This window comes from Momordica charantia, assembly GCF_013281855.1.
Source record: "Momordica charantia cultivar OHB3-1 chromosome 2 unlocalized genomic scaffold, Mcharantia_2.0 BLBB01000002.1, whole genome shotgun sequence".
Taxonomy (NCBI): domain Eukaryota; kingdom Viridiplantae; phylum Streptophyta; class Magnoliopsida; order Cucurbitales; family Cucurbitaceae; genus Momordica; species Momordica charantia.
The window spans coordinates 9,524,826-9,596,820 of record NW_028275160.1 but is presented as its reverse complement, the minus strand read 5'-3'; the positions used below and the strand labels follow the sequence as shown (position 1 = coordinate 9,596,820).

At 30.9% G+C, this 71,995-nt stretch overlaps 5 protein-coding genes across 6 annotated transcripts; 3 read left to right on the top strand and 2 right to left on the bottom strand.

Annotated features, from left to right (window-relative positions):
- The first annotated feature begins 7,415 nt into the window (after nucleotides 1–7,415).
- On the top strand, nucleotides 7,416–14,814 carry ABA1 (zeaxanthin epoxidase (ZEP) (ABA1)). Of its 2 annotated transcripts, none has more exons than XM_088120883.1 (16): nucleotides 7,416–8,187; nucleotides 9,214–9,376; nucleotides 9,522–9,596; nucleotides 9,696–9,796; nucleotides 9,961–10,076; nucleotides 10,923–11,134; nucleotides 11,359–11,450; nucleotides 12,089–12,203; nucleotides 12,303–12,406; nucleotides 13,418–13,463; nucleotides 13,578–13,642; nucleotides 13,729–13,815; nucleotides 13,905–13,959; nucleotides 14,063–14,151; nucleotides 14,245–14,365; nucleotides 14,490–14,814. In XM_088120883.1, the coding sequence occupies exons 1-15, from the start codon at nucleotides 7,679–7,681 to the stop codon at nucleotides 14,345–14,347; spliced, it is 1,932 nt and encodes a 643-aa protein (XP_087977009.1). In that variant the 5' UTR covers nucleotides 7,416–7,678; the 3' UTR covers nucleotides 14,348–14,365; nucleotides 14,490–14,814. The 2 variants fall into 2 exon arrangements, with proteins under 2 accessions (XP_087977009.1, XP_022149509.1); XM_022293817.2 differs by having other exon boundaries at nucleotides 7,417–8,187; nucleotides 14,245–14,332.
- A 10,207-nt stretch (nucleotides 14,815–25,021) lies between these two features.
- Nucleotides 25,022–26,522, bottom strand: LOC148212777 (uncharacterized). Its single transcript, XM_088121021.1, has one exon. It carries the CDS (start codon nucleotides 26,419–26,421, stop codon nucleotides 25,240–25,242), a length of 1,182 nt encoding a protein of 393 aa, XP_087977147.1. The 5' UTR covers nucleotides 26,422–26,522; the 3' UTR covers nucleotides 25,022–25,239.
- Nucleotides 26,523–47,248: 20,726 nt separating this feature from the next.
- LOC111017913 (CLK4-associating serine/arginine-rich protein) lies at nucleotides 47,249–54,288 on the bottom strand. The gene is made up of 13 exons (XM_022293803.2): nucleotides 53,937–54,288; nucleotides 53,368–53,406; nucleotides 53,121–53,263; nucleotides 52,871–52,946; nucleotides 49,487–49,790; nucleotides 49,280–49,389; nucleotides 49,106–49,153; nucleotides 48,790–48,987; nucleotides 48,407–48,514; nucleotides 48,110–48,237; nucleotides 47,786–47,924; nucleotides 47,522–47,692; nucleotides 47,249–47,442 (listed from the first exon to the last, which is right to left on the bottom strand). Exons 1-13 carry the CDS (start codon nucleotides 54,131–54,133, stop codon nucleotides 47,418–47,420), a joined length of 1,686 nt encoding a protein of 561 aa, XP_022149495.1. The 5' UTR covers nucleotides 54,134–54,288; the 3' UTR covers nucleotides 47,249–47,417.
- A 6,644-nt stretch (nucleotides 54,289–60,932) lies between these two features.
- Nucleotides 60,933–63,881, top strand: LOC111017926 (glucan endo-1,3-beta-glucosidase 8). Its single transcript, XM_022293822.2, has 3 exons — nucleotides 60,933–61,403; nucleotides 61,927–62,589; nucleotides 63,103–63,881. The coding sequence occupies exons 1-3, from the start codon at nucleotides 61,060–61,062 to the stop codon at nucleotides 63,542–63,544; spliced, it is 1,449 nt and encodes a 482-aa protein (XP_022149514.1). The 5' UTR covers nucleotides 60,933–61,059; the 3' UTR covers nucleotides 63,545–63,881.
- Nucleotides 63,882–69,500: 5,619 nt separating this feature from the next.
- LOC148212776 (uncharacterized) lies at nucleotides 69,501–71,503 on the top strand. The gene is made up of 2 exons (XM_088121287.1): nucleotides 69,501–69,990; nucleotides 70,913–71,503. Exons 1-2 carry the CDS (start codon nucleotides 69,606–69,608, stop codon nucleotides 70,993–70,995), a joined length of 468 nt encoding a protein of 155 aa, XP_087977413.1. The 5' UTR covers nucleotides 69,501–69,605; the 3' UTR covers nucleotides 70,996–71,503.
- The last annotated feature ends 492 nt before the right edge of the window (nucleotides 71,504–71,995 follow it).

Sequence of the window (71,995 nt, the reverse complement as noted above, 5' to 3'; positions counted from 1 at the left end):
TCAAACTTCAAGAAGTGAAAGTATGTGTTTTGAAACTTCTTGGACAAAATGGATACCTACTCCAAACTTGAAGAACAAAGAAACGTACATTTTGAAATTTCAAGGACCAAATATACACCCATACTTTAAATCTCAGGAACAAAAAATGTATTTTTCCTTATAATATAACATATAAAGGTTAAACAAAATTTTTGTAGCTATTCTTTGGCCTTTTTGTAAATTTATTGATACTACAAGATGAAGCGTTATATACATTATTTGCTAGTCATATTTGTGATTCAATTATAAACTTCTACTTTTTTTCAAGTACAAGTGAGGATAAATATTTGAACTCACGACATTTTAATTAGAAATAGATGTCTGAATCAGTTGTGTTGTGCTAAGTTGACAATTATAAATTCTACTAATATTTAAAGATAACTTTAGTTCATATAACTCAAGATGAAAAATCGAGACAATGTTTGATACATAAATATAAGGTAAATATTATTTGGGTCATTATATTTTTTAGTTTTATTTATTTAGGCCTTCAAAACATTCATTTTGATTCCTATACTTTTAAAATATCGGTTAGGGTTCCTATACTTTTTAAAAGGGCTAATTTGATCATTTTTTTCAAAATTTTAATACTAATTGTATACCCAATAAATCTTTTTCATATAAATTTATAACTATATTTAAAGAAATTTAATGAATATTATAATTATGGTAAAAATAAATGAGCTAAAAATAAAAATAACAATATATTCAAATTTACTTTGAAAATACTTTTGATTTTATGTTAATGTTGACGTCAGCAGTTTGCCCAAATTCCCGTCTTCGAGACGGCGCCGTCCCATTGCTTTTTAAATTTGTCGAAAGGGAATAATAATATTAGGCTAATTTGCCGCGCCTTGTCTGCACTTCTTGAAATCGTGTTTTTGAGGAAACTAACATCAAAATAAAATATTTAAGGAAAAAAAAAACAGAATAAAATAAGCAATCAAAATATAGTTGAATAAATTAAGGTATGTATTTTTGACTAAAAAGTCATGAGTTTGAATCATTATTTTTATATAGTGTACTAAAACAACCAGCATAAAATATCGCTTTCGAATGTGGTAGGAGAATTATAAATAATAGAGATAATTTGAATAAATACTGAGAAATAAACACATAAGTTGAGGAGCGAGTATCTCCCTCATTTTTAGGGGATTCAAATCATGTGTATTTCTTTACCAACCACCGGTGCAGTAGGTATGATCCAAAGAAGGTTTTTCTGTACATTCATCACAAAATATTTATAGATCCCAATATACACAATGCCAAATAGCTACTAAGTGTAGGGAAAATAAAATACATAACTTAAAAGACCATAGGTCTATTTTCCATGTTGATTCAAGAGAGTTAAACAAAAATGAGCGGAAGCGTACTTGAATCCATGGTGAAAGCAAATTTATGGGATTTGATCTTCCAAGTTAAAGATAACCCACAATTTAACTTATTATGTTCTCAAATCTCTTCTCTATTAAATAGAAGAAGTAGAGAGTCGTTTCTCTCTTAAGGGATAGAGAGAATATTGTGAAACGTTATCTAACTTGGGGACCATAACCTCTATGTAACTGATCAAAATGAAAACACGGATCGGTTACATGGTTTTTATATTTCCAATTTGGCCCTTCATCAAATTGGAAATTATTTTATGGTATCTATACAATTTTCCCATAGTCATTTTATAATTACTCCATAAAACAAACTTACACAAGATCGCTTCTCTTTGTCTAAATAAATAGCAAAAGAACACATCAAACGTTTACCTGTGTGGCCCCATATCATTAGAAATTCTAACAATCTCCCACTGGGCCAGATATGTAACCTAACAAATGTGTTTGACCTTATGAGCTCCCAAAATTGCTATTAAACAAAAAAGGAGTAAACTTAATCAATCTGGTCCATTAGTTACATCAATAAGGATCAAAGAGGTTTTCACTACAATTAAACGCAACTAAACCCATTAGTGGTCACAAATACTAATATAACTAAATGACATAGATCAAACCATTGATGCACGTATGTAAATTACATGAAATGTGATCTGTACATGTCTATTTCCAACTGGTCATTCCTTACTTTAGCGAGATCAAAATCTTTAACCTAATGAGGCAAAGTAGATAAAATAAACTTAGTTTTCATATTTCTAATCAGAATAATTATCCAAAATACATAATATATATGTGTCCAAATAAAACATAGAGCAAATGTAAACTCCCACTAAAACATAATATCCTCGTGCAAAATAACATCCATATGAGTAGTATGCTCATGAAAGACTTTGGTGGTAATCCCTTTGTAAGCGAATCTGCTATCATGGAGTTTGTTCCAATGTGCTCTATGAATATATGTCCTCTCTGCACTATTTACTTCACAACTAGAAATTTAATGTCTATATGTTTAGACTTAGATGAACTTCTATTGTTATTGGAATAACGAACAGCTGACTTATTGTCACAATAAATTTTGAGTGGTCTTTCAACACCTTTTAAAAATTTGCAATCCGGTGACAAAATTTTGTAGCCATATTTGATGATTGGATGCCTCATAACATGCTACAAATTCTGTTGCCATTGTGGAAGAAGTTATGAGCGTTAGTTTGGCACTCCTCCAAGATATAGCTCCACCAGCCAATAGATAAATATAGCCTGAAGTGGATCTCCTACTGTCTTGGCATCCAGCATAATCAAAGTCGGAATACCCAATGATCTCTAACTGATCCGATCTCTTATATATGAGCATGTAATCTTTTGTCTTTTGCAAATACCTCATAACCCATTTTGCTACTTTCCAATGATCCATACCCCGGTTACTCAAGTATCTGCTTAACATCCCAACAGTATACGCAATATCCAGACGCGTACATACTTGAGCATACATTAGACTCCCTACTGCAGATGAATCCTGTCACCCCAAACGATTCACATGGAGATTAAATTCAACGGAAAGCCTCCAAAAATCAGAATTAAACAAGTAAAAGTTTCCACTTTTTCGCAATTTTTTTACTAGAATTAGGCGCGGAAGATAACGATCTTGGTTTGACATCAGAATCTAAAGTCGATCGATGGTCCATCTCAAATTGTATTGGCTTCATTTGTCTCTGTCCATCGTCATAGCTACCAGTTTTCCTTCTTCTAATCTCCTCCTCTCACCCTTTCTCAATAAAATTGTTCTAGAATTTAGAATGAAGTAGAGAAATTTTAATGAGGAGAAAAGAGAAGCATAACTTTGTTTTTAAAATATCTAATTTTAGGTTTTCTGCTGAAGTGAGAACATAGAGAGGATGAAGACTTTGCAGAGCGAAGCATGAGAAATTAAGACTTAATTTAGGATTTTTTTTATTCCTTAAAATATATTATTATTATTAATGGTGTATTATGTGGGCTTGGAGATGAGCCCAATATTATTGGTCAAAATTGAAATAGAAAAGTTTCCAACTTAGCTTTCTTTTTGAGTTAATGGACGGTTTTAAAAACTAAACCTTATTTTCTCAAATGTTTAAATTTTTTCAATTTTATACTTTTAAATTTCTGAACGTAGGATTTTTTTATAATATTGATTTACTCTTATTTATTGTATTTATATTTATTTTTATTAATTTTTTTTAAATCTAAAAGATTTAAATCCCTAAATTATAGTCACGATTTACCAGCGATTTAATGATATTATGAAGTATAACATCAAAAGTTTTCAGCAGCAACATAAAGCAATAGAATTGGATTGTATCTTGCAATTTGGTATTTAATAATAGATATAAAATATATCCAGATATAATCTTTAATTATTGAAGTCTCAATCTCATATAAACTTATACAGTGTAGATATATATTATATCCGCATATAACATTAACCTATTCTATTTAGACACCCTAGCACATGCGTCATTGGAGATTTGGGTAGCATTTTGGGGATTTGGTAATTTTTATTTTTGTAAAATCTAATTAGGCATAAAATAAGGGATTTAAAATGTAACATTCCAAATAACCATTTTGAATTTCAAAAAATAATTAATATTTAGGTGTAAAAACGTAAAAGGATATAATGATAAATTGATAATGGATACTATCTTAAATGGAGTTATTTCATATAACAAAAGTTTATAGTCTTTCAATAACCTACCTTTTTTCTTCCACTCACTTTCTTCAACATTTATAGTCAATTTAGTTTTTTTTAATTGTTTTTTTCTAATAAATTAAATAAATATAAAATTTTTAAATGATTAAAATATGGTGTGTAAGTATAAATTCACTTACTTTTTCAATATCATTTTTGAAGATTATTTATTTTATAACTTTAACAATGGTTGAGTGACAGGTGAACATAATAGTGATACGTATCTTACCATTATCGTTTTTAAAGATTATAAAATAGTTTTTAAATAAATATATTTACATAAATATTGGGCTTACAATTATTCTTACTTAGATAAGAACAAAAAGGGGCTAAACACGCTATTGGACTTGGCTTTCAAAAAAAATCTAGAAAAGTATTTATAAAAAGTAATATATATTATTGTATATAAAAATAAAATTACTAAAATATTAAACAGGGTGGGGAGACCTCCCTATCCACGGTCCATCTCCACTGTAGACCCGATTAAGATCTCCGGTTTAATCCTGTCCCTGATCAAACTGGATATCCCCAACCTGACTAGGTTGGATACCCATGAGCATCAAGTCTCACAGGTTGTTTTGTCATCCCTAATTATGATGTTTATCTAAGTTTAAAGTTATGAATTAAATTTATTAAAACAAATATGGTCCACGATATAAACTTAATTAAACATATTTTATAAAAAGAATTAATTAAATTAAAAGTTAAAATGATTTATTATAAATTAAAAAACATATATATTTTTCTAAAAACATTATTCTATGTTTGATTCTTCAAAAAATGATTGTATTTTAGGAATATATAAGCTTTCTGCTTGTATTTTAGCCCTTAGACCTATATTCCTTCCTCTTTTGTGATTTTCGTGTAGCCAATGTCATACCAATTTTGGTATGTGATTTTAGCAAGAAATGCATTAGTTCTGCACACTCTCTTGTCAATTTTGTTGTAATTTTGAGTGAGAACTCTTTAACCACGTCGGATCGAGGTGATCATACCAGACTGATTCGCCCTGACCCTGTCAAAACAATAGAGCCAAACTAACTTGTAGCGTCTTACTTTATAAATATAGGAGGAGATATCTCATATGCAAGAGACATTTTACATAATCCTACTCTTTGCTACTCTCAACTGAATCCTGAATTAAATATTAGAGTGTATTAGGTTTAGCACCACACTGGTGTACAAATTTCTCATTTGTGTAAGTGTTCGTGGAAGCTTTTGACGTTATATCACTAATCCAAATCCTATATCAAACATTTTTGTAAAAAACCTTTCACCCTAAATTATTCATTTTCTCACTAAGAATGGGATCTGTTCATTTTACACCAACTAGGTATAATGTTGTCAAGAGTGGAGCAAAAGATTAAAGGAGAATTTAGGTCACTTCATAGAATAAAAAATGAAATTTTTTTGTTAACTTATAAAAAATTTGGACGAATATCTAGAAACTTTTCTTTTCTAGCTAACCTAATTCCTTTTCAATATCTTTTTCTCAATTCGGTATACACATCATTTCAAGTAAGCTATCATTATCCAATTTAATATTTACCAAACGGTGAAAATATAACGGAAAAGTGTTGCAAACCAGAGCATAGTTTAACATGTTAAGGCACTTATATCTACCTAAAAGGTCGTGAGTTCGAATCTCCACTCCTACATGTTGTACTAACAAAAGTTGAAAGAAATTAATACACACGAGACTAAATTGAAAAACACTCCAAATCTTGTTAATAGAGACTGATCATGAATTTCAATTTTACACTAAACAACTCAAAATAAAGTAGAAAAATATCACGACAAATTGCAAATTGAATTTATCAATACATTTAAATCAGAATCCTTACAAATTTATGTTTAAATGGATAAATATCATATTTAAATGACAAAGATTTATCAAATAATAATAATAATAATAATAATAATAATAAGTTTAAGAAAATCTCGGTTTAAAAAAAAGATTCCAACTAGTATATTAGCAATTTCAGGTAATATATTGGCAGGAAATTATTTGTCGGATTTAAAAAGGCATTCCTTAAATAACGACCGGAATTGTTTTGTTTTTTGAAATCCCTTAAAAATGACAATTTCCCTTGTAAAAAAACTCTATCTAAATGAGGTAAATTATAGAGACTTAGAACCAACTACACTAATAAATATAGAAAAGGCATGGACCACACCATTTGCATTTCTATTTACATGAGATTTTCAAAGAAAACAAAAGTACACAATCTAGGTCGAGATTTTATATCTACGATAATGAAACCGACTTATGTTAAACATTAGCATCTTTCCTTAAAGGAATCCTTTACCATAGACTTAACCCTTTCACTAAGGTCTTACGTTTATGCTTTATCGAGTATTGAGTCATAAATGAAGTAAAATCACTTTCAAAATAATCAAAATTGATTGACAGCCGAAAAATTTAGATATAGGGATTAGTGTAAAGTAATTCGCCGGAAATCACTATATGGTAGTCTATCCTTTGTAGATAGTGAGCTAGTGATTAGAATCACTTTTTAGGAAAATGTTAACCAAACATGCAAGTATGTTACAAAATATTTTTATAAAAAGTGTTTAGAAAATATATTTGTTTAAAAAGGTGATTAAATTAGAAGGATGCTAAACTCACTCTTAAAACGATTATGATTTTTTTTATTTGTTTCAAACTTTTACCGTTTAAAAATATAATACTTTTGGACCTCCAAAATTACTTAGAAAGTTAATTCAAAGACACTATTTATATTTATGTTTGGTAATAAATTATAAACGGAAACAAGAAACCAGACTAATTTTGATTGTTTTTGTTTATTCAAAGATACTATTTATATTCATGTTTGGTAACAAATTATAAATGAAAACAAGAAATCAACTTATTTGGACTGTTTTTAAAGTTAAAAGTTTAGAAACAATCAAAATAAGTCTAGTTTCTTGTTTCCTTTTATTGGGAATGTTTCCAAATAAATGAGAAAAAGAAGCATGATTAGTTGTAAAATACAAAATTAGAAATAAAAAAGAGAAACGGAAACATTATCAATTTCAGTTAAAATGGCTTATGAATTAACAAATTAGTTTTAGATTAAAAAATTTTAAAATATTTGGGATGAGATTGAAACTGATTATTAAGCAGGCAAACTGTTTGGACACTTACAGTTATTATTTGAATTTTCTTTAAAAAAAAACTATGTTTATTTTCATGTATTTCAGTGGAAGTGGACGGTAGTGTGGGCTGTGGACAGCTACAACTTTCGGTGAGCACACAAAGAAAAATTATAGATAATAATGGTGTACTAAAATGCGAACCACTAACAAAGATTTTTGCTTCCACCGGTGGACAAAACTCCCAAAATTCGGTGAAATTTGTCCAGGAATTGCCACATGGCTGTCCATTCTCCACCACTCCCGAAGAATGTCGTCGCCACAAGCCTAAAAAACCCACCCAAATTCTCCATTTCTTCCTAATTCCTTCCTACTTCGGTTTTCTCTGCAAATTTTCATCGGAAACATAGCGAGGAGTGGCTTCAGTCACTGACCCACCATGGCTTTGACTACCATTTACAACCCCTTTAATCTTTCCTCTTCTGGCTTGTCAAGAACCTGCTTCCCCGTTCCGGCTTTTCGTGAGTACCTTGTTGAGATTTCGCCTTGTCAGCGCGGTACCTGTAAAGCGGCGTGTGGGTGGCGGAGGAAGAGAGTGACCCAGGTGAGAGCCGCCGTGGCGGAGGCGCCACCGGAGGAAGGGGCGGCCGGAGAGATCGGCCGGAGCGTTCCCACTAGGAATGTTCGGATACTGGTGGCCGGAGGAGGGATTGGGGGTCTGGTTTTTGCTCTGGCGGCGAAGAGGAAAGGGTTTGAAGTGGTGGTTTTCGAGAGGGATATAAGTGCGATCAGAGGGGAGGGGCAGTACAGGGGTCCGATTCAGATACAGAGCAATGCGTTGGCGGCTTTGGAAGCCATTGATTTGGATGTTGCAGAGGAAGTCATGAGAGTTGGCTGTATCACTGGTGATAGGATTAACGGGCTCGTTGATGGGGTTTCTGGAAATTGGTATGTTGCTAAGAATTTTACTCGTGGTTTCTTGTGATGAGGTCTCCTCATCTTCGTTGGATCTTTCTGGAAATGATTATAGCGTTTGAGTTTGTATATCTTTTGACTAAGAAACTTCATGGATTTAGATTCGAAGTTGACCCACTTTCATTTCATCCAAAACAGAAGAAGGAAAAATGGTTGACCCACTTTCCAAATCTGGGATTTAGCTAAGAATATCATGTCGACAGCTGAGAGATGGGACTGAAAAAGACATGTTGAGCTAACTGAATGAATGAATGATATGTTGCACTGTCTAAGAATTGTTGTGTGCTTGAAGTTGTTGGTTAATTAATCTTTAGACTTCAGAGCATGTGGTAATAGTGTACATTTCTTTCTTTGATTCTTTCTGAATCATACCGTTTTCTTGATAGACCTTAACCGGAAGGCATTTTTGCAATCCATGTTTATTGCAGCGGTTTTCACTGTCCGGGTCTCTGGGATTTTCTTTTCGTTGAATCACCAATCAACCCACAAGATCAAGCTAATAGGTTAGGGTAAATTTAATCATTTTAGAGAAATCTTAACACTCTCCCTCACTTGTGGACTTAGAAATTTGCAAAAAATCACCGATCAATCCATTAGCTTAGGTTAAATATCTATGAAAGATTAAATTTACCCAACTCATTAGTTTAAGCTTTTGGGTTCATTGGTGATTTCACGGTTTGTTAAACTTTTGTTAGGCTGTGTCAATTTGGAATATGAACCAACAAACAAAAAGGAATGTATAGGACCAGCTTCCAAAACATGAAATTTAAGAGAAGTGATTGGAGGGCTACTCTTCATTAGTTTTTTTCTGGGGGACCTCTCATCTCCATGCAGGTTGTTCTCCTTTTGTTCATTTATACAAATATTGTTTCTCATAAAAAAGAGAGAGAGAGAAAGGATTTACCTTTCAAATTGACTCTGCTGGGCTTATAGCTATGTATTATCTAAGATGTCAATTATCCGAATTGTGTCACATGAAGGATATGTAACTCGTATCAGGTACATCAAGTTTGACACATTCACTCCTGCAGCGGAACGAGGACTTCCTGTCACAAGGGTTATCAGCCGGATGGCATTACAACAAATTCTTGCTCGTGCCGTGGGTGATGATGTGATTATAAATGATAGTAATGTTGTTGACTTTGAGGATAATGGAGATAAGGTAATATCCTGTCATGGTTTCTCTTTCTTTTTCTTGCAAAATATCCAGCTTATAGCTTCATGAAAAAGGCTATGGTTACCTGACACATCCGTTTCTTTGTCATTGACATGATGTCATCTTGTCTTTCTTCGTAATCTGCCTTTAGGTTAGTGTGGTTCTTGAAAATGGGCAGCGTCACGAGGGTGATCTCTTGGTCGGAGCAGATGGTATTCGGTCAAAGGTACTATCATATATTACTACATTTTTTGGTTGGATTTAAGTTGTTCCCATTGAGCTGTTTTATTAATGAATATTGATGTTATAGGGTTTATGATGTCAGGTCAGACAGAACTTGTTTGGACACTCGGAAGCTGTATATTCAGACTACACCTGCTATACTGGTATCGCAGACTTCATACCAGCTGACATTGAAACTGTTGGGTAATACATGTGGATATTTAAAAATATTATTAGGATATTAAGGGCGTATTAGTAGTTAGCTTAGTGGAAAATATTATTTTGGATTCTATCGCAGTTATCTCACTTGGACAACTTTCCGGTATTCTTTTTTTAAGACCTGGTTTCTTTTTATTTATATTCTGAAGGTACCGAGTGTTTTTGGGGCACAAACAATACTTCGTTTCCTCAGATGTCGGTGCGGGAAAGATGCAGTGGTATGCCTTTCATAAGGAACCTCCTGGTGGCACTGATGCCCCTCGTGGTATGTTTAACCCTTCTATTATTAGTAATGCCTCTTCTAGGAGAGAGAAGCAAATAAAACAAAATCAAAAGAGAGAGTTTTCTTCTTAAATTATTACTTGAAATTATATGTATGAAAATATCTACATCCTAAAATTTCTAAAATATTCTTAATTAAGTATCTAGATGGACGAATGTTCTCTTCCAATTGTTTAATGTGTTCAGTTAAAGGAGTATGATTCTGGTTGTAGCTCTGTTATGTCAATCTTTTTAAAGGATAAATTATGGTATGTTGTTCTGTTGTAGAACAACCAGAACATTTCACCAGAGAACCAACGAACCTAACAAACCTATACAAACGAATGGATTAAGATCATTAATCGAGGAGCGAAGAAGAACAATAAAGAGGAAGAGTAAACACAAAATTATAGCAGTTCGATAAAAATAGTCTACATCTACTCAGGCCCTCCACTGGTGACAATCAGCAAGCTAGAATCCTGAGAATTCTCTCTCCATCAGAATGCTTAACTCTCAAACTAAGCCTTTTCGTCTCCTAAATATAAAGCATTCCTGCCCATTATAGCTGACGGACGCTCAATGCATGATCCCTGGCTCACACCATTTACATGAGTCCTTACCGCTCTGTAACTAACTAATGATGGCAGCAATACAAGATGAAAAAAAGAAAGAGAGAACATATTCCCATAATATGTTCTTTCCACTACATTTTAAAAGCATTTGATAACTTATGCAACAGCATAACTGTTAGAAGGAATGGGTCGATCCTAATTGCGTCGACTTGAGAGAACTATCCCGAGTTTCTTTTGCTGCAGGCTTTCTCGAATAACATTTGATTGGCTTCCTGCAGGCAGAAAGGAAAGACTACTCAAAATTTTTGAAGGTTGGTGTGACAATGTGATAGATCTGATACATGCCACTGATGAAGATGCCGTTCTTCGACGTGACATATATGATCGCACACCTATTTTCACATGGGGAAAGGGCCGTGTAACTTTGCTTGGGGATTCTGTACATGCTATGCAGCCAAATATGGGTCAAGGGGGATGCATGGCTATTGAGGTATTCATTTTTTGACTCGATTTCTTTATATCCTTTGATCCACATTAAGGTTGTTACTGAAAAGTTCTAGTTACCGTAAATGATTGGTTACCAACCTCTATTTCTTGGACACTGCTCATTGAAGTTTCTTGCTCGGTCACTCTTCTGCTGTAGTAGGAACTTCAAATGCAATAAAACTGGGTTAACGTGTGGTTTTCCTTCCAATTTTTCCCCGATTATTGCAGGATGGTTATCAACTTGCACTTGAGCTGGATAAAGCATGGAACGAAAGCGTGGCCTCAGGATCTCCAGTTGACATTGTTTCTTCATTAAAGAGGTAATTAATTCTATTTCCATGTGGTATGTAATAATAGAATGTTGAAGATTTAAATCTTATTTTGCTCATTTAACTTTCATTTTGGTTCCCAAGTTTTTAAATGTTTTATTTTAGCCCTTGAACTTTGCTTATAAGAAACTATTTTAGTCGTTTTCATTATTTTATTTTATTTTTTTTTATAAATTATTTAACATTAAGGCTAATATGATTTATTTACTTAGCAACATGCGCATAACTTAACTGATTCAGACATTACGTTTTTTGGGAAATCCAAAAAACAATATGTTTCAATTACTTGAAAAATGTCCGTATGAACAAGTATTTAAAGGTAACAACATAGGTTAGGTATTAGGGGTTTCAAATCTAACTTAGATTCAGATTAAATAATTAATAAAGGTAAGGGCTAAAATAATCTAAAACAGTTGTGGGACTAAAACAGAACAGATAAAAGTTCAGGGGTTAGATAGTTACATTCAAGGATTTTGTTTACCCAGTTTTCCAAATAAGTAACATTGTAAGACTAACAAATCTGCTGCTGGCTTACAGTTTGAACCGTAGAAATATATGTCAATATCTTTTCTCACCCTTTTTTTAATTTAATTAATTTAATTGTCTTTTTTTTTTTTAAATGATCCTAGTTATGAGAGTTCTAGAAGAATACGGGTTGCTGTTATCCATGGAATGGCAAGAATGGCTGCATTAATGGCTTCCACTTATAAAGCTTATTTGGGAGTAGGACTCGGCCCGCTTTCGGTAAGAAACTGATGTATGTACTAACATTCAACAGTAGACGAATCTTTGTATGAGGCAAGGCTGTACAGTATGTCTGATGAAATTCGATCGATGTTCTAGTTTTTGACACAGTTTAGAATACCGCATCCAGGACGAGTTGGTGGAAGGTTTTTTATTGACCTTGCAATGCCCTTGATGCTTAATTGGGTCTTAGGGGGTAATAGGTAAATTCCTTAAATTCTATCTCTTTATTTCTAATCTTTTTTAAAAGGAAAAATTTTATTGAAAAGTTACCTAGTGAAAAACTCTGTTCTTTTTCTTTTTTTTTTTTGAGTTCAACAGTATGTGAGATTGGTGATTTGAACCTCCCACCTTTGGGCTACGTTGAGGTTGACATAAATTCAAAGATACCCGAAAAAGCTAAAAACAACCCTTTCTTGGGACCTCTAGAAATGTACTTGCCTCACAAAACTTCTCAGGAAACCTCCTAGAGATCCATTTCAAAAGTTTATGGTAACTTTGGGCGCTCCATGTTGAAGCACCAAGTGCTGCCTCTCAAAGCACTTATTCTGTTTGTTGAGTGTTTTATCAGCACTTCTTCAGACATTTCCAATTTTAGCAAGCTTTGGATTATGACAAAAAGCTCCCTAAGAAAACCGTCCCCCACGCAGAAAAGCGCCTCAACTGTCTCTTCCAAACCCCCAATTTTGGCTGCTCATACCTCTTTTTTCTTCTTTTTTTTTTTTACTTTTCTTTTCTTTTCTTTCTAGAATAGGACTAAGAAAACACCCAACTCTTATAAATACTCAAAGCACTCCACCCTAAATAGAATCTTTTATGGATTCACTAATTCTTTCACCAATAGGCTTGAAACTGGAGAAGGGCTGCCGCCATTAACAGCATAATCTTAACTACCTTTTTGTTAACCAGACCAGTAGGCATTAAATAATCACCCTTTTCCTTTAAAAACCTGAACCACCTTCCTGAAGTAGTCATTTTGGATCCCCTTCAGACCCACCCTCTGTTCCAATATACTAAAAGAACTCTATTTTGATCAATTTCAAGCTCCCCGATCAAGGCTAGAAGTATCTGAGGATTCCGAGCATTTGGAAATTTCGAAGACTGATTATTCCTCTGGTTTCCATCTTCTTTGCTGTCAATTTCTTCTTCAATTTTGTCTCTTCCATCCTTCTCTTTTAATGAAAACTGAGGGGTTTTTCATTTTTCTTCTGCAGTTCAAAATTAGAAGGGAGGCCACCATCTTGCAGACTCTCAGACAAAGTATGTAATCTACAATTAATTTTGTGTTCAGTCTGTTTATAGCAAAGAGTGAATCTTATTACATTCTCCATTTTGGCCATTGAAATTTATTTTCTTGAAATAATGTTCGTGAAGGCAAACGATAAATTGCGTATATGGTTTGAAGATGACGATGCCCTGGAGCGTGCTATTAACGGAGAGTAAGCTCACAATCCGGATTGCCCGTTTAATGTTAGCAATGGATGCTCTGATCTTCTCATTAGAGCCAAACCGGTTTGTTTTTCAGGTGGTTTCTATTGCCACAGGGAGACGAAGCTGGTGTTTCTCAGCCCATTCCTTTAAGCAGAGACGAGAATGGGGCCTGTGTGATTGGGTATGCTTATGTTCTCTTTTCTTTCGGGTAGCCTAACGAAATTGGTATGTTCATGAAGGGAATTCTTTTTTTAATACATGTTATTGCAGAAGTACGGAGCTGACGGTATATTCAGGGACGTCGTTTGCTATACCGTTGCCTCAGGTGGAACAATTACACTTTATACACTTGAAAAGAACTCCCTGTCTTACTGCTGATGGTCGAAAATCGAAACAATCTAAACTAGTTTGTTTTTCGTTAATTGCAGGTTTCAAAAAAGCACGCTCAGATTCATTACAAAGACGGGGCCTTCTTCGTGACTGATCTGAGGAGTGAACATGGTACCTGGCTCACTGAGTAAGTATATATTATGAGGCAGTTCTTTTTACTTGGCGGGGCGGGGGAAGGGTATATAGAGCTCAAGATATATTCTTGCAAATATGATTGCAGTAACGAAGGAAGGCGGTATTGCATACCTCCCAATTTTCCAGCTCGTTTCCATCAATCGGACATTATTGAGTTTGGTTCAGATAGGAAGGTAAGTGATGACTGAAAACTTTGGAATTTTCGGGTTAGTCCTCAACCAATATGATGAATATAGAAAGTTCTAATGGATCTGAGTTAACGACGTTGAGAATGTCGATCAATTCATCTCTCAATCTTGTCATAATTTTTTTTTTAATGTTTGTATGCAGGCAGCATTTCGTGTGAAGGTGATAAGATCTTCAGTTGAAAAAAATAGAGAAGAAGTAGAGAGCAAGTCATGAAATAATGTGGAAAATCTTCATCTTTAATTCTTCTCAATTTTAATAGATATTATGTACAGAAATTATTGGAAGGCAGTGGAGCACTGCAGATTTTACATGCAATGATTTCTAAAGGTCATATAAGTATACATCAGAATGTTGAGGTTAATGTATTCGGACTCTCCTAACATTTGCAACGGTTTAGTCTTTATATTTAAATGTATATATATACATATATATATAATGGTCAAGTCCTCGAGTTAAATTTTGGTCCTATCGATCATTACATTTTTTTTCCCGAAGTTTAGGAATTAAGATTCAATCGTTACATTTTTAAAGTATAAAAATTAAATCGTCCATTGCGTACTAATCCTCTCCCATCTGTTCGCGGGTTTGTTGGTGCTACAACTAGAGCTTACAGAATCGAGCTAAAAGCTTGAGTTAACTCAGTACGTTCGACCTAGAAGATGATCGTGTTATAAGTTTGAGTTAATTCAGTATGCTTAACCTATAAGATGATCTTGTTATAGTATTATGTTGTAAAATTTTAAATGTCGATGTTGATTGAATGTTGAGACTTCAATTTAATGAAAATATCGTTAAAATGTTGATGTCAGAGGGATCCTTGGAAAAGGTTATAAACATAAAATAAAAATCATAAAAAATATTTATATTAACATGTCATCATTTCAATATTTTTAAATAATTTTAATTAAGTTAAAAATGATTAATATTCATATTATTTTTTATATTTTATCGATTTCTTTACCATACTATGAAATACCCATTTATTTTTCATGTTAGGTCGAACCTACCACCTAAAGATATTAATGTGGTCGGTCACTAAGGCCTCTTTAGGAGCTGTCACTTCAATTCTCTCTTTTTACAGTTGTAATGTAATATTTAGGCATGAGGTAAAATGGTTGAAGATAACCGATTTAATTTTATGTTAAAATTTACTAATGGTAAATTTACTCAAAATCAAAGTCACTAAAAGTCTGTAGAATTTTGGACTTTTCCTTGATTCCTCATCTAAAGTTTTTGACCATTTATATAAATCAAAAGCTATATCTAGACTTTAAAAAATAAAGGAGAATTTTAATTTTTACCACTCAACTTATATCAATTTTCACCTTAAACTTTCAATTTCATCAAGTTGCACCTCATATTTAGATTAGTGTTGAAATTTTTACCTTAAACTTGAATAATTGTTGTAAGTTTATCTTCTACATATGTTTGTCTGAAAAATCGTTTAAAAGAGTTAATCCGAATTTAATGAATTATGAAATACATGTTTGATACAAAATCGACTGAATGAACGAGAAAACTTTTTTTTCCGAAATTTGCGTGTTTTGTGAGAGTTATTCAACGATGGATCTTGTACATGAATCCAATTTAATTTTATATAATTTCTCATTAGAATTAGTGAGTTGCGGAACATTTTACCTTTCTTTTTGCTAAATCTTAGTCGCAAGTATAATGTTAAATTGGATGAAATTGAGAATTTTTGGTAAAATGAAAGGAAACATAGATGATGATGGTGATGGTTTAAAACTAGTTATTGTATTTTGAACTTTTGGTTCATTTTTGTCGTTGTACTCTCGACTTTAGTTTTTGGTTACCGTATTTTCAACTTTTGTTTATCTTAGTTTTTATACCTTAAAAAACGTACACTTTGATTCCTCTACTTCAAAAAAGTGACAATTTTAATAACTTTCATTTTTATTTTTATCCCTTTTCTATGATAATTTTAATATGACACTTTTCACTCACTAAATTTCTTGAAAAATATAATTATAAAGTTGTATAAAATGATTTCTATTTTGTATAAAATTTGTTTTAAAATTTTGCAAACAAGGACCAAATTGGTCACTTATTAAAGTAAATAGATAAGTTAGTGTGAACAGAATTTAAAAATCTAAACCAACCAAAATAGTATTTAAACAAAAAAAAATTGTCAATTGAGCTGTCTGAAGTCGAGGGTGCATCCGGTAAGCTCTTTCGGAATCCAAACACCTATTTTCCATTTAAATGGTAACTCACCTCCAATATTAAAAAAAAAAAAAAGAAAGAGAATAATCCTTGGAAGGAATCGGCACCGTTGAAAGGTCTTGAAAGAGTCAACGGTCGTTAACACCGGGCGGCGCCGGCGGGGCACCGCCTCTTCTAGATCTCAAACTCTTCTCCGACGAGTCTTTGCGGTGGCACGTGATTCCACCATCAGCGGCACCGCCAGGAATGTCCTGCACGTGATGCCCCCAATATATATTATTTCTCTATTTATTATTACTTGAAATAATTCTTCCAAAGAAGAAAAAAAAAGGTTAGAAATACCGTTGGGAATGGGAAATAACTGAATTGGAGAATGGCCAAATTCGAATAATGGACCGAATTTTTGTTTGTCCTTTCAAGAAAATTAAAAAAAAATAAAAGAAAAAAAATTGAGTAAATGAGATGTCGGTTCCATTATTACACATATGGTAGCCAAAATTCAAAAAAAAAAAAAAAAAGAAAAAGAATATTTAAGTTCATATTTTAAAGATTTAGTAAAAAAGAAAGACAAGAGCTGCTTATTGCAAATTTAGAAAATAATATTTGTAGTTATAGTAAAACTTGAAATGGATTAATCTGACTCGTTCGGAAAAAAAAAGGTATTGTGATGAAAATACCCTTTAGCCAATCCTTAATTACATTAATAACTTATTATCTAAAATCTAATTCTTTTTTGAATATTACATCACAATATATATATGTATATTCTTAATCATTAAGTTATATTCATGTTTAAATCTTCCGTTACTTTAAAGAACATATTTAATTTGATGATTGATCAAATTAATTTGGTACTTAAGTCTAAACATCTATAAAAATAACCTGAACTTTAGAGTTTCTTTTTATATATATTTGATTTTGTGGCTATTTTTATAGGTGTGGGTATTTCTATAGCTTGATTTTGAGTGGATTGTTGATCGAATTTCATGTGATTCAATGCCAATAATTTTGACTTCCAATGTTAAGTATATTGGCCCATCTGAATATAGCTCAATTGGTTAAAATACCTATCTCCGATCAAAAGGTCATGAGTTCAAATTCCCACCCCACAGGTTGTATTAAAAGAAATACTATTTTATTTTTGCTAAAATCTTTGAAAGAAAAATATTGACCCGTAGGTTTGACCTAAACATGGCTCGAGTAGCAAGACATTTGTTCCTCTCCATCAGAGATGGTAGGTTCGATCTTGGTCATTTTATCTGTGATGTAATATTAAATAAAAAAGAGAGAAAAAAATTGGGAGAAGATGGGCCCACCGGTGATTTAATAAAGCATGGGCTGAGTTTGAGGAGGTGGGTTTTGTCGGAAGCTCTGAAACTGCAGGTATCCGAAGGAGCCAACTTCATCCATTGGGCCTCACTTATGGGCCCACTTAACTCTATCTCAATTCCATTCTTCCAAAGTCAATTTTGTGCATCATGTGGGTGTGAATATATATAATATAATATAATATAATATAATATAATAAATCGACAATCAAGTATTCTTCCGATATCGGAATAGGGATTCGAACATTTTTTTACTCTGAAAAAAGTATTGTGTTGCCAACACGAGCATAGTTCAACAGTAATTAACATCTACTACTCTCTTTGAAGTCAGAGATTCCAACTTCCACACTTTCGAGAATTGGTATAAAGTCATTGGCAGATGTGGAAGCTAAGTAAACAAAATAATATAGGGTATGAACAAGATGAGAGGATGGGTATTGTTGTCTTGTCTGTGTTTGAGAGGAAAATGGTGTAGAAAAAAAAGTAAGAGAATTTGGTTTAGATTCAAAGTTGGAGAAGAAAAAAGAAAAGAAAAAGAGAGTTGACAAAGGGGAACATATAATTGTATGAAATTTGTTAGGTTTTTATTCATTATTGTCATGTGCAAATTCAGTTTTTGGTCTATCACCTCTCATGCAAACTAAATCAAACAAGTGGCCCCATTTATTTTCATTTTGGATGCTCTTGAGATATGTATAATTTTTATCATGTGATTTCGTAGGACGAATAAATTGCATTATTATTAATGGCTAAGTTTCGCTCGCGATCTTAAAGAAAAAAATAGACATGTGTGAATCGCGTCTTCGATCTTGCATAAATATATATGGATTTGGTGGAAATAAATTTAATATTAGTCGATGGTAATTTTTTTCTTTTCTTTTTAACTTTTTTTTTTTTTTTTTGGAATTTTGATCTATGTTATAAAGAATTAATTACCTAGTTTCTTGACAAAACTTTAGTGACAATTTTAGTTTTGGTTTTCTATTTACTAAAAATTAAGCTTTGTAATATTTATTTACCTAAGTTAGGTTAGTTTTTCAATTTTTTTAATAGCACTTTTGAAATCTAATAAATTCCAAATTAAACTTTTTTAGGTGAGGTTTAAAAATAGAATAAGGGTAAAGATGTAAAATCATCACTGTTTGAATTTTCTTAAAATTTTGATTGACTTTTTTTGTACAAATTGTGATAATATTGATCTTGTGTTAAAAAAGGTTCCAAATTTAGCCATATCACATGAGCCTTTTGCATTTTATTTTTTGCAAACTAAATTTGTTTTCTATTTAAAAATTATTTTGAAAATCTTAGGAACTTAAATAATCATTCTATCTTTTTTTGTTTTAATAAGTTTTATTTTTGTTTCACAATCAACTTTTCTAAAAAAATTTTAGAAATCCCCACCAAAATTTTAAAAACTAATTTGAAAAAATAGTATCTAAATATATATATTTTTAATTTTTAATTTTTAATTTTCTTTTAATTTTCAAGAGTTGAAAGCAAAATAAAGACGGAACAATTAGAATTTTTCTACTTTGGCCCTCTCCTTATATATTCAATCAGTTCACTGACATTGCTATGTGAAACTTTTAGTTTTATTTTATTATATTAAAAGAATGAATAAATTTAGGTTAAAAAACACTTTTGTCGTGTAATTTCGTTAAAGTAACAATTTGGTCCCTAAACTTTAGTTCTTAACGATTTAGTCATTGTACTTTCAAATTAATAACAATTTAGTCCTTGAACTTTAATATGTAACAATTTAATTAGTCATTGTAATTTAAAGTTGGTAACGATTTAGTCCCTATCGTGATTTTTTTGTTATTGTTAAGTTTCTTATATATATATATATATTGATAAACTAAGGAGGAACCAAATATGTTTAAAATTAGAAAGATTAAATTGTTATATGATAAAATTTGATGTTTAATAATTTTAATAAAATTTCTTATGATAGGGACTAAAATGTTACAAATTTTAAACTACATGTACTAAATCATAAGGATAAATTGCTACTTTAGTGGAAGTATAGGGACTAAATCGTTACAAAACTAAAGTTTAGGGACTAAATTTTTACTTTAGTGAAAGTATAGGGACCAAGTGTGTTTTTTAACTATAAATTTACTTAAATGTTTGATAACCACTTTGATTTTGAGTGTCCTATTTCTAAAAATTATGCTTGTTTGATCACAATTTCTTTATTATATTTTCATATTTCTTAAAAACATATTTAAACTCTTAACCAATTTTTTTTAAAAAATAAGTTTTTGAAAACTATATATATATATATATAAATTTTTTTTTAGTTTTCAATATTTGGCTTAAATTTTTTTTATATCGGTGGGAGAAGTATATGCAAAATAAAGAAATACATGGGTGAAAGTAGTGTTTACAAGTTTTATTTTCAAAAATAGAAAACAAAAAACAAAATGATTATCGAACAAGCTACATGAAACATGTTTTCGAAAGTCCACGAAAAAATTATTGCTAATTGCCTGAAATGAGAAGCAAAAATATTACGATAAAGATGTTGTTTATTAATATCATCATGACTTTTGAAGTTATGAGCGGTAGCAATATCAAACCAAATAAGACGAGTAGTTACGTCGTGAACAAAGCCGAACTAAACTTTGGAAATCTTAGTGTCATAATGCCTTTCAAATCCTCCTCGGCCTACTTGCTTAATTTTTATATTATTTTTGAAGTGCTTAACAAATACCTAAGGATCATCATTGAAAATAATATTACAAACTTTGTCCCTAAATATTTAATATCATATCTATTTAATCTCCAAGGGGTCATTTGGTTGTGAAGGTTTAAAAAAAGTAGTCTGAAAATGAGATGTTCAGATTACATAGTTGAGGAAGACCACCAAAATACTTCTTGGCATAATCGTTTTAAATAATTCTAATCTTCTCATGCATTTTGGTTTTCTAATTCCGTACTTAAATCGTTGATGATCTTGATTGTTATTGAATTGTATGATCTTTATTATATAATAATCATAAATTAGGCTTTCTCTATTTTTGAGGGAGTATATTATGAAAAATGCAGAAATGGGAACCAATATTTTGAAGGAGAGAGAGGATTAATCCAGAGAGCTGCTACTCATAGTTGTGTCTCTAAAAAGATGAACAGAGGCCAAGGTCATTTATGTGTCAGTTTCTTTTTTTCTTCTCCTTTTTTCCTCAAAATAAACCAAATCTTTCCCAGATTCCAAATTTTTTGAAAAATCCAAAGAACAAAAAAGAAAAAAGAAATATGGTAGAAAGAAACAGTCACTCTACTTCCCTATTGTCCCTATTGGATATATGCCTATAATATCTCTCTGTCTCATATGGGTTTCTCAAAAGAATACATCCATTTTTCTCTTTCGTGTAGGGTTTTTTACTTTTCTTTTCTACACTCTTTTCGTACCTTCCCATGTACAAAATTTAAGTCTGTTTTAGAAACAACCCGTCCATATTATTGGTAGACGTCGAACTTATAGACATATAAAAATGTACCGGATGAAAATTTAATATGATGTTTAAAATTATATTTAGTAAGTTTGATTTTTTAATAACATATTATCTAAACAAATATACCTAATATTTACTAGTGACAAAGACACACCTAACAAAAATGAACTTTCAACCCATTTGTTATTGGATATGTTTAACTTGCATGTAGTGACATAGTGTTGATCTGTTTTCTACTTATAAGAGTACAACTTTGAAGGATTCGGAGAATAATTGGGTTAACAAGTGGGATAATTAATTAATTAGTTTAATTAGTTAACTTTTGAATAATTGAAACTCATAATTTTGTTGGTCTAAAAAATTCTCATGCTCGCCTAGTAAAATCATGGACTTATAGCATATGGCAAAACCCTCTAGCATCCTCAATAAATTTATGGTTGGGTGGCATCGATCAAGCGACCTCAGGCAGAAGAAGATAGGTTATTGAAAGTCCAAGATATGACATCTCATAACACAGAACTAAGAAATCATATTTGGAGACCTCGCTTACCCAAACTCTAACCTTAGTAAAGACTGAGCTAAGATATCAAATAGAACCGCTCTCAACTGTTTACTTACCATTGCATTGCAGATCTCACGCTTAAAATCTTGCATTTGTGCTTAATTAGTGACCATTGAGTGGGTTCCATATGTCAATGCTTATAACTATAAAGACAGACTTCATATGTTGGTATGCAAATTCAATTGCTCAGTCTCAAGAACTTACCTCTAATTCCATTGACTTCAACGTCAAAGTTTTTTTCTTCCTCTGTACAAATTTTTTTGCACCCTGTGAAACTCGCCCCCTTCGATTCTCTCGACGATTAGAATTCTAGCGTAAACCATCAATAATAACCGAATTGAAACTAAACATTATATTATATCCATAAAAAGTAAAATAGTAATTTAGTGTGTAATTTAATTTATAAATAGAGAGATGTTTGCAATGTAATGACAACAACGCGGCATCGTGGCGTGTGGCGCGTGAATCTCGATTCTCTAATCTCAAAGCACAGTACACACGTAACGGGTGTACGTAGTTTAGCAACCTCAGCCAGTTTCAGCAAAACTATGTTGTCTTGTCGTATGAACAAATTAAACCAACCAAAATTATATAATGTTCCATTCATTAAATACAAATACAAATTAATAAATATGTGTGATTCAATTCTTTAATTTTGTTTATTTCTGATTATATGCTCATTCCAAGTGCTTTGGAAACCTTTTGTCTTACAAAAGTGGTGACTAGAATTTTAATTTTGATTTTTAGTTTATTGTTGATTATTTAACGGATTGAATAATGTAGTTTGTATACCCATCATACTCTTCCACGATCTTTTGGTGGAGATGGATGAGAACACTCGACAGATTGAGTGTGTTTATTTTCTCACATCTTATTTCCTTTTGTAGTAGTGCCCTTTAACTCTGAAGAACAATTGACTTTTTAAGTGAAAAATTCATTTTGTGTTCAATGGATAATTAATTTATTTGAGACTAAGTTATTCCAATCGATACCATGTATGTTTTTGCAACAAAATGTACAATCTCAATTGAGCAGGTGGAAGCTATCTACTGCGAGCTGCAATGAACCAGAGCGAGCAAGGAGATCTCTTGACAAGAAAGGACATGTACAAGGGAGCAAACACTTCGACACTCAAGTTAGTAAGGAGATCAATCTTGATATTAAGACCGAGATAGAATGAAAGACATCAAACTGTAGAGTGGGACCCCCTATTCATAGTTTTGGGTGTCTGATCGACAGTTGAGGGATGTCGAGTTTCTGAAATTCCTATCGGAGATGCTCGTGCTAGTTGTGCTGAGTTTGTACCTCTACACCCAATATTCGACTAAGTGTAGTTGGATCGTTCCTAAGATGGAACGAATATCTGAAATCGACCAAATGGTTGGTCGTTTCTCTTCTACCCCAATCATCTCAAACCACTGAGTAGTCGTTCATTTAGTGTTGTCCACATGGTAGATAGTGTTATTTTATGCCTCCAACGATGTAAATCAATTTCATGTATCTTAGACGATATATTTGATTTTCACATGTCTTGGTTTGTTGGAGCAAGTTTTGGGGGGGTGGGGAGAGATGGAATTTCACACCCCTAACTCTTTAGGTTTAAAGGAGTTAGCGAGGTTTTGATCTCCTTGGATGGTGATGGGAAACAATCCAAATTTGAGGAAACTTATTTGATTTTCACATGTCTTGGTTTGTTGGAGCAAGTTTTGGGGGGGGGGGGGGGGGGGGGGGGGGGGGGGGGAAGAGATGGAATTTCACACCCCTAACTCTTTAGGTTTAAAGGAGTTAGCGAGGTTTTGATCTCCTTGGATGGTGATGGGAAACAATCCAAATTTGAGGAAACTCACAAATATAGTTTAGAGTTAGAAATATGGAACTCACCAATATAGTTTAGAGTTAGAAATATGGAGGTGAACTTGAATTCTTCTCTTTTGTACATTTCTATAGAGTTTTCCATGGACTTAGATTAGCTCTTCTGATTTTAAATGCAAATTAAGCATGAAAAAATAGGTCAAACAAATCATAACATCCATCCAACTGAACCAAACATGAAATGAAAGTACAAATTCAGCTAAGATATTTATTGTTCGTTAATGAAGTAATAAATGTATTGTGCCACATCAAATAGACGATGATGGTTCCTTGAATGCATCATGACAAGTAGTTGTCACAAGTATTAAGAACTCTTTTATATATAACTATCAAGTCAATTAGGGAGTCGTGATCTTCTTAAAGATACTCTAATAAAATGAACTTTCAAGAAATATACTCTATAGCAGACACTCGAGGTAACATCTTTAAGCATCAACATAAACGAATAGTATAATTGGAATTAGTTTAAAGCATCAACATAAGCAAATCATAATTGAAATTAGTTGCCTCATATCAATGATCTTGGTTGACTTCCTTAAGAAGGGCTTTTTGTAACTCTATAACGCCACCCATGAGAGTTTTTGAGTTGATTATGGATTAAGTTGTTGCACTAAAATTGATATGATTGGAAGAAGGCAATTGAAGTTTTGCTTTTATTTGAAGGGACCTAAGAACTTCAATAACTTTGTGTATCACCACAAATGAATCATAATTCACTAGTTTAATAATAGGTGATCTTAGTTTACATTTTTAAGAACTTTCTATCATTAATTTTATAAGGGTCATGTTAGATATTCTATAAATGATTAAATTTTGTATTAAAAATAAATAAATTTACCTTAATTCATCAACTTAAGCTTTTAGATATTTATTTTTTACTTTTAGATAAACTTAAGCTTTTAGATTCATTTGTGATTTAATCTATTTAAAATGATATCAGAACAAGAGGTGCCATATTGTCATTTCCTCATTTAATATTGATTTCCATTCATTGGAATCAACTTGGTTCATTTATACTCAAAGTTTATATTTAATAAATATTCATTTTTAGTACAATACGTGAAGTGGAGGATTCGAATTTATAACCTTCTAATCAGAATTCACAACTTTCTAATCAAACATAAGTGTATTAATCCGTTGAACTATATTCAAGTTGACATATTTAACGAATATATAGGTCAACATTTTGTCACTAAAGATTCAATGATCCAAGTTTACAAATGTAATTAAAATTGTTAGAAATAAACAAAAAAAGAAGTACTCGAGGAGTTAATAAAAGATGACGTAAATTTTGATCCTTGTATGTAAACTTTGTCCAAAGAGTACAAACTCGTATTTTCATATACCTTTTCTTTTTCCCCCTTTCACCTAAAACGAGGAAAAAAGCATACCCCGATACCTTAAAGTTCAAAATATATTGAAAAAATTGTAAAGTAAAAAAAAAAAAAAAAAAAAAACAAAGCTAAAAATTAAAATACAAGTACGTATCATGACCGGGAAACCGACTCGGCCAGTTTCCCGATCCTCTCCACCAGTTCTGCCGATAGCTTCTTAGCCGGTTTCCTCTCCTTCTCCGACCGGAAATCGAACCCGAACGCCTCCGAAACCTCCTCGGAGCTCCACCCTGCCCGCCGCAGCGAATCCGAAAACCGGTCCACTTTCAGAAGCAGAGCGTCGAAGACCGCCTGATTATCCAACAGAACCATCTCGCCGTCGAAGAATCCGGCCGCCGAAACCTCCACCATCTCCGCCACCTCCGATTCGCTCCACCCGCCGCCTCTCAACACTGATCCCAATTCTCCGACGTATTCCCCGACCCACTTGGGGATTTCGAACCTCGGCGGCATCTCGAAGAATCGATCCGGCGACGACGATGACGAAGACGACGAGTTTCTCCGCCGCCGATCCACGGTGGCATCGCTCCAAAACTCGACCCACCGCGGCGTCTTTGCGACGCCGGCGTCCACGCTCCGCCGGGAGAAAGTCGTCGACGATGCGGCGGACTTCTCGCTGACGGACCTCTGTTTCAGAAACAGGGGATCCGAAACAGAGCACCGAAACAGCGACTCCCGTTCGAAGAAATCCGACAAATCGAACCCGCAGCAGAACACGCGGCTCTCGTCGACGAAGAAAATTGGGTTTCCGGCCAGCGGCGGGTTGCAAGGAATGTAGCAATGGTTGAAAATGGGGATCAAAACCGGGGCTCTCTTCAGCGAATTTCGGGCGACCCGAAGGGCCTTTTCGGGTTCGGCGGGTCGCGGGCCCCAGGAGCGGGACCAGAGCGTATTTCTGGCGATTTGGAAGGAAATTGCGGCGACGGGGAGGTCGAGAGATGCCCGGAGATGGAGGCGGGCACCGGCGGCGCGCCAATCGGGGAATCCCGGGCCGACGGGCAGACCGGCGGAGAGAACTGCCCGGAGATCTGGGGGAAAGGCGAATCCGAACTCGGCCTCGGCTCGGGCGAACTCGGCGTCGGAGAGGCCCGGCTGGACCTCGACGCCGGAGTTCGTGAGATGGGTGAGGACCTTGTCGGCGAGGGAAGCGAAGGAGAGGAGGCCGTTGCGGGTGGAGGGAGCGGAGGGGGCGGCGGCGGCTCGGGCGGAGAGACGGCGGAGGCCGGCGAGATGGGCCGGGTTCATACCAGTCATCCTCCGGTCGACGTCGACCATTGTAGAAGAAGAAGCTCCGTAATTAACGTTACGGCTCTGAGTTTCTTTCGGCTGAGAAGAGAAGAAGAAGGCGATAAGAGAACAGACTTTGATGTCTAAAAAGTAATCTGCTGCTTATTTATAGCATATTTCTCATGTGGGCCCCACTGCGATTTTTTTTTATTTTATTTTATATATATTCTTTTTCATGGCTTTACTTATTTAAGTAATTTATTCAAATTTGAATAGAATTTGTTCAAGTAAATATAGGCTGTATTAATTATGTATTAAGTTTTGTTTGTTGATTTATATACTCAAATTATGAAGGTTTTGGCTAAATTATTGGTTTTCCTTTCAAATTTTGAAAAATTTGAGGTATAATCAAGGTTTTAAATGTCGATGTCGATGAAAATGTTGAGCTCTCAATTTTATGGAAATGTTAATAGAAATATCGATAAGATATTGATGTTGATAGATATTTATGGAAAATTTATAAAAATAAAAAAATTCGTAAAAAATTTTTAAATTAACAAATAAGTATTTTGATCTTTTTACTTTTTTGTTGTCTAAAAAATAGTATTTCGACATTTCGTTTAATATTAATATTATATATATATTAGTGCCTCGAAAAAAAATATTATGTATATATTAGTGATATTTTGTTGATATTTTCATATTTTATCATTTTTTTATAATACTAGGAAATTTTTTATTATCATTCATGTTAATGTCGAACCCATGAATACATGTAAATGTCAATGAAAATGTCGACATGTCAATAGATATTTAATACCTTATATCTATTTTGTTCCTGTACTTTTCTTTAATTTTTTTAAAGTAGATTTATGAATTTTTAAGAGTTGTTAATCTAGCATGTGAACAAATAAACTAAGAAAAATTTTCATTCAAAATTTCTAAATATTTCTAAATTTATATATTTTATTTTCTAAAAAACGATTACTATAATTTAGATGAGAAAATAAAAATTAAACATATAGACACATATTTTGTTAATCTATCCAACCCAACAATATTTTGAATGAACAAGTGTTAAAAAAAAAAAAGAAGAAGTAAGACCTGTTGAGATTCCAAATGAATTTAAGTTGTGGTTCAAATTCTTAGTAAGAAAAAAAAAACCAGAATAACTTTTGATTTAAGAAAAAAAAAACTACAATAACTTTTTATTCAACCATTAGGAACGAAAAATTGGAGTTTTTTTTTTTTTTGAAACTTCCGGTTTCGAGGGAGGGAGTAAATGTCAACCATGAACTATGCTATACTGACGCAAAAATTAGAGCATTAATTAATGACTACATTATAATAAATTGAAATTTAGGTAACAAAACAAAATAACAGCATTTTAAACCTATATTTATCCTTTAAAAAAAGGTTAAATACAGAAATATAATTGCATATAATGTAAACTTGAGCCTGACTAATTGATCGGTGATTATACAGAAGAAATAATGTTTTATATTAATTTAGTTAACTAGTTTGTAATATTATTTATTTTTCAAAATATAAATTTTATTAATATTATAATGGTTCAAATATGGTGATACTTGACATGAAATGTCTAAGCTTTTGGAACTTGAAATTATTAAACGCGCTCTTAATAAAATAAAAACAATAAATAGCACATTTTAATATTATAATTGTATAAAATAGCCAAATGTTGTACTATTTTAGTAGTACAATAATATATAAATATTTCAATAATTGTTGAATAAGTGTACCATTATACTAAACAAAATATATGACATCATAAATCAAGCTTCATTTCCAAAGTTCAATGAACTTTTTTTAAGGGATGATATTTGCATAGAAAATTAAATTAATATCCGAACATAAAATGTAGTGTATTCTCGAGGTTTAAATTCTTCTACCCCATATTTGTTGTATTAAAAATAATTGAATAATACATAGTAGAATGAATTTGTGATATATTATTTCACCTACATTATTAATTATACATTTCAAAAACGCTATATTATATTATTTAATAATTATAAAAGAATATTTAAAGTTAATTCCATTTTGATTCTTCAATTTTCAAAAAATATTTTTTAATCCCTAAACTTTAGATTCATTCTATTTTAGCTATTTAATTTTTAAGAGGTCTATTTAGTTACTATGATTTTTATGATATTTCATTTTAACTGCTTAACCTTTTCAAATGTCTATTTTATTTCCTAAACTTAAAAGTAATCATTTGGTTCTCACTATTATTTTTTCATTAATTTTTTGACAGATGGATAATGTTGCTTCAAATATTAACATACTGATAGTAGAGCCACATAGATTTGTTGAGATAGGTATTGATACAGACAAATATTAAGTTGCAAAATAGTAGCATGGACGAAATATATACATCATAAAAGGACAAAAAAAATTATTATTATTGAATGTTCAGTGATTAACTAAAATAAACTTTTGAAAGAAAAAAAATGAATGTTGAGTGATTACCTAAAATAAACTTTTGAAAATTTAAGGATAAAATTAGAATAAACTTAAACGTTGAGGGACAAAAACAACCTTCAACCCCGTTGAAAATTACAAAGTTGTTTTAGCTAATAAAAAAGGTGCTATATTATTAAAAAAAAAAGGGTATATTTTTGAAATGGAGAGAAATAATAATTGAAGATTAATTAATAAGTGCAAGGAATATAATTGGCATGAGAAGAGAATATATATATATATATATATATTTTTTTTTTTTTTTAAATGTTCCCTCGGACACTAGCAGAAGCATAGCATTGAAAATATTTGCATTATTATTTTTCGTTAGGAAAAAAAGAGAGAGAGAAAAAAAAAAGAAAAAAAAAAGTGTCCTTTCAGAAAATTGGCAACGGCTCTTTGTTGTCAAAAGAAGAGGTACACTCGTTGGCCCTCGTTCACTTTCCCCCAACGGGATTTATGTGGGCTCCCCTCTACAAATATTTTCCTTCCTTTCTTTTTTCTTTTTTCGATTTAATTATATATTTCCTCAAATCAGAGTATTAAAGTTTCGTCCACGTGTCCACATTTCTAAAAAAATTATTTTGATTTTTAGTTTTTTTTTTTTAAATATTGAACTTATAAACACTAACACAACCCCTTGGTGAAATATGGACGGGAGTGGGACAAATGTGTTGGAGGGTAAAAACCAACTCAACGCGGGAACCAATTAACTCAGCTCTGTAACGTCTAAACGACTTATTTAATCAAAAGGAGAAAGACCACGACCTACTCTTAGAATCGAGCCGAGACCAGTCGAACTGGAGGATTTCACAAGTTCTCCTCAACTGACCTTGGATCCGAGAATGCGTAACCGCCCACAACCTCCAGAACAACCAACTTTACTGAGCTCAAATCCCTACTTACTTGAGTGTCAGAGTATTTGTTTCCTCTCTACAGGTCACTCATCATACAACTTGCTCATTCGTAGCTCATCTGGGTTTGTCGGAAGCCGATCTTCATAGCTCCGCAGAATTCGGCATCAACAAAATGTTTTTTTTTTTGTATTATCTATTTTTTTTAACGCTTTCTAAATCAAAGTATACATGGGAAAATATGTAATTTAAAAATAATTGAAATTTGTAAAAATATAGCTCTAGTTTCTAATCATGTGTTTTTCTTTTATTTTGCTAATTTTGTAAAAATTAAATTTTATTCTTTCAAATTTTAATAAGCTTCAAATTTAGAATTAGAAATGGACAAAAATGGAATTATTTGTTTCAATATCAATTCACATCCATATTAATAGTTCATGACACAGCATACTATAACCATACTCAAATTTGAAAAGACATCTTTTAGAGAGAGAAAAACAAAATTAAAGCTGGTTCAATAGTGAAACAAAAATTAAAAAAAAAAAAAAGGTTCGAAGATTGAATGAAACCTTAGAAAATTTTGAGCATTCAAAAATGTAAATATATTGAAAAACAAGACACAACTCAAATAGTTTTTTTTTTTTTTAATATTTCAATAACCAAATTAGAAATATGGTAAGCTTTAGAAACTAAAAAGAATATTTGAACAAAAGTTAATAACGTTTGATACAATCTTAAAATTAGATTATGTAATTGAAAGTTTAATCATATTGTTTTTAGATCTTAGGCATATTCATTTACACCAATAAATCCCTTCTAATAATTGCATAATTACCCATTAATTAAAAAACACATTATAAAACTTAAATAATCTTGTCTTTGTTTTTTTTAGGATAATAAGCTTGTGCTTGTTAAATCTGCATAAATTATAGATAAGATTTTAACTAAAGTATATAAACAAAATTGCTACAAAGTGATATCAGGGCAAAAATTACAATTCAACCCAGAAATCGAAAATGTTTCCTGATATGAGAAAAGAAAAAGGAAAATATATATTTGTAAGGTAAAAAAAAAAGGTAAAATCCAAAAAAAATAGTAAAAACAAATTGGAAGAGATGATAAAAGTGGTCAATATTAGTGGAAAAGATAATGAAAGGATTTATAAGAAATCACGCTTAGTTTTTTAGGTTAATAACTTTTAGATATGGTTTGAGAAGACCAATCAATGAGTCTTGACCCACACAACTAATCAAATCTCTTTCATTAAAAAATAATAATAATTAAATAAATAAATAACTCTGTAATTAAAAAAAATGAAAAAGAAAAAAAACTAATAAAATCATATGTTAGACAGCTGAGATAAAGGCAAACACACCCAATCATCACAACACACATTCTTAGTTCATAGTGTTTTATTACTTTTTCCTCCCTTTTTTTCCTTTCATTTCTTGGTCTTTTGGTTAGCTAAAATTGAAGTATTCATAATGTTTTCTTTTCTACGAGATATAAAAAAAGAAAAAGAGAAATTCTTTGGCTCACCATAATTCTCCAATTGGAAAGTTTTGATTTATGTAACTTTAGTTTTGATTGAACAAAAGAATAGATTATAGACAACTTAGGTCGGATTGTGTAGCTTGTATTTCGTTGGCATGCAGGAGTTTATAATTTGTAAAAATTAGTAATTAATTAGTATGTAGTTTCGTAAGTTTGAGTTTATATAATTTGAGTTTATCTCTATGTTGTTTGGTTTATACGTAGTTAGTCTCTATTATATGGGTTGTGGGCTTTATAAAATTTTGTTTTTATAGCGAGATTAGAGAACTTATAGCTTGTAATAAATAAAATCTATATAATTCTAATTTAAACATTAGACTATGACCAATCAAAACTTAAGTTTCATGTATAAGGCATTAAATTACCTTTTTTTTAATTTGAAGATTGTATTTCTTGAAAATCAAATTAGTTTTTTTTATACAACATGTGGGGGCATGGGGTTCCAACTCATGACTCTTAGTCAGAAATAAATGCTTTAACTACCTGAGCTATGCTCGATTTGACAAAGTCAAATTAGTTTTGAAATAGAATATATAATCAAATTTCAAGATCAATTTTGGTTCATTGTATTTAGTTTTGTGGGGGCTAATCATGAAAAGTACAAAGGAAAACTCAACCAAACTCAAAAGAGGGATGCCTACAAATTTGGAATTGTCCCATAATTAGGGTATTAATTTTGATTGACATGCCAGACATCTGAATTGATATTCAATATTTTGGTATATCTTGAATTCGACATCAACGTAATGAATGAATCAACATTTTCATTATATCCTAAGAAATCGAAGAAATATAGAAAATATCAACAAAATATGATTAACATAAACATAATATTAATAGAAGAAACACAAAGTGAAATGCCTAGCTATTAGGTTTTTTTTTTTTTTAATTTTGTGATATATATTTTCATTTTTCTAATAGCGAACTAACAAAGTCTGCAAAAATTATAATATTACTCATTTGAAGGGTAAATCTATACAAATTTAGTGTTGGTCTCTCATTTGCTTTTGATTTTTTTTCTTTTCTCACAATTTAATCTTTTAATTTCTTGTGGTAAAAAAGGTCAAGGTTTGCCTCTTTTTAAGTTCCCAACATATTTTAGTCAATATCATTAATTAATTTCTTTTACACTTTTTATGGGTTTTAAATAATTCAAATAGTCCATTAGTCCAATTTTTGTAATGGAAAAAATTATTTCTTTCCTTTTATAAACAAGTGAATCAATTACATTCTTAATAGATAGGAGTACACCAAGATTTTTTCAAATGATTTACACAATTAAAGTAATGAAATAACATTGACTCAACGGCTTAAATATCATTTTCGCTCGTGATCTTTTACATCTATTTCATATTTGTCTTTTTAACTTTCAAATTTATTTTACGTTCGTGAGAAGTTTTAAAGTATCTATTTGATATAGTTGATAACTATTAAAAACTTTATTCTGGTTCTTAATCATGCTATCAATTGTTTATCAAATGGATGACAAACTTAAAGTATGTTAATGAATGTGCTGTATATGAGAAAACATATTAGATTTACATAGGCTAGTTGACGTAAATATTATTGGGTTGAGACAAAAATTGATGATAGAATAAATGCAAAAACTAAATTAATAGTTACCTTTAAGAGAGTTGAAGGACTAAAACTTAAAAGTTTATTGACTAGAATCTAAAAGCGGTATAAACCCAAATTTAAAGACAAAAATACATTAAAAACAAAGATCATGATGGAGGATAATCATTTCTTTAGTTCAACATAAATATCGTGTCCATTCAACTATGTCCAACTTGATGAAAAATAAAAGTAATTAAGACATCATCATAGATTATGGTTTTGAATTCCGACCTTTGTATTTGTAATTTTTGTGATGTAGTATTCTTTAAGGGTAAAAAAGAAATCACAATCTTCAATTTTGCAAATGCGACATATATATTGAAACCTAACATTATGGACCAAAAAGGGATAAAAAAAAGTCATTCTCAAATCAAAAGAATTAAAGAAGCAAAGAAAGAAAGTCCACTTCAGCCACCAAACAAAAGGTGACAAATTTCTATGTTGTTTGTTTCACAACATTCAATTCATTCAAAGGTACCTTAAAAGTTTGGTTTGGTTTTTGGTTTGTTTGTTTGTTTCGAAACGCAGAGTTTGATGTAGTAAACATATCAGTGGCTGGTCGAACCAGAGAGACACAAATGCAATATTGCAATATCCCAACAACAACAAAAAAGGGATGTTTATGGTTGAGAGAAGCTTGAAAATGCATTGCCTATCTAATTAGTAACTTTGCCTTCAAAATTAAAACCTCATCATTATTTGAGTGTGGTTTAATTTTTGGGTCTAATTACTATGTTTGTGGATATGTATTTTTTTAAAAAGTAATTGCTGATAAGAAAAATCAATGGGAGATAGAAGAGATTGACTCATCGACCACACCCAAAAGCTTGAACTGATACCATGTTAAGAATGAATAAACCACCACTCAATCCAAAAACTTAACTTGATAGGTTGAGTAAATTTAATTCATTTATGAGTATCTAAACACATACCTTTAAAATGCTAAAAGAATAGGTGGAACTGATGACATATATATAAGGAGTTTCGACAATGAAGTGAATTCAACAAAATCCTTATAGAGAAAACACAAAAAAAAAAAGGAGAAAAAGAGAAAAAATAAAAGGCTGACGTTGATGCAGGATTCTAGATTCTGGATTGAGGTGACTTCAACTTTCGTATATCAAGTGGACATTTGGTAAGATGAAGTGAGCTCAGTACTTACACACATAACCTTTGTATTATGGTGTGGTGCTTGGACACATATACTCTGAAAGCTAAAGTTAGGATTTAGATTGAGTTGGTATTGAGCCGAGATTGGTAAGGTTGCACAGAATTGTGTGCATATCTTTATAATCGAACGAGAATGACTCTGCTTTTTATAGGGGAGCTTTGATAATAGTGGCTCTTCCATTTTGACACCCTATATTTTTGGTGTTAGTAGATCTTCCCTCTGTGGAATCTGCTTTGCCCAAGTCGGCATCGAGGTGATTTATCTTGTTCCACGGCGTCTTCGGTATGTTCAAGTTGAGGTCTAGACATGTATTTTTAGGCAAGTGTAATTCGAACCACCAAACGATATAAGGTACATATACTGCCTCTATAATTTAAAAGAACCACCATAATTTTCGATAATTAGATATTGACCTAGGTTATTTCAATACCTTTAGAATAATAAAAGCAATATTAGTATATGATTTCAACCATCCGTAGATTTCTCGCATCTTTTTCCAGGTAAGTTTCCATGATTTTACTTTTGATTGTCTCAATATTTCATGTAAACCAAAAATAAAATAAATAAAATAAAATAAAATTCATTTTAGCCCAAGCATTTTGTAAGGTACATTCGTTGAAATAGAAAACTTCCATTCATGTGATCTCTTGAAAGTTACCATAAGTTTGCTGAAAATTAAGACTTAATTAATAATGATTTCACAAGGCTTAAAGCATATTGTAAAAAAATATTTTAATTTTAAAGGAGTAATTAATTTGTGAAGGTAATCCTTTAATTTTGTTTCTTATAATGCCATGACATAATCCCGTAGTTCTTATTTTTGTCCCACTATTAATTGCCAAAATAACATTCCTATAAGAAGAAAAACATTTCTTTAAAGATGATCTCGACAATATTTATATATTTTGTCCATGATTACAGTAACATTTCAATTTATATTCGTTAAAAGATTACCATTAAACATATTTCATAAAAAATAGCACAAATCTAAACATTAAAAAAAAAACCAATATAAGTTTAGTTTAGTTTAGCTATGCGGTTAAAGCATCCCACTAGTAAGTAACTCCTGTTTTACTAAGAAAACACTCCAAATTAAGTAAAATAAATATCCCAACTCAACTCGGAAATAACTCAAACCTATCCACAAAGTCAAATAGTAAATAAAAAAATCAAAAGACTAACCAAATTTTTTTTCTTTTTTTTTAATTTATGGATGTACGCTCACCTCGACTAATCTCACAAGACAACTGTCTGATCTCACTATATTTATTGTAAAAAAGAAACTCATAAAACATTAAATCTTAAGTAGATGGTCACCCTAGTTTAAATTTAAAATGACAAAAAAATCATTTGAACCGCTGGCCACAAATATATTGACCATAGTTAGCCATAGATACTAAAAACTTAAAATTCTAATTAATTGAGAAAAATTACTTTTCAAGTATCCTTTTTTCCCTCTCTAGGTATGAAAGCTCATATTTACATATTAAGCCAATTTGTTAATAAAATAAGTACATCTCCTTTTTCCCTTCTCTATGAAGAAATAAAAGTATGAATGCTTTTACACACACATATATATTTATATATCAAACAAGTTGTAATAAAATAAGTGTATCTTTTTCTCCTTCTCTCAAGAAAAAAAAATGGTATGAAAATGCTTAAATTGATTTTGAATTTTGAACATTAATTAGGAGATTCCGTCACATGGTGGCAAACCCCCACAAGAATCCCCAATCATAGTTTTGATATTTTACCTTTTTTATTTTCATTATTTAATCACTTCTTTTTCATTCAAAGCATATTGTCTAAAATAATAAGTCCTTTTAATACCAATCACTCAATGTTGTTGTATCTTCCACTTATAATGTTAGTTCAACTATATAATATATAATTTTTTCCTTTTCTTCTTTTGTATAGCAATCAATATAAAAAAATAAAATGTATAGACCCAGTTGATAACGTTTCGATTTGTTGTTTCTTATTTACTGTTTCCTATTTTTTAATAAATAGAAACAAAAATCATTTGATAATTGCTTCTTATTTCTTTTTCTATTTTTTTCTATAGTGAAAAAATAAATAAAAACATGTTTTGAAAACAATTTATTGTTTCTCATTTTCTAAAATTTTTAATTAAAAAAAAAGTAAAATTTTATATGAAAATTATAATTTTAAATTAAATATTCAAACTTTTTTAATCTCATATTTATTTTTTAATATTTATCATACATTTTACCAGCCAAGAAGAATGAAATTGTCCTTTATTTTATTTATTTTGGAAAAGTTGGAAATAGAACTAGAAATAAGAAAGTTGATTTTGTTGTTAATTTTAGACGAAACGTTTTTTAAAAATGAAAAACAAGAAATAAAAATGGCTATCAAATGTTTATATTTCTCAAAAACCAACCATATAGTTCTTTGAAACTCCAATTCGAAGAAGAAAAGATACGAAGGAGAGATTATTATTTGGAAAAGATTATATTCTTTTCATACGTGACGTTTGAGTAATGTTTAATTTTGGTTTATAACTTTCAAAATTGATCAATTTTAAGTCAAAGCAAGCACCCTCAAAAGTATTGTTTAAAAATAATTCTCTAAATTTAAGTATTTGTTTAAGATGGGATGAAAATATGAACAATGGAAATAGTTGACAATACATTAACATGGAAATTCAAAAAGTTTAGCTAACACGTGAGATGCACATGATCTACATTGTCTCATTAATTAACCGACCTTTTATTTATTGTCAACGGTTTAGATTGGACAGTTGATTCTTTGACTTTAAACCAACTTTATTTTAAGGAAAGTAAAAATAATAATAATAACAATAAATTGCAATATATAATTCAATACTATATAATAATGTAGAATATTATCTTCTCTTCCCACTTGAAAGAACAAAAAATTAAAAATAATAAAAATAAAGGGTTAATATTTGATCCAACTTGCAGCATCTTTGGGGTTATGGGAACTTTGCTTTAACCAAAATTTCATCAAATTCTTGTGAAAGACTTTTTTTTTTCTTCTTTTTCTACATGTTCATACTGCAATTTTCTTATTTTTCAGCTTTCCACGTCATCCCATGCAATCTCACAAACTTCTAAATTTAGATGCCAAACATTTTTAGGAGGTTCAAAATTATAAATATCTGATATTTTTAGATGCAGAAAAATTTGTAATAATGTTTGAAAATATTTGCATGACTATAGATTATTATATGGAGAATGTCTTAAATTATGTATTATTCCAATAATATTTTTTACCAATTTTCAGATGCTTTACATATTGATTTAATATCATTTAAATTTATATAATATTTTTCTCTTTTATTAATATGTATTATTCCAGTAATGCCCTTGCAATAAACTACATATTGATTTAATATAATTTAAATCTGTATAATAATATTTTCGTATTTTACTGATTTATGATTTTATTTTGATGTCAATTTAAATTGTATTAACTTTATATGTTGTTTTGTAAAATAAATGAATTTATATTAATTATAAAATTTTTGTAAAAATATTTAGTACTATATATTAATTCCAATTTTATCCGGATTTTCTCAAGTAGACAATTACATAACTTATGGTACTTTTGGTGATTATATTTATCACTCATTAAATTAGAAGAATAGTATTTATTTGTGATGGAAAATAATTGATGTTTAAATTGTAAACTAATATTAATTTTAAGAGAAATTACAAACAAATAGCTAAACAAATAATTCAATGGACGCATATAAAGAGAAAATTTACCAAGTACGAAATTTTGGGTGACTATTTGATAAGTAAAATAAATGGAAGATTGCACTCAAAATTTCAATTTATTTTATTAGAATTAAATTGAAGCTTATTTTACTATATATAAATATAGTTAAACTGAATATTTTTTTTATAATTATTATTGAGTGAACAAACAATTTATTTTTAATTATAAAATTAAAAAACAAATAAATTTGGTGAGGAAAAAATACATATATAGAAGAGAAATAATATTTTAAAATGTCACAGGGAGATGTCTCGATATGAAAATCTTAGAAACTCATGTTTTAGGAGCATCCAAATTTACTTACACGCCTCTGAACATCTTAAGACTTAAAATGATTGAGTATCTAACATTTCTGTCAACTGGCATGAGCTACTCATCCTCCAACTGTATCGTTTTTATATTTCTCTCTATTCTTCTCTCCTCCAACTCTTATCTCCAACCTACCTTCTTTTACTAATCTTTATAATTTATGATTTTCCCCAATAATAATCTAGCCTTAGTTCAACACATATTATATATTCAAGAATGGCACTAGTTTAAAATATTGTTATTTTGCACACCTATATCTATGAGAGTAAAGTGGAAAAAAGATGTTATATTGTGGGTTTTGGAAGTCTATAAAATATATATATGGAGCCTACAAAGGCCACATCATAAAGTAAATTACAACATTATAGGGAACATTTTCTACTCCATTTAGAACTTATTATAAATATTTAGATGTCACATCTTAAATTGCTGCATGTTAAATGGATCTTTTTAGCACCTACAGATCTACCCATAAATCATATGTAGATTCATTATATTTGTCCAATCTTCATTATATGATTATGGCATCAACGCGTGTATGGTTTATAAAAAAAAGATTGACTCTTCAGGCTTATGTGTGCAGCCAACTAGAGAATATCTCCCAATTGGTTAAAAAATATATCTTTGATTAAAAGGTCAAAGGCTTGAATCTCTGCATATTGTTGAACACAAAATATAAAATAAAAATGCTATGTAGGTGATGAAATCTTAGGTACGTGAGGTTATTTAGTTTGAGTTTGATATTTTAGCTTTAAAAATTAAACAATTTTACTTGAGTAAAAAAGTTAAATTACAAATTTATTCCAATTTCTAACGACTGTGTTTGCTCATTTGAATTTTTCAAATTTTGATATGTACTCTCAAACTTTTAATTCTATGTCTAATAGATCTCTGTGGTTGGTCTTAAACTTATTTTAAGCTTTAAACTCACTTTTTAGCTACATTGCTCGGCCGAAAATCAATCCACGTGGTACTCGTTAGTTTCAATATCACACCATAATTAATACAATCAACATGTCACATAAGCGTTAAATTGATAGAATTTAATAAAGAATTGAAAAAAAATTAAGAAAAAACAAATAAATGTCACATAAGTGTTAAATGGATAGAATTAATAAAGAATTGAAACAAAAAAAAATTAAATAAATAAATAATTGAAAGAAGGAGGATATATTGATTTTTTTAATTCAAAGATTAAATGACATGAGTTTAAAAAGGTAGAGACCAAATTTACAATTTAACCCTTAAAAAAAAAAGTTTATTAATAGCAAATTTTTTTGTTAAATTTTTTTAAGCTATTAGTTTAGTTTCTAAACTTTCATCAGCATTTAGACATTTTAAATAATAGATTATGAAATAAAGAAAAATTTAAGAAAACAAGTATGATTTTTAATTTTTTTTAATTTTAAGACGTTATTAAATTGATCTTAAATTTTAATTTTGGTTTTTACCATATATATATTTTCATTTGTTTCATCTTAGTCCTCATGTTTTCTAAGGATACAATATAGTCCCTTACATCAATTGTCTAATTAAAATCGAATGATACATTACAATAATAATTTATAAAAATATTCGTAGCTTTCAACTCAACGTTACGTATATATGAATAAACAATGATGTCACATCAGAAGTGAGATATTTTAAGACTTTGCATAATGTTCACTTAATCATGACCATAACATAATAATCTCAAAAGCTATCCATTAAACTAGATAAATGAAGATGCTTACAATTCATAATTATGATCAAATCTCATATTTATAAGGTAAAGCATCCAATCCCAAGCAATAACCCTACTTGAAAAGGAGAGCCTTTGGGGGAGAGATATATTAAACTCACCATTGCATGTGCTCCATAAATTATAATATAAAGTTTTCATGGAAGCATGATATGAAAAGGATGTTTTGTTATTCCTTTTGGGTGATAAATTTTTTTCCTTTTTAACTTAAATATTGTTTGAGCCAAAAAGAGATAAGGTTTTAGCCTTTTTATTATAAGGTAATCTTTAAGCCCTTTAGGTTTTAAAATTAAGGGCAAAGGCCCTATCATACTATATTATAATATAATATATTATAATATAATGTTTGTAGGGCTTAGTTTTTGGTCATTGTCAAATCATGCTTGACATGTTAACCAAAGTTAAGTGATAGACTCAAAAACCCTAGTGCCCTAATAAGGATTATTTTACGGAGTAGGACCCTCTAAAAAATATAGAAATACATACATTTGGTGATTCTCGAAATCTTTAGATTAGCATCTCCTTTATTAGATTTTAAATAGGGTAAGAACGATGGTACTACAAGTATCTCCACAATAATGGTATGATATTGTCCGATTTTGACATAACTCTCACAGATTTGCTTTTAGTTTCACTTAATTGAGATAATTGTCCTCGTCTATATATATACCATGGATCAATCTCTTCTCCTAACTAATGTGGAATTTTGTTTGCGTTCATTGCAAATCTATTAATCTTTCCCTTGAACAAAGTACTACCGAGTCTCTTCTCAAGTAGTCATTCATTTGTCCACTCTCGGACCAGAACGAGAGCTTTGCTCTTATCCAAGGCTCCAAGCACTCCCAAACAAAGCACAACTACAAATTACCTCACGACTACATCTGTTGAGGCTGACCACTTTTTTGTTTGGCATCACGATTTCATTGACACAGCTAAGTTTAGACCATGGCTCTAATACCACCCGGATAGAGAATAAAGTACATATGTCATTTCTCATATTTTCCTCATTTATTTTGTTGAATTTATTATTGAAACTTAGTTGGTATTCTATATTTTTCTGGAGTTGTTTGTGCTATTAGTGTAAGTTGAAATCTCCAAAACAAAATACTGTTTTGATTTCTGAATTTTCGTACTTATTTGTTTTTGTCTACAAGGTCTTAGATAACCATTTCGTTTTTGGTTTCTAGTTCTTAAAAATTAAGATTAAAAATATTACTTTCACATATGTGATATGTGTTTATATATAGTTTTGGTAGTCATTTTCAAAATATATGCCAATTTTTGAAAGGTAAAAAGAAAATGTTTTTGCGATGAAATTATAAAAACAAGCATAATTTTTAAAAATAAAAAACTAAAAACAAAATAGTTACAGAAAAAACCCCAAAACTTTTTCAATTTTCGAGTCTATTGTTTTAGGTCTTAACATTTTCATGTAAAAACTATCTAATAAGTCATTGGGGTTGATTTTGCATTAAATCATTTAACAAAAATGTTAGACCTAATTCCAAAACTTATCACCTGACTTAATAAATATATGAGGCTTCATTTTCCATTTCTTTTCTTTTTTCTTTTTTTTTTAATATCTTACTTTATCATGTAAATGAAGCAAGAAGGTATATAGGCTCATATTAGATTTTCATTAAAATTTATGATAACGATATGCAAATTAGCTCAATAATGTCTAAAACGAATATTTAAATATTCAAAACGTAAACTGAATAATTAACCATACTAGAGTTTAGTTTAGGGACTAAATATTGAATTTAAACCTAAATGTTAAAAGTCCTTTTTTCTTTTCTTTTATGGAAATCATATCACTAAGTATAGTTGTTATTCGGAATTTAGGTTATGTGTACAAGTTATTAATGGACATACCAAAATCTAATCATGTCACAATTGAATTAAATTGGATTAGCCCATGTTGTTTGGATCTTTGAAATGAATAAATTAAATTTAATAAAAGAAACTATGAAAAAGAGAAATAATATTACAATAGAACTTGTCAATACAACTTCATCCATATTAAAACATGTGAGTATATATATAGTCAATCTTAAAAGAAAATATTTTGGATCTCGAGTTACTCACTTAAAATGGATAAGTTGAGGAGCGTTCCTCCAAATTAGAAATCGTGCGATAAGGAGATTGACATTGTTTTACTACAAACACATGATCATTAAATAAATGGCAAAAACATGAGAGCATATAATAACGTTGATACGGCTACTTAAGTCACACTTCTACCAAGTTCATATTTATCGTCCACCTTTTTTTTTTAAAAAAGAAGTGAAAGGTGAGCCTTCTAAATACTCAAAATAAACTCAGCTAAATTTGATCTTTCTAAATATAGTTACCACTTATAAATAGGAATACATGTGGGGGTGGGGATCGAACTAACAACCTCTTGATCAGAGATATATGTCAATTATCGCTGAGCTAGGTTCGTTTTGCAGTTCAATTTTTATTATATATACATATTTTAGTACAAACTCTTATCGATATTAGTGAAGGAATAAGAGTAGTATTAGATGAATTAAATATGCATTGAGATTGGGACATTTTGGTGCATATTTGGTGTGGGCATTAGAACATAAACATAGCCCACTTGAAGTTCTTTTCTACCCTTGGTGGAAGAATATCACAAAGTTATGATAAACAAGAATTTTCTTTTTATCAAATTAATTTTCATTGCAATAAGGTATTTTAGCGACAAAAGTAAATTTTTGTTGCCAAAAGTTGGGACCAAGTTCTTATTTGTCGCCAAAAATTTTGATTAATTTGAGATTTTTTATTCAAAATTTTTAGCCACGAAATTTAATTTTATTGGCAAAAATTTTAGAAAATGGTGAGAATTTTACCGTCATTTGTTTTTGGAAACTTAAGACGACGGAATGCAAGATTTTCGTGACAAATATTTATTTTGTCGCCATAGAACCCGATTTAATAAAACTCTCTTCATTTCCCTTCCATAGATCACGAAAAAATCGTTTTTTCATCGCTACAGATCTTTGGTGACAAAATTTGAAATTCGTCGCCAAAAGTCTATCCCGACAGGGATCTGCCAATGAAATTGGCGACAAAGAAAAATCGTCGGAAAAGAAGTTTGCCAACGAAATATTGAGCTTTGACGACGATTTTGTGCATCGGGAAAATTTAAATTTCTTGTAGCGTTGGTGCATCCCAATGATTTACCTCTCATCTTTTTTTTTTCAATTACTATTATAACAATCGTAGGGAAATTTGAATCTCGAACCTTGAAAAAAGAGACTATCAATGTCTTAACTAGGTGATCAATTATGCTCAAGTTGAGACTAGCCACCAAGTCAAATCTTAAAAGAACCACTTATGAATTTTTCTAATATGAAACGTGTCTGTTCTTATATTTGTATAATTGAGAAAGTTGTGAATAATTTCATCTTTATCTATGAATATTCTCAAACTCTTTGCCTGACAAGTATATTCTGATCCAATTTTATATAATCACATTGCGTATGATATTTCTACTCGCACGTCTCACGTAAACAATCCGAATTAGACCATCTCTAACATTTACAAAATAGATTGTACCAATAGTACTATTCAAAGATATACAAAATCTTCAGCTCTATCCAATGCTATAGACCATTTAACCTACATCCATCCCAACTAAATCCTCTCTTATGAACACTACATATATATACTTAGTCTCTCAACTTCTGTTATTTAATGAGCTTTTTAATCAAATTAGATGATGTATTAAAGACAAGATGCACCTACTTAAATGCATAATCATTTTATTTATATTCAAATGTTTATCTCTCTCTTAAAAGGGCTTTAGGGTTAAACCCTAAATAGTTGGGTTGCAAAAGAAATACAAGATACTCTCCAAACTACTTTGATAGGTTAATATGATTAATTTTATATAGATCCACGACACGCAGACTACTATATTCAATATGAATAAAGAGGGAATCATCGGAATTCATATAATATCGTTATAGCCTAAGTAAAATATCTACAAAGACTTAGATAGGAACGACTTCTTCACTCGAACACTCGTTTGATAGATCAATACATATCATATCGTATCAAACTTCAAAGTTAGATTTAAAAACTTTCCGATTTTGCTTAAATCCCCAAGTAGATGAAGAGATGAAAAAGCTAAGAAATTTGAAGAGAAAGAAGAGGAAATTATTAGCTTTTTCAAATACCAACTTGTGTATGTGTGTGTGCTTTTTTTTTTCTGTGCATTTAAATTTGGCTCTGAATCCGTCGTGTCAGTGCAAGAATCTTACTGCCAAAATCTGCCCTCCCATCCTACGGCTCCCACTACTCGAGACAAACAATTAATAAAACCACAAAAATGTATCAGATTCCTTTATTACTTTTTAAATCATCTAATGTTCCTTTATTACTTTTTAAATCATCTAATATAGCTTTGCTACGGTTCGGGACGAGGTGTTACTTGTATTTTTTTAGTACAACAATTTGGGGATAAAAAGAAATCAAACCTCCAATCTCGAAAGAAAGAATACGTGTTAATTACCATTGAGATATACTCATGTTAACTGAATTGATTACTTTTTATTAGAATTATGGAAGCACGTCACATTATGCCAGAGTTTATTTTAATTTCTTTACTTTTTGAAATGTTTATTTTAGTTCTTATGCTTTTAAATTTTGTTCACTTTAGTCTCCATATTTTTGAAATGTTTGTCTTTAAAAAGTGACCATTTTAGTTCATTTATTGTCTTTTCTTAATCTCACTTCTATCTATCAAAATTTTAGCACGACACTTCAATTACTAATTTTTTTAAAATGGAGTCATTAATTTGTATTAACAAATCTTCCTTGTGTCCAAAATTTTGAAAATGAAAACTAAAATGGTCACTTTTTAAAATATATAAGGACTAAAACAGATGTTTTAAAATTACAAGAGTTATATGTGTTTCTTAATAAAAATGTTTTTGTTTTCACATCGTATTTAGTTTAGTGAACTAATTTTGATGGCTTTTTGTAAGTCGAAGAATTGTCACTATCTAAGATGAATGTGATACTTTAAATCTACGAGGTCAATTTTAATTACCATTAAAAAAGTTTTATACATAAGAAATAAAGAATATGTTCAAACATATTTTAAAACCTCAAATGTTTATAAAGTGAAAACAATTTAATAAAGAAATTGAAACTAAAAATAAATAAATGTTTTCTCGTGGGATAAAAAGATACATATTTTTTTATTTTAGTGCTTTAAAAAATTTGTAAAGTAAATATCAACCATTAAAAAAACATTTAGAAAGTAATTTTGACACAAGTATACTTCTTGAAAAAGTAAAGCACACCCAAAATAAAATGTTATGCATTCGTATTGTATTTTTACTTTTGATTAAAATTCATCATATATCGTTAGCATTAATTGAGTGGTAAATGGAAATTTACTACTGACATATTATTTATGAGGTAGAAAATATGTTCCTAAATATGACATGAAAATTGTAATTGACATATATCTCAAACTAAGAGGTTATGAGTTCGATTCTCCGCCTCCGTATGTTGTACTAAAAAAAATACATGTGTTTACACAAAAAGCAAAATTATTTTGGTTGAAAAGTGGATAGGCTAGTTATGTTTTATACATATATCTATATATTTGAAGCATTAGAATATTATGAATGAAAAATGTAACAAATAAATAAATAAATAGAGAAAAAATTTGGAAAGTATAATATGAATCTTAAAATTCATGAAAATAAATATGAAAATAGAACCAAAAGAATAGTTATGTTATTTTACAATTTCATCCTTACTTATTTCTTAAAACTATCAATTTTACTCCTTATCTTCTGAATTTTTAAAATTATCTGTTAAATTGAATGACAAAACGATGATATAGTTAAGAGTCGGAAATATCCAATATTTTAATTTAATGAAATAGACATATACACGTTCATAAAATAAAAAAACGCATCTCTCAAAATGGCTTATTAGTGTAAAAGAAATGGACCCATTAAAAGTTATTTTTCAACTTCACTAATCATTCTTCTTTTAACTCTTAATGACAATCAAAACTTGATTGAAAAAACAAATCCAATAAATTAAGAATGATTTGGAATATAAATATAATATGGAAAGTAAACAAAAGAATCATAGAATGGGAATAGAACACAAGATCAGTGACACATCAACTGTACCTAATTCATAAAATTATTATTATTAAAAAGCACAAAATGGGAACTTTGAAAACATTCAATTAATTCTCTCATATGTATTCTTTTCAGAGTTGGCATTCAATTAAGCTGTCACATTTCTATGTTTCGAGCAGTATTATTCAAACCCACCAAATGCTCAGACATCTCATCTAATTTTTGCTGCCAAAACCAATGGATTGTTCTTCTTCTATCCTTCAAAAATTCCAACTACAAACCTACAACACAACTATAACCTAACATTTTTTTGGTTGAATTGCTCACGTGTTTCATTTTCGTTCTTAAACTTTGAAATATTCCACTTCAATTCTTGTATTTCGAAAATGTTTTTAGCGATGTTTCTCAATTGTGTTCTTTTCGTGTGTTGGAGACTTCTCACCCTTATCGGTTAGTCGACCATCTTCATTTTCATTATTATCCTTTGTTATGGATTAACTAACTTCATTAGTGATATTATGTAATTCTTTTCACATGATTTTTGTTTGGTTTTAAATATGGTACATGTACAAGTTTATTTTGATTTAAATTGATTGTTTCATTTTCATTTTTATTTTATTTCTACCCATCATAATTTTAACATTCCACTTCTTTAGTCTCTATAGTTTAAAGTTTGTAACAATTTAGTTCTTACGTGAATCACGTAAATCTAAAAATCAATGAGGGCTAAATATATTTATAAATTACAAAAACTAAAACGTTATATAATAAAAATCGAGACTTAATTTTTGTAAGATTTTTCATAGTAAGGACTAAATTGATACAAATTTTAAACTATAAAAGCTAAATTGTTATTTACTAAATTTCATGAATTAAATTACTACCGATTTGAAAATGAAAATACAAGACTAAATTGTTACGTACTGAAGTTAAATTATTACTTTATGTTAAAAGTATAAGACTATTGTGTTTTCTAACCTAAAAAAATTATATTGCCTCTTCTATTAAAATAGACCTTTTGAAACAACTAAATGAAAATAAAGAAATTTATAAACACATCAATCATTTGGGAAATCCACTAAATTTAGGGCTCGTTTCCTAAAAATGGTAATTTGATTGTTATACTTAAATTTTCTTGAACGTGTGAATGCAAATTGAGATTTATACATTTAACGTAATTATATAAAAAGATGAAATACATTTATCCAATGGATAATTTGTACATCAGATCATCAATCTACAAAACATCATAACAAGTCCAAGACCATGTAAACTTTTTTAAGTAATTTTTTTTCAATATTATAAACAAATACAAACGAGAGGGAAAGGAACAGATTCGGAGTAAGAAACATAACAAAAATATGAGAAATAAGAGAGAAGAGAGGATGAAATATTCCCAGAAAAAAGGATTCAGCATTCCTTTTCTAATATCTTGTACGGCTCCTCACCCTGCAAATATTGGCTCCTCTAATCATCAACCTAAGTTATCGGGACCCGTCGAATAACAAGGTGAAACAAACAGAATTACCTTGGTGAGCGAGAGTAAGAAGGTGAACGGGAATGAGAGCGAGAATGGCTTCGAGAGTGAGAGTGAGAATGAGAGCGAGATCGAGACCGGGAATGAGAATAATATCTCCGCGAACCCCTACTCCTACTTCTACTTCTACTCCTACTCCTACTCCTACTCCGGCGGTATCTTCTGCAGTAATCAATCGAAGGTGTCGATGTATAATTGCATATCACAGATTAAAAATCTTACATTTTTTCATTAAAAAGTTGGAATATAACTTACCTACGAGGTGATCGGCTGTAGCTTTTACTGCGGCTCCGACGCCTGTGACCATTTAATCGGCTAGTTTCTGCTAGCTTTTCAAGTCTCTGGCGCTCCTGCTCTCTCTTTTTAGCCATTTCTGCTGCTGTATCTTTCTTAACTGCATGGGATCATCCAATTGTTCGATCATCATAAATGCCAGAGACGATTTTAAAAGATCTTGAAATAAAGATGACTCCATCCCAAACATTGAGAAGAGGAAGATATAAGATTATTATCTTCAAAGAACAGATGCGTGGAAGCCCCTCCCCACAATGAAAAATGTAGATGATCTATGGTACATACTTTGTTTATTAAGCTGTTGACTCATGATTCTCTTTAGTCGTTCTTGAGGAGTTTCTTTCTTTTCTCCCTGTTTTAAAGGCCCTCCAGAAGAACTTGCCTTAGTTAACTTTGCAAGCGCTGACGACGTACTGTATAAGGAAATAAATGTCCCTAATTATTTTGAAAACTTCACAATATTCTAACTTCATATGCAGAAGGCAACAAACATTAATATTGGAAATTTTGAAGACTGGAAAAAGTGGATCAGCTTCAGTACAAAGGACTTGAAACTAAAGTAAATTGAGACTTCATAAATACCTTGCTGATGGTTTTACAGCTCTGCCGCTCTTATCTTTATCAAGTGTCACGCCAGATGCTGGATCGATATGCAATGCCTCGAGTATACGACCAGCACCAGATGATGGCCTGCAGGAAAGGACAAGATCAGAGATGCATGCCCATTATAAAAAAGTTCCATGCATATTTGCTAGTGATTATGTTTAAATCCATTTTAGGGAATATCTGAGCTTCAAAAAGGAAGCCTCCTTCCATCTTGCCGTGGGCAGTTACGCTGATAATCCTAGGCCTGATCTATACTAAACCACACAAGTTTGCCTCAGGTAACAAAATGGGAGAAAGCTGCAGCAGAGTAAAGATTGTCCAATCTATCTTCGCAAGAATGAAAGGTCGAGTGCTCCGACCGGTTTAACATATCAGGCTGAGATGGAGGAGATGGTGGTGGAGATAGTCCTTCTAGCCTCGGTTCCTTGCTTTCGCCAGAGCCCCCAAATTCTGTGATAAATTCAATTTTAGGAGTCCTTGGTTTGTTTCGATGATCATCAGAATGCCCACGAGAATGACGCCTCGAGTGTGATGGGGAATGCGATCTGGACCTTGATCTGCAGAATAATAGGAATGGAGTTGCTTTTTTTAAATAATAAAACTAGTAATTTTAAAATCCATTTTTGTCCACAGGATACGCAAACCATGCTAGAAAGTTTCCATCAAAAGACATACCTTCTAGAACGTGGATAAGCATCATAAGTTGGACTACGTCGAGACTCTCTACATGTGAAAATAGAATGCATGATTATAGCTCGTTAAAAGTAAACTGCCCAGTGCCCTATCATACCACTGAACAAAAGTGAACATTTATCCTTTCACATATCACAAAAATTTGCAGAATTATACCGGTAAGGATCATGATGGAGAACTCTGGTACCAGTAATTCGTGCAGCTTCTCTTTCCCTTTCCCGTTCCATTTGAGATGCTTTCCTTCTTTCCTTGCGACTTAGCTTTCTCTACGAGTTTCACATTTTAGGCTTAAGAGATTATTGACTATCAGAAAGCTGAAAAAAATCTGTGGTATTGTTAATAACCATAATGGGAGTGACTTACTATTGCAGGATCACCTTTGATTATTTCCTTTTGCCTCTTCTCTTCCTCTTTAGCCTTTTTATCCATGTAAACAAGCCAACCATATCTTTTGACTCCGAACTCTTTTGCTATTACCTCCATTCCTTCGTCATTACTGTCATCACTGTTAAAATCTTCCTCCTCTTCATCCTCGTCCTCATCATCTTCACTAGCATTATCATCTGCATCTGAATTTGATTCCTCCTTCACATCCGCCTCATAAGAAAATGCCACTTGTGAATATGATCCCTTGCTTGCAGCAGAAGGAGGCTGCGGTTGCTGAGATCTTCACATATTCACAACACAAGAAAGACCATAAAGAATTATATAGAATTCAGCAGCAGCAATTCCACCCATAAAACTAATGAGGAATAAAAATTAAATTCCTAATTTTATCAGTCATTTTATAAATTTCATTATTATATTTAATAAGAATCTTATGTGACATCTATCTCATGGACATGCATATTAAACCACATACTAATATCAAGAACGGGTAACTTAAAATTTCTATTATATACAAATGAAATTTTAATGGCGAGAAAAAAAAAAGTTCTGAAATTTTAATGGCTGAGTACAAAAACTTGCAAAGTTAAAGCAAAAAAACAGATAGGGATGACTGAAGTCCTCGTAGGGTCCAAAACCCTACACAAGCGAGGTGGAGAATCCTAGTTTAAAATAAGGCCTGTGGAAAAAAATTCTCACAATTTTTTCAGGGACTGGAGTGGAGAATAATTCTCATTCAGTCTCAACCATAACCCAAAAAAATTTCTAATTATTATACATTTATTAAATTTTGCCATTTATTTATCATTAATATGTAATAAATATTTTGTAAACTAAAAAATATAAAATTTTAATGTATATATAAATATTTAATTAATTTTTCATCCAAACACAAAAAATAAATAAAATAATCCATCAACAATAATAATTAGAGGAAAAGTATAATCGGAGGTTTCAGATTTTTCCCACATGAAGTTGATATCCAAACAGATTCACAACCTCGGTTCCCTAAATTGAGGAATAGGACAAAGACGGAGAGTACATCCCTAACTTGAACTGCCCTGTTTCACCCCAATATCATCTATAAAATGATAAAACATAAGGAAAATACTTGGCTCCTCACCAGTAAGGAGGAATCTTGTCCACACCACCATTTAATATTTGACAACTCATCCTTTTTTAAAACACTTTTTGTTTTTGCATTTCCCTCTCTTAGTTGTCAAATATTTAATGGTGGTGTGGACAAGATTCCTCCTTACTAGTGGGGAGCTAAGTATTTTCCAAAACATAATATTTGGAAGTATAGAGAACAAAACAGAAGACAGAAAGGAAACTATAAGGACCAAAGACTACAGAGCAAAGTAGAATTTTACATCCAAAAAAATTGCATCAATCTAATACAAAATTCACTCTATAAATGGTAAAATATCCTAACATGAAATTAAGGCAGATATTAGTAGAATCAATTGAACAAGGGAGAGTGGAACGTGTTTTCGGAGCTCTTGGTAGATCTCGGTGGGTAAGCAGGTAATGAGTTGTTGGAGGGGGGAAAATACATGCAGAAATATTTCTAAAATCGAGGTGGAGCCAGGAAGTTTTGTCAAGGAGAAAAAAGTGAACCTTCTTTTTTTTTTTTGATAAGAAACCTGACGAGAAAAGTGAATCTTACGTTTGATATAGTTAAAATAAGGTGGAAGAGAACAGTAGTCATCACTAGACCATGTTTTCATGATGGTTGGAACAAAATCGGAAGGCTTTGTAGAACATGATGGGGATGGGTGTATGTTGAATATGAACCCGTGCTGATATGGCCCCATTGAGTTGTCCACACTTATTAATTGGAGTGGGTAGATCATAGGTAGGAGATTTTTTTAAAGTTTTTTTTTAATGAGAAATCAAGCTTTCATTGAAGAAAACAAAAATGAAAGAGAACAAAAGAACAAGTCGAAGGGTGGAGATTTTTCAAAAGATGGAACTTGAAGGAACATTTTGGAAAGCTAAAGTGGTTCCAAGTCATGGTGGATGAATAAAATTGCTTACTAATGAACATGTTGAAGGCTATATCAAAAGGGCAAGAAGAACTATTAACTTAGAAGAACGTATAGGGGCAAGTATAGAAGCGGGAAAAATATTATTGCAGGTTTATTCCAAGTGAAATAGAAGTTGTTAGAGATGAAGAAAGAAGGATGGTGCCAGTTGGTGGAAACACTGTTTTCTAACAGCTTGTTGATTGAAAAAGTGGACAAATTTTATGGTGGTTTTTCCTCTAAAACTACCTTGAAATTGTATGATGTAAATACTGATTCTTGTTTGATCGGTGCTAAAATAAGGGTGGATAATTCTGTTCATACAGGATGAATGAATAGACGTCTGATTTATCTAAAAATAAAGATGAAAGATGAGTGGAAAAAATTAAGTTCAAGGGGTATTTGTTTGGCCTTCCAAGTAAGGAGAAAAATCTCTTTGGAGGAAAAAAGGGGGATAGTCAAATGAATAAAAATGTAGGACCAACTGGATTTGTGGTAAGAACATCATGAAGAGGGTTGAAGATGACAAAACAGTCTTGATTCTCTTGAACGAGCAGGAAGATTCTGGGTGGCTGGAAAATGTTTTGGTACAGGCTGGAACTGAAAGATGAACAGTTTGCTGTTTTAAGACTTCAAGATAAGTAGATTTGTTGGATAATTGGAAACCAGGCTAAAAAATCTGAAAGGAAACTGAAAACCGGGTGAAAGGGATGGAAAATTACAGAAAGGGGCTAAAGATGATGGCATTAATGAGGTGAAAATCAATGATGGAAGGAGAAGCGTCTGTCAAATGAAGAGGTGGAAAAGGGACAGCTTTTATTTGAACAAACCTAGCTGATTTTACTTTGAAAATCAGTGTCATTAAAGCATTTTCATTAAGGAAAAAGGAAGGAAAGAGGGAAAATTTTGAAGAAGAAATTGGCAACAAACCCTAAATGATTCAGATTAAAGAATGGTGACCATTGGTCACATTAAGAAAAGGAAAGTTAGAAGAAAATGAATTTATCAAAACAAGTATCTTTGAGCCAAGCAAGAAAATAACAAGTAAAACATGCATGCACTTCACAAAAGAAAACCTTAACTTTTTTTTTTAATGCTATACATGCTTGGCAAGAGTACCACAGAGATGCTATAATGAAAAACATTGAAAAACCAGCCATATTCCTTCTATTTGAATTGCCAAAATCCAAACCACCGCAGTTAAAGTGAGAAAGACAAACTTCTAGATAATTCAAGAGAAGTGAACTAGAAAATTTAGAATAAAATATTTAGCCTTATCCATCCATATATATTGAGAGAGAACGAAAAAGAGGAGAGACTGAGAGAGAGAAACCTGTCTGATACAAATGGAGCAGACACCTTGGATTCCATTTCTTGATTTACATGTTGTAAACCATCCTCATCATTAACTGTTGACATGGAAATGTAGAAAGCTTAGTTAAATATTTACATCATCATTATAAAATATACAAAGAAAAATAACCTTTGTCCTTATTGCTCATCGAATAAGGAAAGCTAGTGGGTTTATGCATTGAATTGTTAGAGGATTTAAGAGTTCGATAAAAGTAAAAAGAAGTACCCACATCCTCGACGTCGATGCTTAATTAAATCTCGATAACGCTGAAAATTAACAAACTCTTCTAATTCCTCTTCTTCCTCCGATTTTTCTTGTGTTCGAATATGTCGGGGTTCTCGAATGAAATCAAGCAGGGCACGTCCATCAAATCTGCTCAAAAAATTAACACCTACCCCTCAGCATTAAATCATAAATAATTAGCCAAACGAGAACTTAAAAATCAAACAGTCCTCCAACGATTTACAGGAACGAACCTGTCAATCATTACATCCTGCTTACCATTCCAAGGAATCCTGAGACAGAGGTTACACAAAAAGAAAAAATTAAGACATAAGGTAAAGTTAGAGTTTGGAGCTCAAAAACAGTAATGCCACCAAAATAATAAAACACAATCTGACAATTAACCAAAAAATAAGAAGATAAACCCCAGCCAACAAATGCTCGGATATAACAAAATTCTTACGTGTACCAATTCAGTTAAGGGTGTTACGAGGAGGGTTAAAACATAAAACTAGAACCTCCTGCAATAAAATCCTCAGTTCCTATTGATCCGCAAATAAATACCTCATTTCTCGTTTTAAATTTTAAACACGCAATGAACGAAGTGAAGAAGAAAAAGGTTTCAGGATAGTGATGCAGTTCAACTCTAGCAGCCAATTCCCAAATGGTCCTCAATAACTTTGGAAAAAATAAACGAATTGCAGCAATTCAAATCATCCAGAATTGTATCCTTAAGACAGAAATCAGCCGAGAATAGGATATCCAAGCATTTAGTATCTAATGCCGCTAATAATCAAATGAGAAGCCGAAGAAGAGTTCTTACAGGCCTTGTTGGTCCTGAGTTGCTTGATAGAGACCATCGTCACGGTAAACGCGGCAGCGAGTTCCGACGACCTGGATGGATTGCTGAGGATCGCCACGGCGCTTGGCGAGGAAGACGGCGCGCCTTTGAGCTCGCTTTCGAGCAGCGTCCATCATGTCGTGGACCTTCCTCTCGGATCTCCTCGCCTCGTGCCACATCTCTGGAAGAAGATGCAATTCTAATGGATTTCGATTGAATCGGGGAAAATGGAAAACCTAAACCCTGATCCCCTTCCTCTCCTCGCATGGAACTACGAGTTCCCGATGACGACGACGGTTTGCTGTTCTTCAATGGCATCGGGAAGATTCGGATTCTGGACTCAGTTTGTGTTTTCTAGGCTTCCAGTAATTTGGGCTTTTTTTCTTAGATTGGCCCAATTTATTTTTTTCCCTTTTTTTTCTTTTATTTTTTGTAAGGGTTTTGCAAAACTAAAATTAAAAAAAAAATAATTGCAAAAACTATGATACCCCCAAACTTTCAAAGGTTTTTGGGTTGAATAACCTTTTTTACAAGGCAGTATCGTTTTTTACCCATTTTTTTCAAAATTTATGTTTTCTAATCTTTGTTGAGATCACTTTGGATACCAATTTACTTCCATTATCCCTCCATTCATTTGTTTAGATTTGTTTCTCTTATTTCCTCCGTCTCTTTCTAGAATTTTTTTCACTCTCTCTATTTCCCTCCCCCTCTTTTTCGATATTTATTTTCTCTCTCATTTTCCATTAACTCATCCTTTCTCTTCTTTATTTTCTCTCTTTTGACACTCATTCTTCTCTTTTTCTTGGTTTCTCTTCCTGGAATAAAAGAGAGGAAAGAGAGGGAGAGGGGAGGGAAGAGGAGAGAGAGGGAAGAGAGGAAGACGAGAGATGAATTATTTTTTTATTATTATTATTTTTTTCCATCTTCTTCTTGATTTGTTCAATCATAAAAATTAATTTTCCTCTCTCTTCCGCATACCCTTTTTCCCTCCCTCTAAAAATAGTATTTCCTCTCTCTTTCTCACACCCCTCACTTCACGCCTACATCTATCTCTCTCCTTTACATTCCATGATATGAACCAGCGAGGGTACCATCAAAAGAATCATATATCTTTTATATATATTTGATTATACTTGATTTGATAGACCGTTGATATACATGATTACAAGTGTTAATATATCAACGATATACCTTCTATGAGTGCTAATATACCAAATAACATACTTGATATATATACATTAATATATTTGATTATAACGGCTGATATATATACATTAATATATATGTAAGCATCAATATATATACATTAATATATTTGATTATAACGTACTTGATATACATACATTAATATGTACATTAATATATTTGATTATAATGGCTGATATATTAGCAATATACCTGATATGAATATTGATATACCTAATATATAGTATATAATATGATATATCATTGATATACTTGAAAATCTAGAAGGATAAAATCGAAATAACTAAAAAACGAAAATAATATTTCAAATATTTGTCATATTTACCCGACTCAAAAGTTGTTATATTTGCAAATGTTTTAGCTAACCATTACAAATTTCCTTATTTATATGTAAGCATACTTTTATAAGAAAAATATTAAATAACAAATTTATAAATTAACTTCAATAGTCTTAGTGTTGTTATTAAATGATGACGTGACATGTGTCATTAACAAAGTTGGATTGATTTGACACAATGTAATAGATAAATGATAAAATAAATTAAATTGTTGAACAAGGTAGAGTGGCCAACGTTTGCTCATGTGATGCTCGGGTAGAAAGAGACGTGGATGAACCTTACACCACATTAAAATGAGACGGACTATCAAACCATGCAAGTATAGCAAATAACGGCTTAAAAATTTAATAGCTACTATATAGCCTACACGGGTTCAGCTCATGACTTCTTAAAAAACAAATTTAGGAAGTTTGTGAAGATTAAATAAAATATGTTGAAAGTACTCTCGTGTTGGTTTGTAAGGACATTTCATTTTTAAAAAATAGTTTAGCACAGCGACTTATCTAAGTTAAAAGGAAAATGCCAAAGCCATCAAGTAACAAAATTAAATAGCAAATTCTCATCCAAATGATGTTACATATGCTATCAAAATATTCTTTTTTATTTTCCTTCTTTTTTGAGTTTCTGTGGTGGTAAAAAGCTTTTAAATCCAGACACTAGGGATATTGTTCGTAAAGAAAATTATTCTTCTTGTTCATCTGTTTTTGCTTAACACGATAATATATATTAGGTCTTTAAGATTCTATATGAGCGTAAGATTTAAAACTATAACAACGTAGGATTCACTTTAATCAACACTAGAGCTAACATGGAGAGATTAATTATGAGAACAAATCTATATCTATACTATATTTAAATGGGACTATGGAGGAGAATCTTCACCTCTCCATTTTGTCCCCAACTTTTAAATGCATACTTATTTTGCCCTTCAAATTTCTACGAAAGACACGACTGTTCGAGTTAAAGTGTTTGTTGAGATAAAAAATCCAAAAAAGTTGTGACCATTTGATGAAACAAGGAGTTTAATCCAAAATAGTTGTAATTGTTCGAATAAAAAGATGTGTTGAGAGAAGTTAATCCGATGAAAAGTACAAGTGTTTGATGAAGTGATGCATCTATCCACGTATAAGTGCCATAACAAATAATCTACAAAAACCTCCTCATTTTGCCCACAACTTTTAAATACATACCTATTTTGCCCTTTAATTCTACAAGAGACACGACTGTTCGAGTTAAAGTGTCTGTTGGGATAACAAATTCAAAAAAAGTTGTGACCATCCGATGAAACAAGGAGTTTAATCTAAAAGAGTTGTAACTGTTCGAGTGAAAAGATGTGTTGAGAGAAGTTAATCCGATGAAAAGTACAACTGTTTGATGAAGTGATGCACGTATAGGTGCCATAACAAATAATCTATAAAATGAAATATTATGTGTTTTTCTTTCACCTAAAACTCATTTCCAAAATATTAATGAAGATTTTTCTTATCTTCATGAGTGAACACTGAACCATGTCAAAAGAATATTTGAGAATCCAGAAACATATTTAATCGATTAAGAGGTAGAGTAACAAAATTATGTATTCCTATCATCTTCAACTTTTATTATTTTAGATTATTTTAATATTTTTATGTGGATTACTTTTAAGTTATATATTCATGATACGTTCTGTGTTTTTATATTTAGTTAATGTTATTTTCAAATTTGATTTAATATTTAGTTAATGTTCTTTTCACGTTTTAAAATATATTCATGTTATATTTTAGTATTAGTTTTCTTATTTATCTTAATATGACTTTTTGATTGCTGTTGTTCTTATTTTATTTTTTTGGTCATATGATTCTTTATCCCACATTTTTTCAATGATTTCATAGTAGTACATAGTATTCAGTTTCTTTCTCAAATTTCAATTCTTTAATTTTGGTTCATTCTTCCTTATTACATAATATACAAAAGATAAAAGAATGAGTAAATAATTTAAGAAAACACACAAAAAAGATTCTTGTTGTTTTCTTTTTTAAAAAAAATTGACAACGAATAATAATTGTCCGGTTCAAATGAATTTTGCATTGAAATTATGTTTGCATAGATAGTAATGAATCATCGTTGGCAGAAGTTCAGGAGAGAGCAATATAAAGTTTTCACTTTAAAAATGTTTTAAAAAAATAATTATTGAAACTAATAATTAATAAATTTAAGATGAAAGAGACAGATCCTCATTCATATAATTAGATAAGATTTTTTTTTCTTATTTACTATTTTGGTTTAATTTATTTTTACGTCATAAACTTCAATTTTTGTATCGAGTCTATTTTATTTATAGTTTTTTAATATCAAAACATTATTTCTTTAACTACATAATATTACCTTAATATATTTAATTGTACCATCCATTTTTTAAATCGTCTAACAGTTTTGTATCCATATTTAGATTAAGAACGTTGTTAATAATTGTGCTAGCTATAGATTGTATTTTTTAATTATTATTATATTTATCCTTTTAAAAATAGAAAAAATATATTTGATTTTTCAATTTTGGAAAGTAGCTTAAGAGTAAAAATAAGTAATTTTATTTGTTCCAATCATTTAATATTTAATTATAATTTTGATAATCTAACAAATTATTTCACTATTGTTCGAATTTTTAGTTACATAATTTGATTTAATTTATTATGTCTCAATTAACAATAGACTTGATTATCAAAAATTGATAACCACATTAATTATTTCGAGTAGGATTCTTTAAACTTGCAGCACAATCCACCAAAGATGGATCGTGGTAAAGAAGTTCGGAATAAAGAAGTAAGGATTGGCAATGAACAATATCAACCTGCACCAGGCTACCTCAAGAACATCCTATATTTGTCTCCCTACTTCCGAAACCATATGGGAGGATCTATCTATGGATTTTATCTTGGGATTATCCAAAACCCAACGCGGTTTCGACTCGGTTTTGGTGGTAGTTGACTGTTTCAGCAACATGACACATTTTCTAGCATGCAAAAAATCCTCGGATGCAGTCTATGTTGCCAATATATTTTTCAAAGAGATTGCTCGTCTCCATGGAATACCAGAATCTATTGTTTCAGATGGGGACGTAAAATTTCTTAGTCATTTTTGGAAAACTCTATGGAAGAAGTTTGACACGTCTCTCAAATATAGTACCACAAATCACCCCTAAACAGACGGTCAAACGGAGGTAACGAACAAGACACTTTGGAACCTTATTAGATGCCTATGCAGTGACAAGCCTAAACAATGGGATGCAGCTCTTGCACAGGCAAAATTCGCTTTCAACCATATGCGAAATGGATCCATGGGGAAGTCGTCATTTGAGATAGTTTCTACTAAGCTTCCTCGTCTAACTGTTGTCTAAAGACGTCTTTAGTTATGTCTCTAAATATTTTATCTGACAAACTAATAAAGGTACCACTCAAAATACTGTCCTCTATACTCCTCTCCCTTTACCGGCAACAATTTGGGAGAATTTATCTATGGACTTCATATTAGAATTGCCCAAAACTCAAAGAGGTTTTGATTCCGTCCTAGTCGTAGTAGACCGTTTTAGCAAAATGGCTCACTTTCTTGCTTGTAATAAAACTTCAGATGTCGTTTGTGTGGCTAATATTTTTTTCAGGGAAGTGGTACGCCTTCATGGCATTCCTAAGTCTATTGTTTCAGATCGAGATGTAAAGTTTCTTAGCCACTTCTGGAAGAAACTGTGGAAGAAATTCGATACAACTCTAAAATACAACACCACCAGCCGCCCACAGACAGATGGTTAGACAGAAGTCACAAATCAGACTCTAGGCAACATTATTCGATGTCTATGCAGTGATAAACCTAAACAGTGTGGGATCTCGCTCTTGCTCATGCAGAATTCGCTTTCAATCATATGCAGGTTTACACTAAACTCCCACCGCTTACAATAGATCTAGCGAATTTACCTTCTTCTGTGGATTGCAGTATGGAGGCTGCAGCTATGGCTGAAAGGATACTAAAACTTCACCAGGAAGTGCGAGAGCAGATTGAAATCAACAATAAAAAATATAAGGACGCAGCAGACAATAAGAGAAGACCAAAGGATTTTAAACCGGGAGATCTAGTTATGATCCATTTACGGAAAGGACGAATACCAGCAGGATCATACAACAAACTCAATAAGAAGAAAATTGGTCATTTTGAGATTCTGAAACAATATGGACCTAATGCCTATCATATAAATCTACCTCTGTCAACTTCAGTCCTATATTTAATATTGCTGATATTACTCCATACGAAGCTCCAGACTCGTTCACACTTACTTCAAAGAAACTCGAGGACGAGTTTGTTTTCAGAGGGAGGCAATCTGATGTAATCCGGAACTATGATTAGTTAGTTAGGTGTTAGTTGTTCGGTTGGTTTAGTTATCGAGTTTGTTTGTTTTAAAACTGTTTGTGTCCTCCTATATAAAGGAGGCTTCTCTTTGTATTTGGGTAGGTTTTAATAAGAATTCTAATCTTCCTAAATTGGTCTGCACCACAATTATATCTCTTCCAAAGCTACTTACACAAGCATTTTTGTACTGATTTTTTTTATTACAATAATAACAAATTTAAGTTTACTTTATTACTATATTATTGATAGTAAATATTTTTTATTATAATAATTTATTTAAAAGTAATAAAAATGAATATAATTAAAATAGAATTACATCAATTAAAATACATTTTTATGGGAACAACCCTCCTTTAATATAAACTATTATTAAAATTTATTATTCTACTATTTAATAATAATGAATTTTAAAAAAAAATTATTGATCACGATGACTTTTACTAAAAAAAAACCCTAACCAACTCTTGAGAACCAGATTCAACCAATAACATTAATTTTTCTAGGCATATCCCCTCAAACAAGACCAATGCTTCAGTGGAAAACATATATCAAGCGTGTGTTTGAGAATGATGGTAGAACTAGTCATTTTAAAAAAAGAGATTTAAGTATAATTGATTTTCCAAAATCACCATTCAACTGGTAGATTTTTAGTGATTTCAAACTTTCGAAAATTAATTTTCTAATATGCAAAACATAATCAATAAAAAATGAAATGATTTTCACAATGGCAAAAGTAATTTTGATTATGCCAAAATCACTCTCAAACACACCTCAAACCGTTGATCAATTTTCCTTTTACTAACGCTAAATTGATATCATTATTAGTTGTAATTTTAAATAACAAATTACATCATTCTAAGGATATTGTACTACTAAAATTGCAATTTTGAATGAAGCCCATAATAATATTCACTCTTTCCTATAAAACAGCAAATTGAAAGAAGCAATCAAGGCCAAAATAAATCTGTCCCACTATATCTCTGTCTTGTTCCAACTTGCAAATGCCTATAAACAGCAAAGAAACAAAGGCCATATAATCAAACACAAATCTCTCCCTCCCTCTCTTTCTTACAACCATCCATATCCCATAATACTTCAAAATCCAAATTAAACCACTCCATCCCATCCCTTCCTCCTCCATACTCTATCCCATTCGTCTCATCCCGAACCCATCGGCTGATCAAGCCATGGCTCGAGCCTCATTCGTCGCTGCGTGGGCTGCTCTCGTAGCCGTAGTAATGGTCACCTGGGCGGTGGAGGCTGATATAGGTGTGAATTGGGGAGAAATGGCATCGCACCCATTGAACCCAAGCATTGTGGTGAACTTGCTCAAGGACAATGGGATTAAAAAAGTGAAGCTGTTCGATTCGGACTCGTGGACCGTGAGCTCCTTGGCTGGCTCCAAAATTGAGACCATGCTCGGCATCCCTAACGACCAGCTCGCCAAATTTGCGAAGAGCTACGGCGATGCCAAGGATTGGGTTAAGGAGAATGTCACCGCTCACTTGTATGAAGGTGGTGTCGATATCAGGTTTTCCTAATTACATCTTTTCTTTTTTGTCATTTAGATATAAAAATAACTATTTAATCCAATTTACTATGATTTTTTATGAATAATTTTTGTTTGTTATTCATTTCCATGGAGCAATTGTGGGCCAAATCATATCAACTAAATGAACATATATATTAAATTCTTTTCCATTTTAATATTATATATATATTAGTGGTATTTCGTTGATATTTTTCATATTTTGTCGATTTTCTTATACTAGGGTGGAAATATAGATTTACCTCTCATGTCGATGTCGAACCCATGAAAACATGGTATGTCCATAGAAATGTTACATGAATGTCACTAGTTCTTTGCGTTGCATCGGCCTTTTTTCTTTTAATTGCATTATTTATTACTAAATTTGATTGATTTTGTGACTAATTTTCAGAGTATTCTCATGCCTGATATCATTATTTTATTCATCAAGTTTCATATGATTTTTCTATTAATCCTCATATTGAATCATTCCTTTAAAACCAACTAACTTTCAAAATCTTCACAGGTATGTAATCGTGGGAAATGAACCATTCTTGGCGGCCTACAACGGAAGCTTTACAAAACTCACATTACCAGCCATACAAAACATACAAAAAGCTATAAACGCCGCCGGTCTCGGCCAGAAAATCAAAGTAACGACGGCGCTCAACGCCGACGTCTACGAGTCGCCTTCCAACCAGCCCTCCGACGGGCGATTCCGATCAGACATTGCCGACCTTATGAAAGACATCGTCGAGTTCCTCACTAGCAACAAGGCTCCCTTCATGGTCAACATCTACCCCTTCCTCAGCCTCTACCTGAACCCCGACTTCCCGGTCGACTTTGCCTTCTTCGATGGGGCCGGGAAGTCGATCAACGACAAGGGAAAAACATACAGCAATGTTTTTGATGCAAACTATGACACACTTGTTTGGTCGTTGAAGAAGATTGGGCTACCTGATATGAAGATCATTGTTGGTGAAGTTGGGTGGCCAACAGAGGGGAGTAACCATGCAAATGCAAAATCCGCCCAAAAATTTTATGATGGGCTGTTTAAGAAGCTGGCCGCCAAGAAGGGGACTCCAATGAGGCCGGATGAGAAGTTTGAAGTGTATTTGTTTGGACTTTTAGATGAGGATATGAAGAGCATTCTCCCCGGGTTCTTCGAGCGCCATTGGGGTATTTTCAGGTACGACTAAAATCATCATTCAACTCAAAAGCTTAACAAATTTATTTAGTTTGTTCTGATGATGCATTTGATGGGTTAAATAAGATTTAGTCCAAATCTAGAGCTAAAGTATTTGTTTTGAAGAGAGCAAATAGCTAGACACCAATCTCAAACCTAAATTAGTCTAAGTCATACACGATGTTGTTATTTAAATGTCATGTCATTGTTTCAATTTCACGTTGCGCTAAGTCATCATTTGTTAAAAAATCAATCTGTAGCATTTAAATTTAAGTATATCATATAAACCATTGTACGTAAGGTCACTTTTCTTTACATGCCCCTTCAAGATCGTTACTGGTTTGAGCGTTTTTGGGTTCATATCAATATTCATGAGGTTCCATTTCAAAATCAATTGACAATAAGAGGAGTAGTCAATGTCTATTATAAACCATTGTAAGGTCCGTTTTCTTTTCAACGTGGGATCCTTAACACCTGGTAAGGATATTATATAATTCAGTCGTGTATTGTTAATAGATATGACGGGAAACCGAAGTTTCCAATGGACATCACGGGCCAAGGGAACGACAAGTGGCCAGTGGCGGCGAAGGGAGTTCAGTACTTGGAACACAAATGGTGTGTGGTCAAGGACAGCGTCAAGAACTTGAGCAAAATAGCTTACCTGATTGACTTTGCTTGTTCACAGTCGGACTGCACAAGCTTGGTGTATGGATCTTCCTGCAACAACTTGAGCACAAGAGGGAACATGTCTTATGCTTATAACATGTATTTCCAGGTTCAAGACCAGAGCGTCGAGGCTTGCGTTTTTGATGGCTCCTCTCAAATTGTCACCAAGAATGCCTCTGTCGGCACTTGCTTGTTCCCGGTTCAGATCGTCAGTGCCGCACAACGGTTGACGATGGTGGCGGGTTTTCTCGGGACTGCTCTGGTTGGCCTTGTGTTGAGCCTGGTTGTTTAAGTGTAAGCACCAATGATCAGCATGTGTTGGTATAGAAAATATTTAGGTGATTATCTGTCAGCAACATTGCTGACCGCCACTAAAAAAAAGATATGTTTTCAAAAATTTAAAAATTTATCAAATTTTTATTGGTGGTGAGCATGAAGAATGTGCTGACCGATAAACATTTAAACATTGTTCATTCAAATCTTTTTTAGATATATATACTTTATATAAAAAATGAACCGCAGGAGAGAAAGTTTCTCTCTCTATTTTTCCAATTTTGTTTTTTTTCCTCTAAGTCATTTATTGTAATTTTTTAAATTTTTTTAGTAGTATGATACGACTTTGCGTTGAACTTGTAAACAAATTGAGAAGAGACATTGAAATAGAACAATTTTTTTTATTTGCAATTATTTATATATACGTCTACCGTCAATCTAATATATTACAATCAACCAATTTAATTTTTACAGATATCTTATACTAAATTCCAATTCATTTGCCTATATCAAAACAAAGTCGACACGTAAGACCCATACCAATTGAGGTGTAAATTTTAAATATGTTTCAATTTGATGACGGAGAAATCTAGTTTGGATTAAATAAAGAAATAATACTTAAAATTATAAAAAGGTTACAAATAATGTAATTTCTAGTTCACTTATCAATTAGCACCACTGGTTTAGTGGTAGAATTGTACCCGCCACAGTACAGACCCGGGTTCGACTCCCGGCTGGTGCAATTATCGTGTGCAGACAAATACTTTAGAATATTACTGGGAGATTTTTCTTTCTTTATACAAGTTTTCTCTGTACTTCTCACAATTGCTCTTTAGAATTCAATAGAAACATCCCCTTAACATGTTGATGTTGATGTTGTTGTACTTAATCCAATATTACACGTACATGCAACTTAATCAAGTAAACAGTTAGAAAATCACAGTTGAACAAAAACTATTCTAATTTAGTTTTATCAAAATTGAAAGACTCGTTGATAACAAAGTTTCATACTTCAAAGCTTAAAAGTCAAGCTGCCCACGTCACTTTGTGATGGTGGCTATAGAGAAATTTGACTAGAATTTTCAAAATGTTTCTAAAAAATAGATTATAACCTTTTAAAAATTACTTTTACAAACAAAAGATCGAAAACAAAATTCACAATATATTTTCTTTTCTTCTGTATATAGACATATATATGTGTGTTAACATCGCTTAATTTAGGACTCGTTTGATACTTTTTTTTTTCTTCTTTCTCATTTCTTCTTTTTTAATTAAAAAACAAAATAAAACAAAATTATGTTAAAATATCATTTCTTATTTCTTCTTCAATTGTTGCGTTTTTTTTTTTATTATTATTGAATGAGAAACAAAAACATGTTAGGTTAAAAAAAAAGTAAAAATTCTAATATGAAATTTAATTTTTAAAATCAAATATTCAAAATTTTTATGTTATATTTATGTTTTGACTATTATGCATTTTTTAAATAAAGATAATAAAATAACGTTTTTGTCTATGTTTTGAATAAAAAAATAGAAACCGGAAAAAGAAAAAAGAAAATAGTTTTTGTTTTCCCAAAATTTCTACATAATTTTGGAAATGTACCTTTCTTAGAAATGAAAAACAAGAAATAAAAACCGTTACCAAACATTTATTTTTCTCAAAAATTAAAAACGAAAAATAAGAAATAAGAATTGAGAACGTTATCAAATAGGCTGTTAACTAGGAACTACTAAACTAAAATCTATACTATATTAAAAAGGGAGCATCTTGTAATAACATTTTTAGAACATTATACCCACTTATCAATTTTTGAATTACTAAACATGTCCTCTCTTATTTTTAATAGCTTTAATTAATAAAAAATAAAAGTTATGGATATGAAAATCTTGAATATGAAAAGTTATGTTTATATTTACTCCTAACAATTTATGATTTTACTTTAATTGAAATTAATGGAATTCAAAATGTATTGGAATCTCAAAAAATTTTCAACTTATATTGATCCTCTACATGTATATATATGAGTTTCTCCCTTCTTCCTCCTACCATAATTTAGCTCTCTTCTTCTTTAGTTTGCTCTAATTTTCATTTCTTGTTTAATGATCAATTCTTATATATTTTATACATATATAGATTTAGTAGTGTTATATTGCACAATGGCGTAGCAGGTTGAGTATTTCTATTTATAAGAGTTGCAAGATAATATTGTTTAAAAGTAGAAGTCGTTGAATTTTACAATTTGATCTCAAACATCAATCTAAGGTGGGCAATATCTAAGAACTTCAGTATTGAATCATTCCTATAAATGTTATAAGTTATTTTACAATTAGTATTGTTATTATTTATTATTCAAAAATTTTGAAATTTAATTATTACTCAATTTTAACATTAAGCAATAATGCTATTATTCGTATTTTTTTGAATTTTATTCAAATAAAAGAGCATATTTTTAGCCATTGTTAAATTACAAGTAGCTAAAAAATAATATTTTAATATACATAGGAATATTTTATTAGAAATTTACATACATTGATTTAGAAATTTGTTAAATTAAAAATCTTTTAAGTATATTTCTATAGATAACTATAAATTTATTATAACTTAATACAAATTAAAATATTAGAACAAATTAATATGGATTATTGATCAATTTTTCTCTTATTTGTGAAAAAAAAAACAGAAAACAAAAAATATCTCCTACCAACATTAAGCAATGATACTATTATTTTTATTTTTTTCAGCTTTATTTAAAGAAAATAGCATATTTTTAAATATTTTTAAATTAAAAGTAGCTAAAAATGATATTTTAATATGCATAGTATTTTTTAAAATATTATATGAAATCAATCTGTTAAATTAGAACTCTAAACTATATTTCTATTGATAATTGTAAATGTGTTATAACTTATTAAAATTAATATAACAAATTAAAAGTGGATTAAATATAAATATTATAATATAATAATTTTTTATTATAGTAATTAATATATTTATTAATTAAATGCACAGAGATAATAAATAAAATCATCTTATAAATATAAAATTATGAGTATCTATTGTTTTAAAGAAAAATGGATATGTTCCTAAAGCTAAAAAGTATGGGAAAAAATCAATTATATTTTTATTAACTAAAATATCATGGTTGGAAAATCAATTTTATATAAATGAAAATTTAAATCCACCTAATAAATATATAGAATTTTAAAAAATTGGATGGGAAAAGTTTTGTCATTTCACTTTCTTCAAATATTTTATTTTTAATTATAACTAACTATAGAGCTTCAATTTAGTTTAAATTTCAAAAGTTTTAATACATTTTTCTTAAAATAAAAAGTATATTTTTTTTCTAACATTATTTCACCAACAAAATTGGGATATATAGTTCTATCCATTTATAAACATTGTTTTAAATTTGTTACTTTTGATATATTTTTTCAATAAATAGTGATATTTTTATTACTTTTTATATTAGTGAAAAAATAAATAAAAAGAATATCATGCGGTGATATACTAGTTAGTAATAAATGTTCCTTTGTTTAACTTTATTTATGTTAAGTTTTTCATAATTAATTAAAAATAAAAGAGTTTCGGGTTTTTAGGCAAGAAAGGATAGAATAATATTTTTAGAGAAAAATAAATAGTATGGAAGAAGCCAATGCCGAGGAGTAATTAGCCCAATTTCTCTATTTATTTGGCTAAATAGCCAAATACTCAATTATTTCAAATTTTAAGTTTTTTTTTTCTCAAAATGAGCCCATTTTATTTCTATTCATCTATTCTTATTGTCAACTTTTTAAAAAAGTATTTTTGAAACTCTAGTTGAATTTTAAATTTAAGATTTATTTTATAACAATTTTGTTTTTAATTTTATATTTTAAAAATGTAAGTTTTTTTCTATTAACAATTTATTTGTTTAAAAATTTCACTTTTTAATAACATTTCTCTAAGTTTAAAAACAAAAAGATTTTTAAAAACATCTTTCAGTTTTTAAAATAGGGTATAGTTATCAAAATATTTACAAGCCAAATTTAAAAAAAAACATAATAAAATAACTATTAATGGAGTTTATTTCCATTTCCATGGATTATTTATTAACATCTTTATGCATGCCCACTCCAGAAACTTTCCAAATTCAGCGTCATTTCCCACTCTATTTATTTCATATAAAATTATTGTTATTATTATTATAATAATTTATTATTTTTCACATATACCAAAGCTTTAAATTTAATTTCATTCCAAATTTATTCAAAAAAAAAAAAAGTCTTTCCAAATTGAATCACGCCGACTCTAAAATTCAACCGAATTATTTATTCCTAGGCCTGCTCAAAATAAGCCAAAATTTAATAAAATATTTTTAAAATCAATTATTTAATTTAACTAAAATTCAATAAAAATGTTTCTTTTTCGATTTTAATGTTATTAAAATTTCATAATGTATTGATTAAAAATAAAATAATTACTTACTTTTTCTTATTCAAATTTCAAGTCATTACCATCTACGTTGAAATACTATTCTGTTCTCTATACTTATAGTTTTTGTCCATTTTGGATCATGTATTTTCAAAATGTTCATTTTAATCGCTGTATTTTCAACTTTGATTCATTTTAGTTTTTGTACTTTTAAAATATTCATTTTAATTCCTGTACTTTTAAAAAGTGACAAATTCTGTCCATATTTTCAAATTATAACACCAATTCTAGAGAATCTTTTTAATATGAAGTCATTATTACATTTCAAGAAATATATTGGGTGTAATATCGTGTTTAAATTGTGATAGAAAATTGATATTAAAAAATAAAGTTAAGGGAAAAGTAGTTATTTTTTAAAAATAGATAGACCAAAATAAATTTTTTAAAAATAAAAGGACTAAAATGAACTAAAATTGAAAATATAGAAACTAAAATGAACTTAAAAGTACAAAAATCAAACAAACTAAAAGTGAAAATACAGAGTCCAAACTAGTATTTTAATCTAAATATAATATTCTCTAACGAAAATCTAAAAAATTAGTTTGTTCTACTTTGTCGTAAAATTTATCTGGATGATTAAACTTTTAAATATTTATATTGAGTCTCTAAATTTTAGATTAAAAAAATACTTTCATCCATATTGGCAATTTTTTCCTCGTAATTTTAACCAAAATCTATATCAATTTCAAGAAACAAGAACCAAAACTACTTTTTTTAAAAAAAAAATTGGCTTAAATTTTGAAGAAATTTTTAAAGTGTTTAATTAATTTAAAAAAATCAAAATCAAAATGTTATTGAATTAGGCCTAAGTTTATAATTTAAGCTTAAATACAATAGGTTAAACTACAAATCTAGTCTCTAAAATTTTCAAGTCATGCTAATAGATCACTCAACTTTAAGTTTTGTATCTAATAGATTATCGAGTTTTTAATTTTGTATCTAATAGGTCTTTGTCATATTTAACATTTTACAAAATTCAACAAAATTTTGTGTTTTATAAGACCATACCCAAATTTCGTGTCTAATAGATCTATGAATAATTAAAGTTTTTTCAAATATAACATATGTTCACTCCACAAAATTAAATTCAAAGAATTATTACAGTTTTAAAACTTCAATAATCTATTAAATATGAAATTTAAAGTCCAAAACACTTATTTTTTAAAGTTAATTAAGAATAAATTTAATACATAACCAATAACTTAAATCAACTTGAGCATAGTCGAATTGGTTAAGACAGGGAAAATATCATAGAATTAAAAAAAGGAAATTAATAATAATAACTTAACCAATGGTTCAATAAAATGGATTTAAAATAAGGATCCAAAGCAAGATTTTCAAAAGATTAAGACCAAAAAAAATATGAATATTAAAGGAGGGGGGTAATTGAAGACAGATCATAAAACCAATGACGTGGACCAATCAAAACCAAAACCAAAGTCGCCCCGGGCCCACCCTTACCAAATATCCACCTTATAAGCTTTTTTATATCTCCCCCCCCAAAACCCTCTTATTATAAACAGCCACCCCACAAAAAGTTAAAATTCCAAAAAAAGCCATAGATCCCTCCTGCGAGGTCCCCGGCGAAGGGGCGGCGCTCGGGGCCATGTCCGAGTCCGACCCGTACGCCTACGCGCCGCCGCCGCCACGACGGCCGCCGTTCGTGCCGGCGCCTCTGTACAAGCAGCGATCGTGGTCGCCGGACGCGTCCCGCGACGAGGCGTGGCTGCGGCGGAAAGGGAAGAGCAAGAGCCGCCGGAGCCGGAGCGTGACGGAGGAGGATCTGGAGGATCTGAAGGCCTGTCTCGAGTTGGGATTCGGGTTCGACTCGCCCGAGTTGGACCGCCGCCTCTCCGATACGCTGCCGGCGTTGGGCCTCTACCACGCCGTCGTCAATAAACAGTATTACGATTCCGTCTCCAAGTCAACGACGTCGTTTTCCTCCCCCGACCGCGATTTTCCCTCTCCTCTCGCCAGCCCACTCGCCACTGGTATTGCTTTTTCTTTAATTTTTCAATTATAAGTTTAGTTTCTAATTTTCAATTTTTCTTTTTGTCTATTCAATTTCTCAAACTTTTTTAATGTTTAGCTTAATTAGTTTAGTGTTTACACCACTAAAATTTTAATTAGTCTAAGTTACACTAGTCACATGGTTCTTAAATGACACCTTAAGTAGGACACGGCAAGTATCAAAGAATTTATCGAGTAAATTATGACTTAATTCTTAACTGACAAGATAAGTATTAAGAAATTTATCGAGTAAATTATGACTTAATTCTTAAATGACACTATTTTCATGAAAAAATCTTAAATGACACCATAACTATAAGTAATAAATTTATCGAGTAAATTATTATACTAAAGTCATGATCCAAAACAAAAATGAGATAAAAATCAAATAAAGACTAGACCAAAATTCATTCATTAAAAAATCTTTTGAAAGAAGGTAAAATTTAAACTAAAATTTAGTCAATCAAAACATAATTCAGTGGGTTAAAATACATGTATTCAACTATAAGATCGGAAGTTCGAATTCTCATTTCATAGGGAAAAAAAAATAACTAAAGTTTAGAAACATTCTAAGAAATGAGAAAATTTTTCTGGTAAATTTAATATGTATTTTATGAAAGGTATGCCTAACTTTTCATTTCTTTTCTCTAATATTTACAAGTATGACTTTTTTTTAATGTCTCCCAATACATTCGTTTAATTTATATTATGTTTTTTGGATCAAATTTTAAGTTTTCTACTCCATTATGTTATTTATATAATGTGTTCTTACTATATTATGCTATTTTGTCAAAATTTTAGAACCAAACTTAATTTTAACAAATGGGTTTTTTTTTTTTTTTTTGCATGAATCTGATTGTATTTTTTGTGTTTGGATGGTGGGAAAATGGTGGGAAAATGAAGGAGAAAATGCAGAGGCAGTGAAGACAAGGCTGAGACAGTGGGCTCAGGTGGTTGCCTGTTCGGTGAGAAACTCCTCAACCTAAACCCTAATGATTAACCACGCTGGTTAATTCTAAACTAAACCAGAGTTACAAAATTATTATAAGAAAAAAAAAATAAAAAAAAATCAATGTCCACATCCAACACACCCACCACCGCCCATATCATTACTCTTTATACCCACTCTAGGTTTCAATTATTATTATAATTACAAATTTGGGTAATTTGTTTTAGCAGTGTGGAATTAAAGCAACTTATTAGGGGAAAAAAAGGCTACCATTTTGGTTTGCTTTCTGTTTGTTTCCCGGGAAAAAGAGAGGAAAGGAAAAAGAAGACAGTGGTGGCTGTTTCTTTTTTCTTCTTTTTTAACCTTTTTTTTTGTGTTTTTTTGATTTACTAGGTTTTTTGTATGAATGGTGTTGTAAAAAGGTTAAAAAAGTTGTTTTCTTTTGCCTTTTTCTTGGAATATGTTTTGGACTTTTTTGAGTTTCTAGCTCCAAGTAGTTGAAAGAACATTATGGTTAAGAAAATAATTCTTCTTTTTTCTTTTTCTTTTTTTGTTATATTGATACCGAGATGAAATTTGATGTGGAGATCGATATTTTGGGAAAAATTACAAATGTTATGGGTGTTCAAAAAACCCAATGACTTGAGAATCCGATAAATTCAATTCAATTCGTTCAATTTAGGTTGAGTTATTAACTTGTTTGCATTAGGTTGTTTTTAGCATGTTTATCGAAAAAATAGTTTGGGTTGAACCGAAGCAATTGAAACTTATTGTTGAGTTTTGAAATGTATCCTTTGATAAAATTATAGGAAAAAGTCCATTTTTACCTTCAATTTAGTAAGTTGTACCGATTTATATCCTACTTTCAATTTCTATCACATTATACATTAAACTTTGATGCACTACAATAAAAACTCTGCCATTGCAAAAAATCGTTGCCATAAACACAAAAAGGGTAGGGAAAAATCGTTAGTGCAGACCCATCGGTATAAATATTTGCCTAACGAAACTTTTTATCGCCTGCATAAAATATCTAT

Excerpts from the sequence above, each read along its gene's own strand:
- ABA1 (XM_022293817.2), top strand. The coding sequence starts at position 7,679 with ATGGCTTTGACTACCATTTACAACCCCTTTAATCTTTCCTCTTCTGGC. Across the intron at positions 11,135-11,358 it reads GGGGATGCATGGCTATTGAG|GATGGTTATCAACTTGCACT; the intron begins GTATTCATTTTT and ends CGATTATTGCAG. Across the intron at positions 13,960-14,062 it reads TTGCTATACCGTTGCCTCAG|GTTTCAAAAAAGCACGCTCA; the intron begins GTGGAACAATTA and ends CGTTAATTGCAG.
- LOC148212777 (XM_088121021.1), bottom strand. The coding sequence starts at position 26,421 with ATGGTCGACGTCGACCGGAGGATGACTGGTATGAACCCGGCCCATCTC.
- LOC111017913 (XM_022293803.2), bottom strand. The coding sequence starts at position 54,133 with ATGTGGCACGAGGCGAGGAGATCCGAGAGGAAGGTCCACGACATGATG. Across the intron at positions 53,407-53,936 it reads ACTCAGGACCAACAAGGCCT|GATTCCTTGGAATGGTAAGC; the intron begins GTAAGAACTCTT and ends CCTCTGTCTCAG. Across the intron at positions 48,988-49,105 it reads GCTTATCCACGTTCTAGAAG|ATCAAGGTCCAGATCGCATT; the intron begins GTATGTCTTTTG and ends ATTATTCTGCAG.
- LOC111017926 (XM_022293822.2), top strand. The coding sequence starts at position 61,060 with ATGGCTCGAGCCTCATTCGTCGCTGCGTGGGCTGCTCTCGTAGCCGTA. Across the intron at positions 61,404-61,926 it reads GAAGGTGGTGTCGATATCAG|GTATGTAATCGTGGGAAATG; the intron begins GTTTTCCTAATT and ends AAATCTTCACAG. Across the intron at positions 62,590-63,102 it reads CGCCATTGGGGTATTTTCAG|ATATGACGGGAAACCGAAGT; the intron begins GTACGACTAAAA and ends TATTGTTAATAG.
- LOC148212776 (XM_088121287.1), top strand. The coding sequence starts at position 69,606 with ATGTCCGAGTCCGACCCGTACGCCTACGCGCCGCCGCCGCCACGACGG. Across the intron at positions 69,991-70,912 it reads CGCCAGCCCACTCGCCACTG|GAGAAAATGCAGAGGCAGTG; the intron begins GTATTGCTTTTT and ends GGGAAAATGAAG.